This window comes from Erinaceus europaeus, chromosome 1 (genome assembly GCF_950295315.1).
Source record: "Erinaceus europaeus chromosome 1, mEriEur2.1, whole genome shotgun sequence".
Taxonomy (NCBI): domain Eukaryota; kingdom Metazoa; phylum Chordata; class Mammalia; order Eulipotyphla; family Erinaceidae; genus Erinaceus; species Erinaceus europaeus.
The window spans coordinates 32,616,335-32,677,282 of NC_080162.1; the positions used below are offsets into that span (position 1 = coordinate 32,616,335).

At 48.5% G+C, this 60,948-nt stretch overlaps 3 protein-coding genes across 12 annotated transcripts; 2 read left to right on the plus strand and 1 right to left on the minus strand.

The window, feature by feature from the left end:
* Nucleotides 1-25,597: 25,597 nt before the first annotated feature.
* On the plus strand, nt 25,598-38,483 carry RBBP8NL (RBBP8 N-terminal like). Of its 9 annotated transcripts, none has more exons than XM_060178483.1 (16): nt 25,606-25,698; nt 27,604-27,725; nt 28,749-29,190; nt 29,760-29,882; nt 30,577-30,619; nt 30,868-30,963; nt 31,591-31,703; nt 32,130-32,202; nt 33,173-33,309; nt 33,422-33,504; nt 33,711-33,877; nt 34,523-35,234; nt 35,431-35,557; nt 35,970-36,037; nt 36,115-36,253; nt 37,113-38,483. In XM_060178483.1, exons 4-16 carry the CDS (start codon nt 29,822-29,824, stop codon nt 37,241-37,243), a joined length of 1,950 nt encoding a protein of 649 aa, XP_060034466.1. In that variant the 5' UTR covers nt 25,606-25,698; nt 27,604-27,725; nt 28,749-29,190; nt 29,760-29,821; the 3' UTR covers nt 37,244-38,483. The 9 variants fall into 9 exon arrangements, with proteins under 9 accessions (XP_060034518.1, XP_060034466.1, XP_060034731.1 ...); XM_060178748.1 differs by having other exon boundaries at nt 36,115-36,244; XM_060178535.1 differs by lacking the exon at nt 27,604-27,725 and having other exon boundaries at nt 25,598-25,698.
* A 2,764-nt stretch (nt 38,484-41,247) lies between these two features.
* Nucleotides 41,248-54,539, plus strand: CABLES2 (Cdk5 and Abl enzyme substrate 2). Of its 2 annotated transcripts, none has more exons than XM_007520368.3 (10): nt 41,248-41,754; nt 48,068-48,139; nt 48,220-48,312; nt 49,272-49,349; nt 49,881-49,989; nt 50,467-50,632; nt 51,181-51,284; nt 51,584-51,690; nt 52,190-52,394; nt 52,530-54,539. In XM_007520368.3, exons 1-10 carry the CDS (start codon nt 41,312-41,314, stop codon nt 52,668-52,670), a joined length of 1,518 nt encoding a protein of 505 aa, XP_007520430.1. In that variant the 5' UTR covers nt 41,248-41,311; the 3' UTR covers nt 52,671-54,539. The 2 variants fall into 2 exon arrangements, with proteins under 2 accessions (XP_007520430.1, XP_060035128.1); XM_060179145.1 differs by having other exon boundaries at nt 48,071-48,139.
* Nucleotides 54,540-54,607: 68 nt separating this feature from the next.
* On the minus strand, nt 54,608-55,516 carry RPS21 (ribosomal protein S21). The gene is made up of 5 exons (XM_007520310.3): nt 55,378-55,516; nt 55,090-55,216; nt 54,904-54,975; nt 54,757-54,812; nt 54,608-54,671 (listed from the first exon to the last, which is right to left on the minus strand). Exons 2-5 carry the CDS (start codon nt 55,201-55,203, stop codon nt 54,662-54,664), a joined length of 252 nt encoding a protein of 83 aa, XP_007520372.2. The 5' UTR covers nt 55,204-55,216; nt 55,378-55,516; the 3' UTR covers nt 54,608-54,661.
* Between the last annotated feature and the right edge of the window lie 5,432 nt (nt 55,517-60,948).

Here is a 60,948-nt window from a genome sequence, read left to right on the forward strand (position 1 = left end):
TCTGTATCCTGCAAAATTATCCTTCAAGTATGAGAGAGAAATAAAGGTATCCCCAAATACTCAAAAACTAAAGGAATTTGCCACAATCAACCCCACCTTACAAGAAATACTGAATGGAGTCTTACAGGAAAGAAGGAAACAAAGGACACATGTTCTCAGTGAACAGCAGTAGACTAGCATCAAAAACACAATAAAACAGGAAAGAACAACAAGCAAATAGGGGAGGGAATTCAAAGACAAAGAAGCCTTATCAAATGTTTGGTAATCAAGATCAACTTAAAAAAGACTTTTTTAGATACACAATGCTAGTTATTACACACAGAATAATCACAAAACAAAACAGGCAACAGAGATTTGCAGAGAACACAAGAAAAAATTAGTGAGGAATTCACTACAGAAACTCATCCACACAACAGGTTAGATAGAAACAAATGGGCAAAGACTCAACAATTTAAAATAAACTTAAAACAAAAATTAGAATTAACATAAAAATTAGAATTAACATAAATATAACAATTTAAAATAAACTTAAAATAACAATTTAAAATAAATTTAAATTTAAATTTAATTAAATTTAAATTTATTTTAAATTTAAACAATTTAAAATAAACTTAAAACATGGGTTGATACATGAAGAAGAATGGAACTGAACCACTGTATTTCACCAAATACAAAAGTAAATTCCAAGTGGATCAAGGACTTGGATGTTAGACCACAAACTATCAGATATTTAGAAGAAAATATTGGCAGAACTCTTTTCCACATAAATTTTAAAGACATCTTCAGTGAAACGAATCCAATTACAAAGAAGACTAAGGCAAGTATAAACCTATGGGACTACATCAAATTAAAAAGCTTCTTCACAGAAAAAGAAACCACTACCCAAAACAAGAGACCCCCTCACAGAATGGGAGAAGATCTTTACATGCCATACATCAGATAAGAGTTTAATAACCAACATATATAAAGAGCTTGCCAGACTCAACAACAAGACAACAAATAACCCCATCCAAAAATGGGGGGAGGACATGGACAGAATATTCACCACAGAAGAGATCCAAAAGGCTGAGAAACACATGCAAAAATGCTCCAAGACTTTGATTGTCAGAGAAATGCAAATAAAGACAACAATGAGTTACCACTTTACTCCTGTGAGAATGTCATACATCAGAAAAGGTAACAGCAGCAAATGTTGGAGAGGGTGTGGGGTCAAAGGAACCCTCCTGCACTGCTGGTGGGAATGTCAATGAGTCCAACCTCTGTGGAGGAGAACAGTCTGGAGAACTCTCAGAAGGCTAGAAATGGACCTGCCCTATGACCCTGCAATTCCTCTCCTGGGGATATATCCTAAGGAACCCAACACATCCATCCAAAAAGACCTGTGTACACATATGTTCTTGGCAGCACAATTTGTAATAGCCAAAACCAGGAAGCAACCCAGGTGTCCAACAACAGATGAGTGGCTGAGCAAGTTGTGGTATATATACACAAAGGAATACTACTCAGCTATTAAAAACGGTGACTTCACCGTTTTCAGCCGATCTTGCATGGACCTTGAAAAATTCATGTTGAGTGAAATAAGTCAGAAACAGCAGGATGAATATGGGATGATCTCACTCTCAGGCCGAAGTTGAAAAACAAGACCAGAAAAGAAAACACAAGTAGAACCTGAAATGGAATTGGCATATCACACCAGAGTATAAGACTATGGGGTGGGTAGATGGGGAGAATACAGGTCCAAGAAGGATTCAGAGGACCTAGTGGGGGTTGTATTGTTATATGGGAAACTGGGGAATGTTATGCATGTACAAACTATTGTACTTACTGTTGAATGTAAAACATTAGTTCCCCAATTAAAAAATAATAATAGACTTCCGGAGGCGGAGCTACGAGCAGCAGATTGCTTTCTCTCCTCTCCTCTCCTCTCCCGGATCAACTAGGAATACCAAAAGAGACCACCCGGACCGAAACAAGACAGGACTAGAATGATCAAAGGAACCCAGTAAATCACCCATGAGTACAAACACACGTGGCTGGTGACAGAGAGGAGAGAGGGGCCTAAGGAGAGATTAAGTGACTGCTAACAGTTCAACAGTTTATCAGTGGAGACACCACTTCCAGTCTGCTCCACAACAAGAGGACAGCTGAAGGGAGGAAAGGACTCCCCAAAGACTCACCAAGTGCAACTCTGAGTCTCCATTGCTACTACCCTCAGAATCTGGAGCAGCAACAGGGAGGGACACCAGGGGACAGAGATCTAACCGGGAAACTCAGAAGACCTATACCTCGGTGGCATAGCTGAGGGGCTGTGAAAGTCTCTTTGCATAACCACTGGATTATCTCTGCCACACCCTGCTTTATCTCGTGGTCAGGAGTCAGTGATTAAGCTAAGAAGCCTATTGATAGTTTAAAAGCCCTCAGGCTCCCATAGCCTACAGGGAAGAAAAAAGAAAAAAAAAAAGAGGCTTTTACACCACTGAGCTCCAACTCAGGGATTGAAAAAACTGTTAACTTCCACCAAGGTAAAACCTTTAATTAAATTACTTAGACACAAGTCAATCCAGGCAATAGTGATCAATAATTTTAAAAGTACTGATAAAGGGAACTCATAACATAATATATAAAATGGTTAAAACAACAAGAAAAAATATTGGCGACTCGAACCAGGACAAGAGTCCAGCTAAAAGTCCTCCAGAGGGTGAAGTACAAAACAACGAGTTCAACATCCAAACATTAGCTAAGGAAATAATAACAGGAGTGAGTAAAGAATTTGAAAAAATTGTAATCAGAAATGCAGGAACAACAAATGAGAATATGGAAGAAAATTCTAATTATCTCATGGTTATTAGAGAGCTGAAAGCTGAAATTGCGGAGCTAAGAAGGCAACTTGCTGAACAAGCTAAAACAGTATCAGAGCAGGGCAACAAAATAGATGAATTCCAGAAAGCAGTAGAGTGCAGAGAGAATAGAATCTATGAGGCTGAAAACAGAATTAGCAAGATTGAGGATGAATTAGAGACAACTAAAAAAGAAGTAAGAGACCTCAAAAAGAGATTAAGAGATGCTGAAAACAACAACAGAGTCCTATGGGATGACTTCAAAAGAAACAATATATGCATTATTGGCTTACCAGAGGAAGAAAGAGAAGGAGAGGAAGAAAGCATTCTCCAGACCATAATAGCCGAAAATTTCTCTAGTCTAGATAACACCAAAGACATAAAGATTCAAGAAGCCCAGAGGGTCCCAAACAGAAATAACCCAGACCTAAAGACACCAAGACACATCATACTTAGAATGGAAAGGAATAAGGATAAAGAAAGGATCCTCAAGGCTGCAAGAGAAAAACAAAGAGTCACCTACAAAGGAAAACCCATAAGATTAGCAGCAGACTTCTCCATACAAACACTACAGGCCAGAAGAGAATGGCAAGATATTTATCGAGTGCTCAATGAGAAAGGCTTTCAGCCAAGAATACTATATCCTGCTAGACTGTCATTCAGACTAGATGGAAGCATCAAAATCTTCTCAGACAAGCAACAGTTGAAGGAAGCAACTATCACCAAGCCTGCCCTGAAAGAAGTTCTGAAAGGTCTCCTATAAACAACCAGACCACCACAAATAAGACATATATCAAAACACTCTGAAACTCTACAAGAATGGCGTTAAAATATCTTCAGTCTTTGATATCAATAAATGTCAATGGCCTGAATTCACCTATTAAAAGACACAGAGTAGGAAGATGGATCAGAAAACACAACCCAACAATATGTTGTCTACAGGAAACTTACCTAACTCAACAAGACAAACACAGACTTAAAGTGAAAGGATGGAAAACTATCATACAAGCAAATGGCCCACAAAAAAAGGGCAGGAACAGCTATTCTCATATCTGACATGATAGACTTTAAAATAGATAAGATTAAAAAAGATAGGAATGGACACTACTTAATGCTCAGAGGATCAGTCAATCAAGAGGACTTAACAATTATTAATATCTATGCACCCAATGAGAAGCCATCTAAATGCATCAAACTTCTACTGAAAGAGCTACAGCAATATATTAACAGTAACACAATCATAGTAGGGGACTTCAACACCCCACTATCTCAACTTGACAGATCATCCAGGAAGAAAAGTAAAGTAAAAAAAATCAGTAAAGACATAAGGGAGCTAAATGAAGAGATAGATAAACTAGAACTATTGGACATTTTCAGAGTCATTCATCCCAAGAAACTGGAATACACATTTTACTCAAATCCACATGGATCATTCTCAAGGATAGACCATATGTTAGGCCACAAAGACAGCATCAGCCAATTCAAGAGCACTGAAATCATCCCAAGCATCTTCTCAGACCACAGTGGAATTAAACTAACACTTAATAATCAACAAAAGATTAGTAACAGTCCCAAAATGTGGAAGCTCAACAGTACACTTCTTAACAACTTCTGGGTCAAAGAGGAAATCAAGGAAGAAATCAAAATGTTTCAAGAGTTTAATGAAAATGAAGACACAAGCTATCAAAATATTTGGGACACAGCTAAAGCAGTCCTAAGAGGGAAGTTCATAGCTATACAAGCACACATTAGGAAACAAGAAAAGGCACAAATAAACAGCCTGATTGCACATCTTAAAGACCTAGAAGAAAAACAACAAAGGAATCCTAAAGCAACCAGAAGGACAGAAATCACTAAAGTTAGGGAAGAAATAAATAACATTGAGAATAGGAAAACCATACAAAAGATCAATGAAAGTAAATGTTGGTTCTTCCAAAGAGTAAACAAAATCGACAAACCTTTAGCCAGACTCACAAAACAAAAAAGGGAGAAAACCCAAATAAATCGGATAGTAAATGAAAGAGGAGATATCACAACAGACACCGCAGAAATTCAACATATCATGCGAGGCTTCTATGAACAACTATATGCCACCAAGCTAGAGAACCTGGAAGAAATGAATGATTTCCTAGATACCTACCAACTTCCAAAACTAAGTAAAGAGGAAGTAGATAACATGAACAGGCCCATCACAGCTAATGAAATTGAAACAGTTATCAAAAACCTTCCCAAGAATAAAAGTCCTGGACCAGATGGTTTTACAAATGAATTCTACAAAACCTTCAAAGAAGAACTAATACCTCTACTTTTAAAAGTCTTCCAGAAGATTGAAGACACTGGAATACTCCCTGCCAGCTTCTATGAAGCCAACATCACCCTGATACCAAAAGCAGACAGGGACACAACCAAAAAAGAAAACTACAGACCAATATCTCTGATGAACATAGATGCAAAAATATTGAACAAATTTCTAGCCAAAAAAGATTGTTCATCATGACCAAGTGGGGTTTATCCCAGGCATGCAAGGTTGGTTTAATATACGTAAATCAATCAATGTGATCCACCACATCAACAAAAGCAAGACCAAAAACCACATGGTCATATCAATAGATGCAGAGAAAGCCTTTGACAAAATACAACATCCTTTTATGATCAAAACACTACAAAAAATGGGAATAGATGGAAAATTCCTGAAGATTGTGGAGTCTATATATAGCAAACCTACAGCCAACATCATACTCAATGGTGAAAAACTGGAAGCATTTCCCCTCAGATCAGGTACTAGACAGGGCTGCCCACTATCACCATTACTATTCAACATAGTGTTGGAAGTTCTTGCCATAGCAATCAGGCAGGAGCAAGGAATTAAAGGCATACAGATTGGAAGAGAAGAAGTCAAACTCTCCTTATTTGCAGATGACATGATAGTATACATGGAAAAACCTAAGGAATCCATCAAGAAGCTTTTGGAAATCATCAGGCAATACAGTAATGTGTCAGGCTACAAAATTAACATTCAAAAGTCAGTGGCATTCCTCTATGCAAACACTAAGTTAGAAGAAATTGAAATCCAGAAATCAGTTCCTTTTTCTATAGCAACAAAAACAATAAAATATCTAGGAGTAAACCTAACCAAAGAAGTGAAAGACTTGTATATTGAAAATTATGAGTCACTACTCAAAGAAATTGAAAAAGACACAAAGAAGTGGAAAGATATTCCATGTTCATGGGTTGGAAGAATTAACATCATCAAAATGAATATATTACCCAGAGCCATCTACAAATTTAATGCTATCCCCATCAATATCCCAAGCACATTTTTTAGGAGAATAGAAAAAATGCTACAAATGTTTATCTGGAACCAGAAAAGACCTAGAATTGCCAAAACAATCTTGAGAAAAAAGAACAGAACCGGAGGCATCACACTCCCAGATCTCAAACTGTATTATAGGGCCATTGTCATCAAAACTGCTTGGTACTGGAACATGAACAGACACACTGACCAGTGGAATAGAATTGAGAGCCCAGAAATGAGGCCCCATATGTATGGACATCCAATCTTTGACAAAGGGGCCCAGGCTATTACATGGGGAAAACAGAGTCTCTTCAACAAATGGTGTTGGAAACAATGGGTTGAAACATGCAGAAGAATGAAACTGAATCACTGTATTTCACCAAATACAAAAGTAAATTCCAAGTGGATCAAGGACTTGGATGTTAGACCAGAAACTATCAGATACTTAGAGGAAAATATTGGCAGAACTTTTTTCCGCATAAATTTTAAAGACATTTTCAGTGAAACGAATCCAATTACAAGGAAGACTAAGGCAAGTATAAACCTATGGGACTACATCAGATTAAAAAGCTTCTTCACAGCAAAAGAAACCACTACCCAAACCAAGAGACCCCTCACAGAATGGGAGAAGATCTTTACATGCCATACATCAGATAAGAGTTTAATAACCAATATATATAAAGAGCTTGCCAGACTCAACAACAAGACAACAAATAACCCCATCCAAAAATGGGGGGAGGACTTGGACAGAATATTCACCACAGAAGAGATCCAAAAGGCCGAGAAACACATGAAAAAATGCTCCAAGTCTCTGATTGTCAGAGAAATGCAAATCAAGACAACAATGAGATATCACTTCACTCCTGTGAGAATGTCACACATCAGAAAAGGTAACAGCAGCAAATGCTGGAGAGGGTGTGGGGTCAAAGGAACCCTCCTGCACTGCAAGGACCGGCATAAGGATCCCGGTTAGAACCCCAGCTCCCCACCTGCAGGGGAGTCGCCTTCACAGGTGGTGAAGCAGGTCTGCAGGTGTCTATCTTTCTCTCCCCCTCTCTGTCTTCCCCTCCTCTCTCCATTTCTCTCTGTCCTATCCAACAACGATGACATCAGTAACTACAACAATAAAACAACAAGGGCAACAAAAGGGAATAAATAAATAAATATTTAAAAAAAAAAAAAAAGCACAGACTTGGAGCAGCTCAGTCATTTTGGCTGCTGCTTCTTCTCCTGGTCAGAAGCATCTCGACAAAGATGCTACAGGTATCCACCATGGCTACTTCTCCTGGGAACTGAACATGTGACTCTGCTAGCTGATAAACTTTTAAGACCCCTCTATAGCCAAGAGCAACATATACCTCAGCTGATAATTGTTTATCTTATGGGACTGAACTTTTAATAGCTATACTCAGACTTTATGGACCTTATGGAGTACTCTTAACCCCTGATGATAATTGATTATTTTGTGTATCTAAAATATGTCCCAACTTTTGTGATGCCCTAATAAAACCTTCTATTGTTTAAACCTGTTCTTAGCTCCCTGCTGTGAATCCTTTTATGCAGCGCTGCTCCCAAACCGTTTTTAAGTTTAATTACACTTTCTTTTATTTTTTTTATTTTTTTATTTTTATTTTATTTATTTATTCCCTTTTGTTGCCCTTGTTGTTTTATTGTTGTAGTTATTATTGTTGTTGTCATCGTTGTTGGATAGGACAGAGAGAAATGGAGAGAGGAGGGGAAGACAGAGGGGGAGAGAAAGATAGACACCTGCAGACCTGCTTCACCGCCTGTGCTCTTTTCTTTTTTTTAAAGATTTTATTTATTTATTAATACGAAAGATAGGAGGAGAGAGAAAGTACCAGACATCACTCTGGCACATGGGCTGCTGGGGATCCAACTCAGAAATCTCATACTTGAGAGTCCAAAGTTTTATCACTGTGCCACCTCCCGGACCAACACTTTCTTATAGTCATGTGAGTCCATAATTTCTTTTTCTTTTCTTTTCTTTCTTTATTTTTTAAATTGCTACCAAGATTATCACTGGGGCTCAGTGCATGTATGACAAACCCACCACTCCTGACAGCAATTTTTCTGGAAAGAGACAAAGACAAATTGAGAGGAAATGGGAGGGATGGAAAAGGAGAAAGAAAAAGACACTTGCAGCACTGCTTCACTGCTCCTGAAGCCTTGCCCATATAAGTGAAGAAGAGGGACTTGAACTTGGGTACTTGCACATGATAACATGTGCATTATGCTAGTTGCACCACCACCCATCCCTTTCTCCTGTAAATTGTTTTTAGTTAAAGCAGAATTAATCACACTGAGTTTTGGTAGCATCTCAAATTTTGCACCCATGCTCTTCACCCTGACCTGTCAGAGCCCATCTAACAGCACCACCTTTCTGGACTCAGGTCCTTACTCTCCACTGTCCCCTAAACCCTTTGCCTCAGTCTCCTGCTTAGCCCAGATCAGGGCTGGCACACTGCCCAGCACACCCTGCCATGCCTGAGGACTATGCCTACATGGAGTTTCCAGTAATCCTTGCCTTCCTACAAGAAGAAGCTGAAACTTGGCCCTGTGACATCACTTTGTCACAAATGAAAGCAAAGTGAACCCCAGAAATTGAAGCAACTTGGACATTTATAGGACAGTGGTCAACAACAAGCTTATTCAGACTGAGGTGACTCGTGGGACTATTGAAAGGAAATGGGGGGAATCAGACTTTATAAGACAACCTGATTGTAAAAATTAATTGAGCTTACTAATAATAGATTCTCACACTTTATCTCAGACACAGTCTCTGAAGCAGAAGATGGAAGAACTCATTTATCTATCCATCCATCCATTCATACAACCTACCACTCATTCACTTACCTATTCATCCATTCATCCATCTGTCCACCTGTCTTCTACCATCTCTTGATCTGTCTCCATGCATACCAGAGGTTTGGGTGGTGACATCAGTGGTAACTAGACTGCCTATCAGGATGTACGGACATTTTATACGAAGTGGCTCATGATTCTCACTAGCTACACAATCAAATTACCAAAAGGGTTTTCAAAATCCTGCAGCCTTGGCAACTCCTCAAAAAGTTAAACAGGTAGCTTAGAAGGTAGCACAGAAGATAAAACACTGGACACTCAGGCATGAAGTCCTGAGTTTGATCCCTGGCATCACACATTCCAGACAAATGTTCTGGTTCTCTCTCCCTCTCTCTCTCTCTTTTTTAATTTCTTTATTGGGGAATTAATGTTTTACATTCAACAGTAAATATAATAGTTTGTACATGCATAACATTTCTCAGTTTTCCATATAACAATACAACCCACACTAGGTCCTCTATCATCCTTTATGGACCTGTATTCTCTCCCCCACCCACCCCAGAGTCTTTTACTTTGGTGCAATATGCCAATTCCAGTTTAGGTTCTACTTGTGTTTTCTCTTCTGATCTTGTTTTCCAATGTCTACCTGAAAGTGAGATCATCCCATATTCATCCTTCTATTTCTGACTTATTTCACTTAAAATGAATTTTTCCAGGTCCATCCAAGATCGGCTGAAAATGGTAAAGTCACCATTTTTTATAGCTGAGTAGTATTCCATTGTGTAGATATACCATAATTTGATCAGCCACTCATCTGTTTTTGAACACCTGGGTTGCTTCCAGGTTTTGGCTATTACAAATTGTGCTGCTAAGAACATATGTGTACACAAATCTTTTTAGATGGGTGTGTTGGGTTACTTAGGCTATATCCCCAGGAGAGGAATTGCAGGATCATAGGGTAGGTCCATTTCTAGCCTTCTGAGAGTTCTCCAGACTGTTCTCCACAGAGGCTGGACCAATTTACATTCCCACCAGCAGTGTAGGAGGGTTCCTTTGACCCCACACCCTCTCCAGCATGTGCTGCTGCTACCTTTTCTGATGTATGACATTCTCACAGGAGTGAAGTGGTATCTCATTGTTGTCTTTATTGGCATTTCTCTGACAATCAGAGACTTGAAGCATTTTTTCATGTGTTTCTTGGCCTTTTGGGTCTCTTTTGGTGAATATTCTGTCCATGTCCTCCCCCCATTTTTGGATGGGGTTATTTGTTGTCTTGTTGTTGAGTTTGGCAAGCTCTTTATATAATCTGGTTATTAGCCTCTCGTCTGATGTATGGCATGTAAAGATCTCCCATTCTGTGAGGGGTCTCTTGGTTTGAGTAGTGGTTTCTTTTGCTGTGAAGAAGCTTTTTAATTTGATGTAGTCCCATAGGTTTATACTTGCCTTAGTCTTCTTTGTAATTGGATTCGTTTCATTGAAGATGTCTCTAAAATGTATTCAGATAAGTGTTCTGCCACTATTTTCCTCTAAGTATCTCATAGTTTGTGGTCTAACATCCAAGTCCTTGATCCACTTGGAATTTACTTTTGTATTTGGTGAAATATAATGGTTCAGCTTCATTCTTCTGCATGTTTCAACCCATTGTTTCCAACACCATTTGTTGAAGAGACTCTGCTTTCCCCATTTAATAGTCTGGGCACCTTTGTCAAAGAGAAGATGTCCATAGGTGTGGGGGTTTTCTAGGCTCTCAATTCTATTCCACTGGTCAGTATGTCTATTCATGTTCCAGTACCAAGCAGTTTTGATGACAACTGCCCTATAATATAATTTGAGATCTATGAGTGTGATGCCCCCAGTTCTGTTCAATCTTCTCAAGATTATTTTGTCAATTCTAGGTCTTTTCTGGTTCCAGATAAACATTTGTAGCATTTGTTTTATTCTCTTAAAAAATGTGGTTGGGATCTTGATGGGGATAGCATTAAATTTGTAGATGGCTCTGGTTAGTATATTCATTTTGATGATGTTAATTCTTCCAACCCATGAACATGGAATATCTTTCCACTTCTTTGTATCTTTTTCAATCCTTGAGTAGTGACTCATAATTTTCAGTATACAAGTCTTTCACTTCTTTTGTTAGGTTTATTCCTAGATATTTTGTTTTTGTTGCTATAGTAAAAGGAATTGATTTCTGAATTTCAATTTCTTCTAACTTAGTGTTTGCATAGAGGAATGCCACTGACTTTTGAATGTTAGTTTTGTAGCCTGACACCTTACTGTATTGCCTGATGATTTCCAAAAGCTTCTTGCTGGATTCCTTAGGTTTTTCTATGTATACTATCATGTCATCTGCAAATAGGGAGAGTTTGACTTCTCTTCCAATCTGTATGCCTTTAATTCCTTGCTCCTGCCTGATTGCTATGGCAAGAACTTCCAATACTATGTTGAATAATAATGGTGATAGTGGGCAGCCCTGTCTAGTACCTGATCTGAGTGGAAATGCTTCTAGTTTTTCACCATTGAGTATGATGTTGGCTGTAGGTTTGCTATATATAGACTCCACTATCTTGAGGAATTTTCCATCTATTCCCATTTTTTGTAGTGTCTTGATCATAAAGGGATGTTGTATTTTGTCAAAGGCTTTTCTCTGCATCTACTGATATGACCATGTGGTTTTTGGTCTTGCTTTTGTTGATGTGGTGGATCACATTGATTGATTTACGTATACTAAACCAACCTTGCATCCCTGGGATAAACCCCACTTGGTCATGATGAACCATCTTTTTAATATACTGCTGTATCCAGCTGGCTAGAATTTTGTTCAATATTTTAGCATCTATCTTCATCAGAGATATTGGTCTGCAGTTTTCTTTTTTGGTTGTGTCCCTGTCTGCCTTTGGTATCAAAGTGTGTTGGCGTCATAGAAACTGGAAGGGAGTATTCCAGTGTCTTCAAACTTCTGGAAGACTTTTAAAAGTAGAGGTATTAGTTCTTCTTTGGAAGTTTTGTAGAATTCTTTATTTATTTATTTATTTATTGGGGAATTAATGTTTTACATTCAACAGTAAATACAATAGTTTGTGCATGCATAAAATTCCCCAGGAATTCATTTTTTAAACCATCTGGTCCAGGACTTTTATTTTGGGGAGGTTTTTGATAACTGTTTCAGTTTCATTAGCTGTTATGGGCCTGTTCAAGTTATCGAGTTCTTCTTTACTTAGTTTTGGAAGTTTGTAGGTATTTAGGAAATGGTCCATTTCTTCCAGCTTCTCTAGCTTGGTGGCATATAGTTGTTCATAGAAGTCTCGCATGATATGCTGAATTTCTGTGGTGTCTATTGTGATATCTTCTCTTTCATTTACTATCCGATTTATTTGGGTCTTCTCCCTTTTTTGTTTTGTGAGTCTGGCTAAAGGTTTGTTGATTTTGTTCACTCTTTCGAAGAACCAACATTTACTTTCATTGATCTTTTGTAGGGTTTTCTTATTTTCAGTGTTATTGATTTCTGCCCTAACATTAGTTATTTCTGTCCTTCTGGTTGCTTTAGGGTTCCATTGTTCTTCTTCTTCTTCTAGGTCTTTAAGATGTACAGTCAGTCTGTTTATTTGTGCTTTTTCTTGTTTCCTAATGTGTGCTTGTATGGCTATGAACTTGCTTCTCAATACTGCGTTAGCTGTGTCCCAAATATTTTGATAGCTTGTGTCTTCATTTTCATTAAACTCTCCAAACATATGGATTTCTTCCTTTATTTCCTCTCTGACCCAGTAGTTGTTAAGTAGTGTACTGTTGAGCTTCCACATTCTGGGACTCTTACTAATGTTCTGTTGATTGTTAAGTGTTAGTTTAATTCCACTGTTGTCTGAGAAGATTGCTTGGGATGATTTCAATGCTCTTGAATTTACTTATGCTGTCTTTGTGGCCTAAAATATGGTCTATCCTTGAGAATGACCCATGTGGACTTGAGTAGAATGTGTATTCCTGTTTCTTGGGATGAATGACTCTGAAAATGTCCAATAGTCCTTGTTTATCTATCTCCTCATTTAGCTCCCTTATGTCTTTATTGATTTTCTGCCTGAATGATCTGTCAAGTTGAGAGAGTGGGGTGTTGAAGTCCCCTACTATCACTGTGTTGCTGTTAATATATTGCTGTAGCTCTTTCAGTACATATTTGATGTATTTAGTTGGCTTCTCATTGGGTGCACAGATGTTAATAAATGTTAAGTCCTCTTGATTGACTGATCCACTGAGCATTAAGAAGGTTACTGTTTTAGCTTGTTCAGTTAGTTGTGTTCTTAGCTCAGATATTTCAGCTTTCAACTCTCTAATAACCTTGAGATAATTAGTGTTTTCTTCCAGGATCTCATTTGTTGTTTCTGCCTTTCTGATGACAATTCTTTCAAACTCTTTAATCACGCCTGTGATTATTTCCTTAACTAGTGTTTGGATGTTGACTTCATTACTTTGTGCTTCAACCTTTGGGGGACTTTTAGCTGAACTCTTGTCCTGGTTCATTTCTCCAATATGTCTTTTTGTTGGTTTAACCATTTTATATATAGTGTGTTATGAGGTCCCTCTCTCAGTACTTTTCAAATTACTCATCACTCTTGCCTGGATTGACTTGTGTCTAAGTAAGGTAATTACAAGGTTCACAGTTGTGGAAATTGACAGTTGTTTCAATAGTATTTTAATCCCCGAGTTGGAGCTCAGTTGCTTAAAAACCTCTTTTGTTCTTTTTCTTCCCTGTAGGCCATGGAAGCCTGAGGGCTTTTAAACTATATGTAGGCTTCTTAGCTTACACTGACTCCTGACCAAGAGATTAAGCAGGGTGGGGCAGAGATAATCCAGTGGTTATGCAAAGAGACTTTCACAGCCCTACCGCTAGGCCATCAAGGTATAGATCTTCTCCTAAGTTTCCTCATTAGTTCTCTGTCCCACAGGACCTCCCTGCTGCTGCTCCAGATTCTGAGGGCAGTAGCAATGGAGACTCACAGTTGCCTTTGGTGCATCTCAGGGGAGTCCTCTCCTCCCTTCAGTCGTCCACTTGTTGGTGAAACAGAGTAGAGGTAGTGTCTCAACTGGTAAACTGCCGGACTGTTAGCAGCCACTTAGTCTCTCCCTAGGCTCCTCTCTGTCCACAAGCCACACATGTTTGCACTCACTGGTGATTTGGTGGGTTCCTGAAGTCGTTCTAGTCCTGTCTTGTGGTCCCAGGTGGTCTCCTTCTTCTCTCCCTCTCTTGATCATATATAAATGAATAAATAAATCTTTTTCTAATGAAAGTGAAACAAAGTAAGTTGTACAGGATCTATAACTTCCATTCTTGGATCTGAAAAAGAGATAATGAAATAGGTTTTCAGTCAAAACATGTCCACAAATGTACATGGCAGCACTATTCACTTGAGAGAAGCAGAAATCCAAAGTTTCTGACACAAAGGCTACCTGTTGTAATGTCCAGAACTTGCAAACCTGTGCAGAAAGTAGTTTAGTCATTGCCAGAGGTTGTAGGGACTGATAGCTAAGAAGTGTAGGGTTTCCTTTTATTTAAATTTATTTATTTTCCCTTTTGTTGTCCTTATTGTTTTATCATTGTTGTGGTTACTATTATTGTTGTTATTGGTTTTGTTGTTGGAAAGAGAGAAAGAAATCAATAGAGAAAGAAATCAAGAGAGGAGGGAAGACAAAGAGGGGGAGAGAAGGATAGACACCTGCATACCTGCTTCACCACTTGTGAGGCAACCCCCTCTTCAGGTGGGAAGCCGGGGGCTTGAACCAGGATCCTTATGCTGGTCCTTGTGCTTTGCACAATATGCTTTTAACCCTCTGCGCTGCAGCCTGACCCCCAGGGTTTCCTTTTAGGGTGATAAAAATGCCATGAAATTAAACAATGGCAGTGCTTGCACAAAGCTGCAAATACAGCAAATGCCACTGGATTGTAGTTCTAACATGGTTGCAATGCACAGGCTGGTGACTACACAGAGAGGGACCTGCAGGAAACAACCCAAAGAAATGTTACCCTGGGGAGGGGTTGAGAGATCACAATAAAAGGAGACTTTGGCCTTATTTATCATGTGCCTTATTTTAGTGCCTTCAAGATTGCTCATCCTTGCAGTTCTTGTGTTATCAAAAGCAGTTTTAGAAAGAGGGTATCTGGTGCTGAGGTCAGGTGAAGGGAGGGTTCAGGAGCCTAAACCCCCCACACACACCTGAAGTCTCTAGGCCCCCTTCACCTCCCACCTGCCCAGGCAGGGCTCACACCTGTTCCCACCCCCAACCGACAGCTAGAGTCTGGCCCAGGCTGGGTGCATAGCCCACTGCCATCTGAACCCTCTCCCCTGTTGGTGACCAGCAGCCTGTGTGTAGGGAAGATGGGGACTAGGGCCCCTTACATCACAGGAGACTGCCCCACCTCTGCAAGGCCATATTAATAGGTGACCCATTTATCTGGGGACCTGGGCAGGAGGGCTGGCCTGGCTGATACCTGCCCACCCCAACCCTCACCCCCATTCCAATCTATCAATCCAGTAACACAAACAGAAGGCAGGTAGGCCCCAGCTTTGAAAGGGGGCATTTACAGATGCCTTTGAAGCCTTATCTCCCACCTCTCTCAGCAACAGGGATAAAAGCTGGAGAGGGAGAGTGCCTCAACAGCAGGCAGGGAGGGGATGGGGAACCCTCTCTAGCTCTGCAGCAGCTAATCCCAGGTGTGGGGAAAAGCTGTCCGGCCCAAAGGAGCCCTGGGCTGAGTTCAAAAGCATCTCCTGACTCCCACGTCAAATCCAGTTCAACAAGACTGTGGAGCCCCCTGTGCTGAAACCTACCCAAGTCTGTTGGTTGGTTACAGGTTTGTGGTATTATCTGGTGCATTCACTGTGGGTTTGTATCATATCTGGAGGGGCCTACTGACCCAAACTTGGATGATTCTTCACATTCCCCCAGCATCTCCTTTAATCTTCATATCCAACTTGCAAGGAAGGATGTCTGATTTTGTTTACAGATGGGACTCAGAGCACTGCTATATGTCTGATGCCCACAAATCTCCTAAGCCAGAGGGGCCCCTGAGACAGAGCCCAGCTCAGAGCTACGCACACATCAGCTAGACCAGCACATGAACTAGTCAACAGATGACTAAGTAGAACAAGCAGGTGTCACCACAATGCCCAAACCCACTCAGCAACCCCCCACCCTGAGCTTGGCTCCTGCCTTCTTCGCCTCTGCCCTGACTCCCAGGATGGACAATGCCTGTGTTCCCCCCAAGTCACTGGCTGCTCCCATATGCAGGGCTTTTCCATAGACACAGCCTACAGCAGCATGCCTCCTGACCCTGCAACTGGAGCTCCCTGCTCCTACCCCATTGTAGCATACTGGAAGGGATACCCCCAGACATCTGGGGGGGGGGGGTCACCAAGCTCAGCCGTGTCATTCCTCATGTCTGTGTTCTGACTGCTGTTTAATGTCACTGAGTTAATCCATTCTTCCTATATCAGTCCTTGGCAACAGCCAAAAACTAGAAACTGAAGCAGAGCCGGGTTTCCCTGCAGTGGATCAAAGGCCATTGAGCTTAACATTCAGGGAGGGCTACCAACACCCAACACAGCAAAGCAGAGGAGACGTGGCTCCCCCAGGCTGCCAGGGCTCAGAAACAGCCTGACCTCCCGTTCACGTTCTGATGTGGGGGCCCTTCCAGACAACTGTCATGCATGCAGTTGCATCATTTTTGTCCCTTCTATGTCAGCTTCTGGCCCCGGTGAGTCCCTCGTTGTTCCCTGTCAGGTCTCAGTGGAACTCACCTTCCTGAGGGTGCCCTCATCCTGCACAGACCATCCTTACTTCCTTTCCTCCACAACCCGGGCTCCAGCTTCCTCAACCAAATGATGGCATGTCACCAGTGCCTGTGTGCCGTGGATCCTCCACCCAGACACTGGGCCTTCATAGTGTCCTGCCTTCATGCCGGACGGCATGAAGGTGACAAGCATCCAGGGCAGGGCCAGGCTACTGGGCCGGTGCATGGGCATACCTACCTGCTAGTCCTGAAAGCACTTAGCTTATAAGAAATCAACTTTAGGGAGTCTGGTGGTAGCACAGCAGGTTAAGTGCACAAGGTACAAAGTGCAAGGACCAGCGTTAAGGATACCAGTTTGAGCCTCCAGCTCCCCACCTGAAGGGGAGTTGCTTCATAAGCAGTGAAGCAGGTCTGTAGGTGTCTATCTTCCTCTCCCCCTCTCTGTCTTCCCCCCTTTCCTCCATTTCTCTCTGTCCTATCCAACAACAATGACATCAATAACAACAACAATAATAATTACAACAATAAAAAACAAGGGCAATAAAAAGGAATAAATAAATAGTGAAAAAAATCAACTTTATTCCTACAAAAGCAAGCATACTCTTACTACCCAACAATCATGCTCCTTGTTATTTATCCATAAGGAGCTGTGGACCTGTCCTCACACAAACTGCATGTGGATATTTATGGCAGGTTTGTTCATAATTCACAACACCAGGAAGCAACCAAGATGCCTTTAAGTGGGGGATAGGTAAATAAGCTGTGGTCTGCCAGACAATGGATTATCAGCACTGATGAGAGGTGAACTACCAAGCCATGAAAAGACACAAAGGAAGGGGCTGGGCAGTGGTGCATGCAGTTGAGCGCACACATTACCATGTGTAACTAAGCTCAAGTCCTTAGTCCCCACCTACATGGAGGAGGCTTCACAAGCAGTAATACAGTGCTGTAGGTGTCTGTCTCTCTCCATCTTCCTTCCCTCTCAATTTCTTTCTCTCCTATAAAATAAAACATGAGGCAGGAGACCCACTGGAAGAGGAAGAGTCATCATCCAGGCTCCAAGGCCCAGCAATAGCCCGGTGGCAATAAAAAAAAATTAAAAGGGAGTAGATAGCATAATGGTTATGCAAACAGACTTTCATGCCTGAGGCTCCATCAAGTCCCAGGTTCAATCCCCTGCACTACCATAAGCCAGAGTGCAAGTGCTCTGGTTAAAAAGTAAAATAGGGAGTTGGGCGGTAGCACAGTGGGTTAAGCGCACGTGGCACAAAGCACAAGGACTAGCTTAAGGATCCTGGTTCAAGCCCCCAGCTCCCCACCTACAGGGGAGTCGCTTCACAGGCAGTGAAGCAGGTCTGCAGGTGTCTGTATTTCTCTCCCCCTCTCTGTCTTCCCCTCCTCTCTCCATTTCTCTCTGTCCTATCCAACAATGACATCAATAACAACAACAATAATAACTACAACAACAATAAAAAAACAAGGGCAACAAAAGAGAAAATAAGTAAATATAATTTAAAATTTTTTAAGTAAAAAAATAAATTAAATAAAAACTTTTAAAGACACAGAGGAGACTGAAATGTGTATTTTTTTATTTTTTATTTATAAAAAGGAAACTGACTAAACCATAGGATAAGAACAACACAATTCCCACCACCACTCTGTATCCCATCCCCTCCCCTGTGAAATGTGTATAACAGAGTGAATGCAGCCAATCTGAAAAGACTGCACTCTGTGTGGTTCCAGCTCAGGTGTGTAGTTGGAGTACTGGGCAGGAGTTCCCCTAATATTCCAGAGAAGACAAAGTGATGGAGATAGACAGTAGAATCTCTTTGACTGTCAATAGTTGACAAGGGAGGGATGAACAAGGGGTGCATGGAGAGTTTTAGGGTATGAATGTACTCATATGATGTCATGATGAACAGGCCTGACATGACACCAAGGACATCCATAAAAACTGTGGACTGGAATATTGGATGATCTCACTCACAGGCAGAAGTTGAAAAAATAAGATCAGAAGAGAAAACACAAGTAGAACCTGAACCAGAGTTGGTGTGTTGCACCAAAGACGCTGGAGGGGGGTGGGGGGAAGAATACAGGTCCTGGGAAAGGATGACAGAGGACCTAGAGGGGGTTCTATTGTTATGTGGAAAATTGAGAAATGTTATGCATGTACAAACTATTGTATTTACTGTTGAATGTAAAAATATTAATCCCCCAATAAAGGAAAAAACAAATAAAAATAAATTAGAGTAGAAGTAGTAAGTCTTAGACACAGCATAGTGAAAAAAAAAAACTATGGACTGGAGGTATGATGATACATTATTGGACGGTCATCACTTGTTAACAAATGCTCTACCCAGGGAGTTGGCAGTATCACAGTGGGTTAAGGGCCCATGGCACAAAGCGCAAGGACCGGCATAAGGATGCTGGTTCGAGCTCCTGGCTTCCCACCTGCAGGGGAGTCGTTTCACAAGCGGTGAAGCAGGTCTGCAGGTGTCTATCTTTCTCTCCCCCTCTCTGTCTTCCCCTCCTCTCTCCATTTCTCTCTGTCCTCTGTCCAGCAATGATGACATCAATAACAATAATAACTACAACAATAAAAAAAACAAGGGCAACAAAAGGGAATAAATAAATAAAATATTTAAATATATCTATTTTTATTTATTATTGGGTAGAGACAGAAACTTTGGGAGGGGAGGAGGAGATAAAGAGGGAGATAAAAAATGGGACTAGATGGGAAATTCCTCAAGATAGTGGAGTCTATATATAGCAAACCTACAGCCAACATCATATTCAATGGACAGAAGCTGAAAGCATTCCCCCTCAGATCGGGGACTAGACAGGGCTATCCACTGTCACCGTTACTCTTAAACATAGTATTGGAAGTTCTTGCCATAGCAATCAGGCAAGAGAAAGGAATCAAAGGAATACAGATTGGAAGGGAAGAAGTCAAGCTCTCACTATTTGCAGATGATATGATAGTATACATAGAAAAACCTACAGAAGCCAGCAGAAAACTACTGGAAGTTATTAGGCAATATAGCAAGGTATCAGGCTACAAAATCAATGTACAAAAATCAGTGGTATTTCTTATGAAAACACTAAATCTGAAGAAGAAGACATCCAGAAATCACTCCCATTTACTGTTTCAGCAAAATCAATCAAATACCTAGGAATAAAGTTGACCAAAGAAGTGAAAGACTTGTATGCTGAAAACTATGAGTTGCTACTCAAGGAAATAGAAACCGATACCAAGAAATGGAAAGATGGGGGGTCGGGCGGTGGCGCAGTGGGTTAAGCGCATGTGGCGCAAAGCGCAGGGACAGGCGTAAGGATCCCGGTTCGAGCCCCCGGCTCCCCACCTGCAGGGGAGTCGCTTCACAGGTGGTGAAGCAGGTCTGCAGGTGTCTATCTTTCTCTCCCCTTCTCTGTCTTCCCCTCCTCTCTCCATTTCTCTCTGTCCTATCCAACAACGAATTGCGTCAACAAGGGCAATAATAATAACCACAATGAAGCTACAACAAGGGCAACAAAAGGGGAAAAAAAAATGGCCTCCAGGAGCGGTGGATTCATGGTACAGGCACCGAGCCCACCAATAACCCTGGAGGAGGAAAAAAATAAATTAAAAAAAAAAAAGAAATGGAAAGATATCCCATGCTCATGGATTGGAAGAATAAAAATCATCAAAATGAATATTCTCCCCAGAGCCATATACAAATTTAATGCAATACCCATCAAAGTTCCACCACGCTTCTTTAAGAGAATAGAACAAACACTACAATCATTTATCTGGAACATGAAAACACCTAGAATTGCCAAAACCATCCTAAGGAAAAGAAACAGAAATGGAGGCACCACACTCCCAGACCTTAAACTATATTATAAAGCCATCATCATCAAAACAGCATGGTACTGGAACAAAAATAGGCACACAGACCAGTGGAACAGAATTGAAAGCCCAGAAATAAATCCCCACACCTATGGACATCTAATCTTTGATAAGGGGGCCCAAAGCATTAAATGGAAAAAGGAGGCTCTCTTCAATAAATGGTGCTGGGAAAACTGGGTTGTAACATGCAGAAGAATGAAATTGAACCACTTTATCTCACCAGAAACAAAAATCAACTCCAAATGGATCAAAGACCTAGATGTCAGACCAGAAACAATCAAATACTTAGAGGAAAACATTGGTAAAACAGTTTCCCACCTACACCTCAAGGACATCTTTGATGAATCAAACCCAATTGCAAGGAAGACTAAAGCAGAAACAAACCAATGGGACTACATCAAATTGAAAAGCTTCTGCACATCCAAAGAAACTATTAAACAAACAAAGAGACCCCTCACAGAATGGGAGAAGATCTTCACATACCAAACATCAGACAAGAAACTAATTACCAAAATATATAAAGAGCTCAGCAACTTAGCACCAAAAAAGCAAATGACCCCATCCAAAAATGGGCAGAAGATATGAACAAAACATTCACCTCAGAGGAGATCCAAAAGGCTAACAAACATATGAAAAACTGCTCTAGGTCACTGATTGTCAGAGAAATGCAAATTAAGACAATACTAAGATACCACCTCACTCCTATAAGAATGGCATACATAAAAAAGGACAGCAGCAACAAATGCTGGAGAGGTTGTGGGGACAGAGAAACCTTTTTACATTGCTGGTGGGAATGTAAATTGGTACAGCCTCTGTGGAGAGCAGTCTGGAAAACTCTCACAAGGCTAGACATGGACCTTCCATATGATCCAGTAATTCCTCTCCTGGGGTTATACCCCAAGGACTCCATAACTCCCAACCAAAAAGAGGTGTGTACTCCTATGTTCATAGCAGCACAATTCATAATAGCTAAAACCTGGAAGCAACCCAGGTGCCCAACAACAGATGAGTGGCTGAGAAAGCTGTGGTATATATACACAATGGAATATTATGCAGCTATCAAGAACAATGAACCCACCCTCTCTGACCCATCTTGGACAGAGCTAGAAGGAATTATGTTAAGTGAGCTAAGTCAGAAAGATAAAGATGACTATGGGATGATCCCACTCATCAACAGAAGTTGAGGAAGAAGATCTGAAAGGGAAACTAAAAGCAGGACCTGACCAAATTGTAAGTAGGGCACCAAAGTAAAAGCCCTGTGGTGAGAGGTAGACATGCAGCTTCCTGGGCCAGTGGGGGGTGGGAGTGGGTGGGAGGGATGGGTCTTTTGGTGGTGGGAATGGTGTTTATGTACACTCCTAGTAAAAGGTAGCCATATAAATCACTAGTTAATTAATATGAAAGGGGGAAAATTAATTGTATGTCTCGAAGTTTTTTAAAATACAAACTGAATCTTTTTAATATATAGGCTGTGTATTTGATAGGCGAACTCTCTCAAAAGCCTAGACCAAGTAGATCAGAAGCAACCAATAGCACAGCTATATACAAGATACTGGGTACTGTACAGCAAACCCTAACAAAAGGACTTTTCAAAGTTAACCCAATTACCAAATAACGTGATGATAACATTAACTATCCATTGTCTTTTTGAACCCTAAGACAGCAGGAACCTCACATCTCCAGTATAGAGCCTCTACTTCCCCCAGTCCTGGAACCATTGTATAGGGCCCACTTTCCCATATGCCTCTCCCAATCCATATCAAATAATATTGCATCTGCCAATCACAACCTAACCAACACAACGATTGCCACCTCAACATGCTTCACTTCAGACTGTGTCCAGAGACTTCACATGTGGAATGACTACCCTTCAGCTTTATTACTCGGGTGAGACCTTTCCTTTCATAGTATACTCTAATTCCTCTCAGGTGGTTCACTTTCTAACAAAGTCCCAAAACCTAGATATAAACCAGTTTCTGTGAGAGAGAGAGCATATGTTCACACGTATCCATAAACTACTGCAAAATATATACCTAAAAGCAGAAGTACACTAGAGTTTGCAGTGAGTACCCCCCTAACACTTCCTCTCCACTATTCCAACCTTTGGGTCCATGATTGCTCAACAATTTGTTTGGCTTCATATGTTAACTCTCTTTTCAGTCACCAGGTTCCCAATGCCATCAGGATGCCGGCCAGGCTTCCCTGGACTGAAGACCCCACCAATGTGTCCTGGAGCTCTGCTTCCCCAGAGACCCATCCTACTAGGGAAAGAGAGAGGCAGACTGGGAGTATGGACCGACCAGTCAACGCCCATGTTCAGCGGGGAAGCAATTACAGGAGCCAGACCTTCTACCTTCTGTAACCCACAATGACCCTGGGTCCATGCTCCCAGAGGGATAGAGAATGGGAAATCTGTCAGGAGAGGGGGTGGGATATGGAGATTGGGTGGTGGGAATTGTGTGGAATTGTACCCCTCCTACCCTATGGTTTTGTTAATTAATCCTTTCTTAAATAAAAAAGAAAAAAAAAAGAAAGAAAGAAAGAAAGTGAAGGGTAAAAAAAAAAAAAGAGGGAGATAAGAACAGAATGGAAAATACAAAGCAAAATTTGGACTGGAGTTGATGTATTGCACCAAAGTAAAAGACTCTAGGGGGAGGGGTGTGTCAGAACCAGAGTGTTCCATCCTGGAACATGATGGCAGAGGAGGATCTAGTGGGGGTTGAATTGTTATGTGAAAAACTGAGAAATGTTACACATGTATAAACTACTGTATTTTACTGTTGACTGTAAACCAATAATCCCCCCAATAATGAAAAAAGAAGAGGGACAGAGACAGAGAGACAACTACAACACTGCTTCACCATTCATGGAGCTTTCCCTCACAGGTGGGGGACAGGGGCTTGAACCTGGGTCCTGGCACACTGTAATGTGTGTGCTTAACCAGGTGTACCACCACTTGGCCCCTGTCTCTTCCTCTCTATCTCCCCTCTCAATTTCTCTGTGTCTCCAATAAATAAAATAAATAAGGTATTTAAAAAGAAAGAAAGAAAGAAAGAAAGAAAGAAAGAAAGAAAGAAAGAAAGAAAGAAAGAAAAAGGGAGCCAAGCGGTAGCGCAGCGGGTTAAGTGCACATGGCACAAAGCCCAGGACCGGTATAATGATCCCAGTTGGAGCCCCTGGCTCCCCACCTGCAGGAGAGTCGCTTCACAGGCGGTGAAGCAGGTCTGCAGGTGTCTCTTTCTCTCCCCCTCTGTCTTCCCCTCTCTCCATTTCTCTCTGTCCTATCCAACAATGACGACATCAATAACAACAACAATAACTACTACAACAATTAAATAAAACAAGGGCAACAAAAGGGAATGTATATATGGAAAGGGAGTCAGGCGGTAGCACAGCAGGTTAAGCGCAAATTGCGCAAAGTGCAAGGACCAGCAGAAGAGTCCTGGTTCGAGCCCCCGGCTCCCCACCTGCAGGGGAGTTGCTTCACAGGTGGTGAAGCAGGTCTGCAGGTGTCTATCTTTCTCTCCCCTTCTCTGTCTTCCCCTCCTCCATTTTCTCTCTGTCCTATCCAACAATGATGACAACAATAATAAATACAATAAAAAAACAAGGGCAACAAAAGGGAATAAATAAATATTTTTTTAAAAAGAAAACAAAGCAAATGTTCCACCCTGTAGGGTTGTTGATGATGGGGAAGGTTGTGTGGGTGCACACACATGACAAACACACGCTGGACCCAAGTTCCCTAAATGTGAACACACATAAGCACATAGCCCAACACAGCAGACCAAGCCCACATTTGTCACATGCCCTCTTTCATATGATACACCTGCAAACACAAACACACACACACACACACACACACACACACACACATATCCCTAGTGGTATGCATAGACACCTCACACAAAAAACTAGCCAGGAGCCAGAAAGGGTAGTGGATCTGGTTAGAACCTGGGGGGAGGGAGGCTGGCAGACTACAACACCCCCAATAACATCTTAGGTGGAATTATGGGATGGAGGAAGAGACTTTCAGCCAGCGGGGATTTCCTGAGCTCTCACCTGGGTGCTGGTCTGCAGCCCAGCACCTGTTCCTCTTAACCAGAGCTCCTGGAGTTCATTAGGTGCCCCTGTGGGGCTCCTCAACACTCCTGTGCTAACAGAAGATAGGTGAGGATGGGGACATGGTAAAGCATGTGTGCAAGAGTGTGCAAGAGAAATCATGGGGATTCGGGGCACATGGAGGGAGCAGGGGACAGAGATGGGCGGAGGGTATAGAGAGGGAGTGTCCGCAGTGTGGCCATCATGTCATTGTGCAGAGAACAAACAGAAAACCATGGCACCTGGCTGTTCCCACCCCCTTGGCAGCATCCCCTGTGCTCAGCACAGCTGGTCAGCTCCCAGCCTACTGAGTGCCCTGGAGATGCCCACCTCCCCAGGGCCCCCATGAGCCCACTTACTCTTCTCTGGGACTGTCAGATGTAGCAAGACCACTGCCAGTCCACTGGCAGGTCCCAGCTCTTCACCTACTGATCCTCAATTTATAGACAAGAGAGCTGAGGCCAGAGAGGGGACACCACCTGCCCAGACCAGTCACAGACAGTAAGATGCAGGCCAAGAGGGGACAGGCTGGGGTCCCTGCTCACCTCTGCCCCCTGGATGATAAAGAAATGGACAGCACCTGCCCCCTCAGCCCTCAGTACCTTCCACTGTCCTTCCGCCCCCAGCCCCCTTCAGCCTTGCAAGGATTCTCCCTGCTCAACAGTCTGACCACAGCCACGCAGGAACACAGGCCACGCAGTAATTACAGGGAACAATTCCATCTCTATGTGGGTTCAGTCTGACCTGTTTGACCACTTTCTGTGGAATGGCAGAACCCGTTGGACAGCTTTGGGCAGTCTCTGCCTCCATTCTGCTCCCGGCTGGGAGAATCTGAAACCCGTCAAGCGGGTTTGGCCAAAATTCTGTCTTGTGGTTGGTGCCAGCGCACTCACTGCTGCTTCTATCTCTCTGGGGCAGGGAGCCTCCCGGCTCTGCGCTGCGCGGAGGTCCGTGGAGGTCGCATGTGGAGGGCCATGTGAGTGCGGGGAGCCTGGGCAGTGGGCGGAGGCAGGCAGGCTGGGGTTGCAGCGTGAGGGGAGTACCAAGAGGCAGGAGGCAGCTAGTACTGTCTTGGTGTTCCTGCTCACTGGGCGGGAGGAGGGCTCAGAGATCTGGCAGGGGGTCACAGCATTACGCTCCGAGGTGGGGGTGGGGAGGGGAGGCTGGGGGAGGGGCTCATGAACTTCCAGGCAGAAAGTCTAGGTACAGAGAAGCTAGGCTGGCCTGGCAGGGTTGCATCAGGCAGTCTCCCTTCTCTGAGGATTCGGAGGCTCCAGGAATGGGCTGGCCACCAGAACCTTCACCCTGGACCTACCCCACTGCCCAGATCCCCCAGGGCCAGAGTCAAGTCATGGGAATGAGGGGCAGCATGGAGTGTAACCACTCACAACTCCTCGGGGACACTATTGCCCTGGGCTCAGAACCTCTGAGGAGGCAGTGACAAATGTCCCCTCTCTTAGAGGGCTGTGTCTCACTTTGCCTCCCCTCCCCTGCCTCTGGCTTCCTGGAGGCAGCTGGCCAAGGTGCAGTGAGCAGCCCATCCTCAGGGAATCGGGTTGCAGGGCCCCATGTTACCTGAGATGCAATGCAACACCTCAGCCTGCCCGCCAGGTTTCTCTGTGTGTGGGCACTTAAGCACGGGACATGTACCACAGTGCATGTGTATGTGCATTTGTGTATGTGCAGCCCTCCCTAGGCCCGTTCAGGGCTTTATGTCTGGACAGAGCTGCCAAGGATGGCACACATGTGCATGGCAGCTGTATAGTGGAGTGTGACTCCACATGTCAGGATAACGATGGGGGACGTGAGGGCGATCTGGCTGCGACATCTGTCACCCCATTGATCGCCAGGGTTGATTCGGCTGATCTGGCTGGCTAGGCGGGTGTCCCCTTCCTCCCTCACCGCTCCATGTGCGTCCCTCCCGAAGCTGCGCGCTCGGTCGAAGAGGACGGCCTTCCCCGAATAGAGACGGACCGGTCTTCGGTCGAGGGTATACGAGTAGCTGCGCTCCCCTGCTAGAACCTCCAAACAAGCTCTCAAGGATAACGATGGGATACTGTGGTGTCTGCAAATTGAGGGTGTGGGCATGACATGTGCACATGTGTGTGCCACGAATCTGTGTGGTAGATGTTGTAAATGGCCTTTTCTGCACACAGCCTGCTTCCCTGACAACCCAAGAGGCTTTTCTTATCCTGGGTGTGCCTCCCCAGGGTCTGTGGAGTATGCAGGATTCCCTGGACAGTCCCAGACCACCTGTTTGGTGACACTAGCTCCCTCCTGCTTCCAAAAGCCCAGGGCAGGACAAGCCACTACCATCGGCTTTCTGGGACAGGGACCCTGAGGCACGGCCACATTGCTGTGAAGAAGCTTTGCTCATCAAGCAAATATGGACATATGTGGACAGAGAGCAATTGCAGAGCCTCTCACCTGCCTAAAGCCTCAACATCTGAATCTGTACATGGCGACAGTCAGCACCTCCTAGGAAGGCCACAAGGGTTTCAGTCATGCATGTGGCAGATATAACATACAGTTGGAGCTTCATAAATTTCTATGCCCCCAACACCCAATGGGCTCAGATAGGTGACTGGCCCAGGACAGAAAAGGCAGGAGGTGGGGACACTAGGGACAGGTGGAGGTAAAGATGGCATGTTAGGCAACCTCTCTGTACTGGAAGCTTCAACCCAGCTCCTTGCACATGGTAATGTGTGCACTCAATCAGATGCCCAGCCACATTAAGTGAGCTTTAAAGAGCACCATCCCCAAGGCCATACATTCAGACCCCAGAGCATCCCAGAGCCCCAGCCAAGACTAGCAAGTCTGGCCACCAGCCCAAGGGCAGGGTAAGAACCATCACCACCAGGGTCTTTGCTGGTCAACATAGGTACCAGCTGCAGGCAGCGGGCCACAGCTGGGACCTCAGAACCTTCCTCTGTGCATTGGACCCAGATGGCACCTGCACTGGGCATGGCCACCAATACCCAATGAACTGAAAGTATCCACTCTGTGAGTAATTGTCCGCATGAGAATGTTGGACACCACTGTTGGAATCAAGATTGCCACCCTGAACCGGGGGCCCCTGTCCTCCTGCAAAAGCTATGTGACAAAGGGACTTAAAATTGTCCCACCTGTGGGGAGACACTACAAGAAGTATCAGGAGGTGGACACAGGGGATTCCAGTCACAACTAACTGCACTGTGCCTGTCTGACCCTGGGCTAGATATGTATAGCCTGGATGTAGGTCACCTGGACTGGCACCTAGACTATGTCACCTAGACTAGGTCTTTGTAACATGGTAGGCACCTCATAGCAACCCTAGGAGAGATTGGTATATCTGGAGGCAGATAATGAAACAAACACAAAGGTGACGTGACCAGTCCATGGTCATACAGAAGATGAAGGCAGGACCAGGACCCACACCCAGGGTGTGCTGCCATTAGCTCTGGCAAGCCAACTCTCTGCCCACTGCAGGTGGGCAGTCATTGATTGCATGGCCTCAACCTTTGCAGAAACCTTCCACTTGAGTGTCCAAAATGGGAGATATGGATACACTGAGTCCAGTGGGAGTCTAAGCAGAAGTTCCCACTGCTGCATCTGTGCCTGAAGAGCCCAGACCTGGGGAACAGCCACCCCGCTGAACCCCCAGGCCCACAGCTGTCTAGCCTTGTCTGGGACACACAGAGCTGACCCCCCAGGGAAGATCAGCCTACTGACACCTGGCAAAAGCCCAATGTCCTTTACAACTGAGTTTATGCTACCCACAGCCTCTCTCCTCCTTTGTACCCCACTACCCATGCACACAACCCCCATCCCATGAAATAGGGTGTTGGAGACTGGAACTTGGCTGTCCCAGGAGGCTGATTCTGTCATGTCCATTTCTGCCACCTGCCCAGCAGGAGAAGCCACATCATCCCCATAGCATTGTGCCCCGGCTGGTTGGCTTCAGATGGCTAGAAAGGAGGGGCCCCCAACAGGATGCATGCACCCTCTTCCTCTCTGCCTTCAGCTCCTGGCATTTTTGTCCCCCAGGGTCCCTGTCCCTTGCAAGACGGTGTCATCTGTTGTCCTTCAGTGACCTTGAAGAAAGCAGCCAGGCAAGACCAAAAGCAGCTTGGTTCCCAGAGAAGATCCTGGGGCACAGCCTGGTGGAGGGCAGCCCAGACTCTGCAGCACACTGGCTTCATCAGGGACAGTGCATACCTCTTGCAAGAACTCTGAGCCAGAAGGCCCCTCCCAGGCCCATATCCCTGGGTTCCCTGGGGCAGCTCCTTCCAGGTGGTGTTGGACCTCCTCAGGCACAGGCACAAGGAAGAGCTGCCAGTCAGGCGGGTCAGGGTGGAATGTCAGGCTTTGCCTGGCTTGCCCGCAGCCTGTGCCCACAGAAGCTACAGCCCACTAGCTTACCTACCAGGGGCCCCACAGTGAGGAAGAGGTCACAGCAGGGCCAGGGATACATCCTAGTCCATGTCGGGTGAGGACACAGAACCCACAACCCCCAGAGTGATCTCAGACTCTGCTCCCACAACCTATTAGGGGACAGGGAAGCCAAGTATAATTTCTTTGGGGTCTCAGCAGCGTGGTCGGGGTTGGACAAGCAGAGGACACAAGGTGTGCATTGTGCAGCCAGCGGTCCCTAAGGGTCTTGGGGTGGGGAGCCAAGGTCAGGGTCCCTCTGCAGGGTACTCTAGCCCCTCCTCAGGATTCTGCGCATGTGTCTGCCTGGCTATCTGTCTATGTGTTTCTGTGTAGCTGTTCCAGTGTTGATGTGAGAGGGGTGTGTGTGTGTGTGTGTGTGTGTGTGTGTGTGTGTGTGTGTGTACCAGAGTTTTGGGTAAGGATGACAGGGACACAGGAATGAACTGGCAGGGGCTTTCACCATGAGGAGTGGGTATGACTGGTAGGACACGATTCCCCGCCCCCCCCCCCCCCCAGCAGCTTTGGGATGATATGCTCTGACTAGGGCAGGGAGCCTGGGTCTTCCTGGGTGGGCTCCTTCCCAGCACAGCCAACAGCCAATTTCCTTGACTTCCTGCTCCACAGGCTAGAAATGGGGCAATAGCAGCTTCAGGGCCATCCAGGCCTAAGCACCGAGGAGCTGGACCATGGAGAGCTTCATGGAGTCACTGAATAGACTGAAGGACATCCATGAGACTGAGGTCCTGGGTGAGAGCTAGGGTTGGGACAGTGGACCAGGCTGGGGGACACCTATTTCTCTTCCATACTCACCCCCAACCTCACAAAGGCTCAGACACAGAAAGAGGCCCCCTGACCCAGAGCACAGGGCTGCAGTGTGGCCAGTTTGGTACATCTGAAGACACTGAGCTGTTGTTCTGATGCCCTCCGGGACTCACCCAGTCCCACCCCCCACCCCCCGCCACACACACACACACACACACACACACACACACACACACGTTCAAGCATTTCCACCTTTGCACTCCAGTTTCCTGTCAGGCCCTCCCTAGATCTTTCCAGAACACTCAAATGTTGAAAAAAGGCCTGGGTCACTTCCTTTGCCACCTGGAGGGCAAAGACTGTGATTAGAACTGAACTAGACCACAAAGAAGGGGCAAGGTGGAGGTCTTCTGGGGTCTCCCCAAGAAGTTCAACAGTGACACCTTCAAAGATGTCCTTCCTGGAAAGTGTCCAGGTGATGGTCACTGCCTGCCTCAAGGTCTCCACCAATCTCCAAACACCAAAGCCAGAGACCCCAACAGAGGAGGGATGATGGGACCAGAGAAGTGGTCCCTAGCAGCTGCAAGACTGAGAGCTGGCCATGTGGGTCAGGTTATCTCAGAGGTCAAAAAGGATAGGAGATTCCTACCTGACCCTCGCTCCCCACCCCCAACTCCTGCAGGTCTGCAGAACAAGCTTCTGGAACTGAATGCAGAGCGGTGCCGGTAAGCTGGGGGCCCAAGCCCAGCAGGATCAGACGAGTGACTCCCCACCACGCATGGCATCTTAGTCCCAAAGCACTGGCACCACCAGCCTCCAATGATGAGCAAGGGGAAACAGGGGCTCAGCATGGGGGTGGGGGAGCCCCTGGCCCTATTTGTGCCTACTGTGGCTGACACCATGGGAGAGGCAGGTTGAGTAGTGGGGACTCCCTAGGCAGAGGGGCATCCCACCTTGGCTCTCCCCCTTCCAGTGATGCCCAGAGAGTAGAGGAGCTCTGTGGCAAGAACCAGCAGCTCAGGGAGCAGCAGAAGGTGCTGAAGGATAACATCCGGGTGCTGGAGAACAGGTGAGAGAAAATGAGTCTCCCAGAAATCAGGTTCACAGTTGAGGGGTGGGGGGAGGCCAGAAGGATTTTGTAGAGAATGGATGAGGGGGAGGGAGACAGGCAGTGGTGCACCTGGTTAAGTGCACATAGTACTAAGCACAAGGACCTGCGCAAGATTCTGAGTTCTACCCCTTGGCTCCCTAACTGCAGGGGGTCCCTTCAAAAGTGGTGAAGCAGGTCTGCAGGTGTCTCTTTCTCTCTCCCTCTCTATCTCCTTCTCCCCTCTCAATTTCTCTCTGTTCTATCCAATAAAATGGCTGCCAGGAGCAGTGGATTCGTAGTGCCAGCACTGAGCCCCAATAATAACCCTGGGAGAGAGAAAGAAAGAGAGAGAAAGATAGAGAGATAGAATATGGATTTGGGAGGCTAGGGTTGCTGAAACCAGGCCAGTTTCTCCACTTTAGAACTTCTCTGAGTTCCAAATTTTCAAGGTTCCCCAGGCCATAGGACAGAGCACTCAGCTCACAGGATGGTGGGTGGAGTTCCAGTTTAGGGAAAACAGGGCACATCCTAGAAGTAAGGCAAGGAGGGTCTTTGTCTCTCTGGGACCCCCAGTGTCCCCCTCAGCCTGCTCCCCCACCCCCACAGGTTGAGGGCCGGGCTGTGTGACCGCTGCATGGTGACTCAGGAGCTGGCCCGGAAGAAGCAGCAGGAGTTTGAGAGCTCCCTGCTTCAGAGTCTGCAGCATGTCTTCATCCTCAGTGAGCCCACCTCAGGGGACCAATCTGCCATAGGGTTGCATGGAAAAGGAGAAGCAAGTCCACCCTGATTCATGGGGGGCACCCAACACCCAAATTTACAAAGGGAACAAAGGCCCCAGTTGGCCCAAGCCAACATATCTTCAGTCACCAGGGCTGGGCCATCTTTACCTCTCCAGCCTCTACCCCTCCTCTTGTGTTGGGAGGGTGGGGGCAGGGTGTACACAGAACCCTGCCCCCCCCCATCCTGCCCATGAGGGAAGTCCCAAGTTTGGAACAGGGGGCTACATTTAGAGCCCCAGATTGTTGTTGTTTATACAGTAGCATCCCACCCTCCCCTTGTGCAGGAGGCATTTAAGGGGCAAGGGACATGAAGAGGGGAATGCTGGGAAGTCCCCAGCTCCTACCCAAACCAGCATCTTTTTATAGCCAATGAGATGAACCGACTGCAGGAGGAAAATGAAGCCCTGAAGAAGGAGGTGAAGCAGCTTCAGACCTCAGGGTAAGGGGAAACACCTCGAGCCCCCATAGCATCCACAACAGACTCACAACCATGGGGGGGCCCAAGGCTCAAAAGGGAGGGACCCAACCCCACAGATAGCTCCAGGGCAGACTCACTTCTTTTTTTTTTTTTTTTTTTTTTGATTTCTGGTCACTTTCTTTTTATTTATTTATTTATTTTTTTTATTTATTTAAGAAAGGATTAATTAACAAAACCATAGGGTAGGAGGGGTACAACTCCACACAATTCCCACCGCCCAATCTCCATATCCCACCCCCTCCCCTGATAGCTTTCCCATTCTCTATCCCTCTGGGAGCATGGACCCAGGGTCATTGAGGGTTGCAGAAGGTAGAAGGTCTGGCTTCTGTAATTGCTTCCTCGCTGAACATGGGCGTTGACTGGTCGGTCCATACTCCCAGTGGGCAGACTCACTTCTGATAGCGGCCCCCACAGGCCAAGTGCCTGGATGGGGGCCCAGTGAGCACCTGGAGACCAAGACATCTCAGTGACCTAGAGGCTTGAGGGTCCCTACTGGGGACATGGGTATTTGAAATGAAGCAGCAAGCGGCCTACTGTCCTGCAGTATGAACTACTGTGGTGGCAGCAAGTCAGGTTTTGCAGAACTGACATAGCTTTTTTTTTTTTAATATTTATTTTACTTATTTCCCTTTTTTATTGCCCTTGTTTTATTGTTTTAGTCATTATTGTTGTTGTTATTGATGTCGTCGTTGTTAGATAGGACAGAGAGAAATGGAGAGAGGAGGGGAAGACAGAGAGGGGGAGAGAAAGATAGACACTTGGCAAGATAGACACTGCTTCACCGCTTGTGAAGCCGGGTGCTCAAACCAGGATCCTTACGCAGGTCTTTGTGCTTTGCGCCACATGTGCTTAACCCACTGCGCTACCGCCCAACCCCCCCCAACCTGGCTTCTGAGTGTGTCTGGGGGTTTGCCCCTCTCTCACCCTCCAGTGATGGGCCCAAGCCCCCGTGCAAGGAGGGTGCCTCGGACCCCCCTTCGCCCCTGCTACTCCCCTCTCCAGGCACCTGGAAGGCCATCACGGAGAAGCCACCAGAAACCCATGAGGAAGCTGAGGATGACAAACCAGGTGTGGGTCCCCAGAAAGAAAGTGTTGGGGGGCACAGGAGAGGCAAGGAAGCCAGACACCTGCTGGCCACAGGCTGGACATCTCCCAACCAGCCCTGCCCACTTCCCCACAGAAAAGTCGACTGGATACAGGACATCTCCTGGGACCAAAATCTCCCCAGGTGCCAACCTGCCTGAGCCTCGGGCCCCAGACATGGTGAGCACAGGGCGCTCAGCCACTCCTCCCATCCCCTTCCCCAGGCAGGAAGCAGTGCAGGCCTGTACCTTTGGGCCTGCAGGGGCACTAAGTCCCACCTGGCATGGATGAGGCTCAGCGATGGGCACTGTGCCCACAACCATAGAGAATGACAGAAGGTATAGTACCCCCCACCTTTGTCCCTACTGACCTGTGTCCCCTTGCAGAGCCCACAGAGAATCTCCAACCAGCTGCACGGGACCATTGCTGTGGTGCGACCGGGCTCGTGGGCCTGCCCTGCTGACCGAGTCTCTGCCAATGGGACACCCCCACTGCTGCCTGCCAGAAGCAGCCCCCCCAGCCCACAATACGAGCACTGCCTGTCCCTGGACAGGTGAGGGCCCCTACCACCTCCATTAGGACTGATCCTAGTACCCCTGGCCTCTGATCCTGTCCCCACTTTGCACAAATAGCCAGTTGCCCAGAGAGTCACCCTGGTGGTCTCTCTGAAAGCTCCATCCCCCTCTGGCCCTGATGTCTCAGGCCCCCACCTAAGTCTAGATACCCTTCTTTTTTTATTTTATTTATTTTTTAATTATTTGATAGAGACAAAGAGAAATTGAGACGGGAGGGGGCGAAAGAGACAGAGAGACACCTGCAGCCCTGCTTTACCACTCGTGAAGATTTCCCCCTGCAGGTGGGGACCAGCAGCTTGAGCCCAGGTCCTTGAGCACTGTAATATGTGTGCTTAACCAGGAGTGCCACTGCCTCACTCCAACACTCCTCTCAATCCCACATGAGGTCTAAGACCACTCTACCTGAGAGAAGGCAGGGCTATGTGTATACACAGATGGGAGTAGCTGCTGATGCCCCTTGGAGAGCCAGGCCTGAGCAACTCTGGTCACATCTAGGACTGCCCAAAGGAGTAGGAGGCCAGGAGATACCCTTCTCCACCAGTAGCTGCGACCTGGGTGATTAACTTTACCATTGCACGTTTCCTTACCTGTGCAATTGAGCTAATGGAAGCTTCTTCCAACAGCTTCCTTCGGGCCTCCCGCCCCGCCGTAGTGACCTACGAGGCCCTGAAGCGCTCTGTCCAGGCCGATCGCCTCAGTCTCCTGAACCACCACCTCTCTCTGCGCCTCCGGAGCTCACACAGCAGCCCCCGAGCTGCAGCCACCAACATGCCTGGTGGCCCCCAGTCCCAGAGCCTAAAGGTTGGGGAGACAGAGGCCTGGGAAGAACCAGCCAGCCTTCCTGGCACCCTGGTGGACATACGGAACACTCAGCTGGAAGGAGCACTTCACCTGCTCCTGGCCCAACAGCTCCAGATGCGGGGGCAGGGGGACAGTGCCAGGCCGAGAGGGCCCCCCTCACAGCCCTCCCCACCAGCTGGCTCTGACTCTGACAGTCCCGAGGGAGAGGCAGCCAGGACAGTCCTGCCTAGAGGGCAGCACCCACAGGCCAGGGTCCTGAGCAGCCCCACAGGAAAAGAAGTCACAGCCACCCTGGACTGTGTCCCAGATAAGCCCTTGGACCTCTCTGAGTGGGGTCGGGGCCGGGGTGCCCCCAAGCCAGCCAGCAGGCCTGCACCACTTAGTCCCCCAACTGCCTGCACTCCAAGCTCAGAGCCCCCTCTGCAAGCTGAGCAACCTGTCCACTCTGAGCCCCTAACACCCAACCCCCAAACACTTAGCAATGGCAGCAAGGGGAGCAAAGCACTTGATCTGGAGGAGCCCCCCACTCCCCAGGTAAGGCACCCAACCCCTGTCCTATCTCCACCCCCAACCACCAAACTGTGGCTGGGGAAAGCCAAACACCAGACTCACTCCATGGGCCTGGCTGGTCCTTGGCTACAGCCCCTCAGCACCCCGTGGGCTGGCCAGAGGGTAGATGGGGCAGGCACCTGTGTCATATGAGCTCATGCCTTGTCTTTGCTTCCCCTAGGGGTCCCCACACTCTCTCCCAGGACCTCAGCCCAGCCTAGCCTCTCCAGATGGGCTGGAAGATGAGGACAGAGAGAGGCTGAGGCTGGCCCACAACCTGAAGAGACCTGGTACCAATGGCCATACAGGTGAGGGCAGACAAGGCTGTGAGAAGCCAGAAAGTAGTATGGTACAGGAGAGTCAACACCAACCAGCTGGGGGGACCTGCCACCTGTTCCAGAGCCCACCACAGCCCCTTAAGCCTGAAGACCCCAAAATGAGTAGGGCCCAGGGTGGGTGGCCATAGGCAGTAGAGGGACAAGCACCCCAGCAATTACAACTACAGGGCAGGTGGTTAGCACCCTGATAAACAGCAGCCAAGTCAGGTGGTGGGTTCACGGTTCTAGGCTGTCAGACACAGGGGCTGGGTCCCACCCAAGAGCAGGTTAGTGGGCCCTCGATGCCTCAGGTCCCCTGTCTGCAGAGCTGTCACCAGGGATCCTAGTCTTCCTCTAGACCCTGGGCCAACAGCCTGATGTGACCCATACCTGTGCCCCACAGAACACGAGACCCAAGGACACCAGTCAGAGTCAGAGGAGTCAGAAGAGCCAGCCACCTTGGACAGTGAGGTGGGTCCCCAGTCACTCACTGCCAGCTTGGGGGGTTCAGTGGGGACCCTCACCCTGACCACATCCCCTGTGTCCAGGTGGGGCCAAGTTCCAAAGCTGGTGCCATGCAGAGCACATCGGGAGAGAGACCCAGGTGCTTCTGCACCACGGAGCATGGGCAGGGTCTCCAGCAGAAGAGGAAGCGGGCCGAGGACCCCTGGAGCAAAGGTAGGGCAGGTGGGTGTCCTGGGGACAGTAGGTACCACCCATATCCCTCCCCACTTTTCTGGCTGCTTTGAAACAACCACCTTGGAAAACAGTCCAGGAGGAGGGTCCGGGGCTTGGGCCTGGGTGAATTCTGACATCCCACCCACCCCCACCCTGTTCAAGGTGCACCCCCCCCCCGGAAATGGGGTGTGGTTCAAGATACAAACCCCCCCCCCCAGGAAATGTGGTGTGCTTCTTCCTGCTGTGCAACTGGGAGTAGCTCAAATGTTTGCTGAGGGTGGCACCTGGGACCTGCTTGCTCCACTCAGGCCCAGGGGATCAAGTGACCTCCCACTTCCTGCTCAGGCTGCAGTGGAGCCCTGACCCTGCTGACAACTGAGAGCCAGTAGAGAGTGCCACCCTGCTGTGTGTCTGTCCAGCCACTCAGCCGGCTGGGCTACAGTGGCCACAATACACCTTTGTTGCCAGGAAGGTGACTGTGGCCTGTGTTTGCCCAGAAGTGGTGGCAGGGGCCAACACACAGAACATGGCTTGTGCCACTTCCTCCTGGGCATATGTGGAAAACATCCTGGGGTCTCAGTCTACAATATCTCCTCCCATCTTCTATTCTCAGCTGAGTCCACCCCACCCTCATTCCTCCCACCCAAACCAGGCTCCCCAGCCGGCACCTGTACCCCAAAGTGATCACAAGGGAGGCTAGTAAGAACAGGGCCTTGTCCAGCTCGTGGTCAGCATCACTGTGTGCCTGGCAGAACATCACACAGCTCAGAACTCAGGCTGCTCAGTGCCTCTGTACAAGTCAGCCAGGTGTGGAGTTGGATGGGAGGGCACACAATCTCCTAAACTCACCACCCTTCATTCCCTGCAGCCTCCAAGAAGCCACCCCAAGAAAGAAGAAATCTAAGAGATTCCCTGACCACAACCATGGGGCCTGGGAGCCCGCAGGAGCCTGCGGACAGAAACCTTGCACCTGGAAACAGCAGTTGGGAAGAGACCTAGCAAGGCCTCAGGAATGCTGCCTGCCCAGGCCAAGCTCCCACTGACCACACAGAAGCCCCACAAAAACTCCCCAGAAGGCGGAGGAATTAGTCCCCACCCACATCCAGATGGCTGATGAAGGCTGAGAAGGAGGGTCTACAGCTGGTCTTCTGAGCCCCACAATTCTACCCACCCCAGCAATGGTGGGTTACCTTGCAACCCCACCTTCCAGTGCTGTCAGGGTCTGGAGTCCAGAGAGGCAGGAATGGCTCAGACTCCAGCGCAGCCCCTACCCCAGCCACAGGCACTGGAGACACTACAGCCCACCCCCACTTCCCTCACCTCCTCATCCCCTCCCACTGCCAACAACCATCCCATCTAAGACCCCTCTGGCATCCCAAACTCCCAGGCGCTGAGCTCCTCTGCTGCTACCCCATCACCTTTGCCCTGAGCCGTGGTCTCGGGTGCCCTCTTGTGGAACCCCACAAATAGGCACTTGTCAGGTGCTGGAAGGAGGGTTAGTCTGGAAGTAAGTCCCAGAGAAATTCCTAGAGCCTGGAGAATGGTGATAAAGAGGGATGGCATGTGACTGGCAGGCCAGGGAGCAGCCGACCTCCACCTGCCTGGGCAGCTGACTTAAGGCTCTAGAATGTACCCTGGGACGGGGAGGGGGCCACTCCCTTCAAGGCACCAGTCTAACTTGCAGGGTTTCACAGAGATCAGGACTGGAGGGGGATAAGGGGTAGAGGTGGCACACAGGGAACAGAACAGACTGCACAGCAGTTTCCACAGATCATCTCCTCACTGAACTGAGTCCAGTCATCTGCAGAACTACAGAGCAGCTTGTCCAGCTCCCATCCCCTGAGCTGCCACTTTCAAAGGAGGCCCTGTTTCCAAGTACCCCCGTGGAAGGGGCTCCAACAGACTTATGTGCCCCATCCTGAGCCCCAGAATCCTGGGGGTGAGTCTGGGAAGCTCCAGGGACAACTGCTCTGTGCGTAAAGGTTAAGGACTGCCACTGCCCAGGGAAATGCAGAACATGGCGACACTGAGCTGGGGCAGGGGGAGGTCTGAGGTGAGCTGGGGTTACAGGCCTAATGGGGATCAGAGTCCCCCACCTTGTTCATTCTGGCCTATCTGCCTGGTGTCCTAGGAGGCCAGAAGGTCTGCAGACACCTATCACATAGAGATGAGAAATTGTACTCATGTGTCAACAACCTTACCATAAACTATTCGTCCCCAATAAAATGATTTAAAAATAGTAGTAAAATGAAAAATAAACCAGAGGGGCCAGGTGTGGGTGCACCTGGTTGAGTGCACATGTTACAATGTTCAAGGATTCAGGTTCAAGTCCCCACTCCCCACCTGGAGGGGGAAAGTTCACAAGTAGTGGAAGAGTGCTACAGGTGTCTGTCTCCTTTTCTCTTGCTCTCTTTCTCTCTGTGTTTGCATTAGAATGAAATAAATGGGGCCAGATGGTGGCACGCCTGGTTGAGTGCATGTTACAATGCAAAAAAAAAAAAAAAAAAAAAAGCAATGCATAAGGACCCAGGTTCAAGCCCCCAGTCGCCACCCACAAGGTGAGTGGTGAAGCTGTGCTGCAGGTGTCTCTTTGTCTCTCTCCCTCTCTATCTCTTCCTGCACTCTTGAATTCTGGCTGTCTTTACCCAATAAATAAAAATAATAAAAAATTTAAAAAGAGGGAGTCGGGCAGTAGCACAGCAAGTTAAGTGCATGTGGTGCAAAGCACAAGGACCGGTTTAAGGATCCCGGTTCAAGCCCCCAGATCCCCACCTGCAGGGGAGTCACTTCACAGGCGGGAAGCAAGTCTGCTTTCTCTCTCCCTCTCTATCTTCCCCTTCTCTTTCCATTTCTCTCTGTCCAATTGAACAACGACGACAATAATAACTTCAACAACAATAAAAAAAACAAGGGCAACAAAAGGGAAAATAAAATAAATATTAAAAAGCACATTTAAAAATTTTAAAAAGAAAGAAATTTAAGGGGAAAAAAGAATGAAATAAACATGAAAAAATGTGTAAATAAATAAATAAATAAACCATTGGAACTGAATTCCCAAAAGGCAGTCAGGTGTGGATGTAAAATCTCCCCACGACTGAAACTCACTTTGACCTTTCTAGAACCAAATAAAATAAAACCTGTTTGTTCCATCCATTTACAACCAACCTGAGACCCAGGTCTAACTCCAGGGTACCAGTCCAACCTTGGGAAGCCATGGTGGGGGGTAGGGGAGAGTGGAACCTAACAAGAGAGCAACTCAGCAGCTGGCCATGTCCTCCCAGTGTCCAGCCAGCACCTCACAGCACCTGCAGAGGAGAGTGGATGACTCAGCCTCAGCACACAGGGGCCTTTTCTGCACTGCAGCCCCACTATGTACAGGGCTCAGGGCAGACAAGCACCTGGTAGGGCAGAGGAACATTTCAGGCACACCGGCTCCATGTCCCCTACCTGAGCCAGAGCACAGTGACCTCACAGAGAGGTAGAAATTATATTTAAGGGAGTCAAGTGGTAGTGCAGTGGGTTAAGCACAGGTTCAAGCCCCCAGCTCCCCACCTGCAGGTGGTGAAGCAGTCTGCTGGTGTCTTTCTCTCCCTCTCTATCTTCCCCTCCTCTCTCTATTTCTCTGTGTCCTATCCAAAAATGACGACATCAATAACAATGATAACTACAACAACAATAAAAAGGGGCAACAAAAAAGGGAAAATAAATAAAATTTTTAAAAAGAAATTATATTTAAGAGCTTTTTGCATTATTAATGATTATGCAAAAAGGCTTTCATGACTGAGGTATCAAAGGTCCCAAGTTCAATCCCCTGCACCACCACAAGACAGAGCTGAAGAGTACTGTGGTTTAAAATAATAATAATTAGGGGCCGGGTGGTGGCGCACCTGGTTGAGCACACAGGTTACAATGCTCAAGGACCCGGGTTCAAGCCCCCGGTCCCCACCTTCAGGGGTAAAGCTTCGCAAGTGGTGAAGCAGGGCTGCAGGCGTCTCTCTCTCTCTCTATCTCTATCTCTATCTCCCCCTTCCTCTCAGTTTCTGGCTGTCTCTATACAATAAATAAAGATAATTTTTAAAAAGATTTAAAAAAATAATAATAGTAATTAGGATCTGGGTAGTGGTGTACCCAGTTGAACGCACATGTTGCAATGCACAAGGACCTGAGTTCAAGCCCCTGATTCTCACCTGAAGAAACAAAATTTAGCAAGCAGTGAAGCAGAAGCCATGCTTCAAGTGTCTCTCTCCCCCTCACTATCTCATTTTTGCCTATTTCTCTCTGCATCTATTCAATAAATACAATATTTTAAAAATAATTAAAATAAATAAATATATCATACTTAATCTCACTGGAGAAAGCTGCATAGAAGCCTTGCCTCCAAGACGCAGATGGGCAAAGGTCTGAAGGATCCAGCAGCACATGAAGCCAGGGGATCTGCCTTCGGAAGAGAAAATTGAAGCCCAGGCTCCAACAGGTTCCAAGGGACTGCCCCAAACTGTCTTTGACCCCAGCAGATGCCCTCACCACTCACAGCCTGGAACTCTTCAGTCACTGAGAGAGATCAGGTGCACCGACGGCCAAATTGAGAGCTATGGACTTCCTCCAGGTAAACTGAAAGTTCCACCAAACAACTGAATGGGACAACCCCCAGGGCCTCAAGGCACAGACACACTCAGTAAAGGGCAAGTGTGCTGGATTCTTAACAGAAGGAACCAAGGCAGATCACGAATACAGAAGCCCATCAAAAGGTACAGCGTGTACACGTCCCTAGGTTTCCGGGACAGGGCTTGAACTCCCTGCGCCGCAGACGCGGAACACAGGGCCTAACCCCGCGGGACTGTCTGGCAAGAGGCGTGGAGTTCCCCGCAGGCCCTTCCAAACTTCTGCTACTACCGACCTCTGGGAGCCGCCCCAACCTTCGCGGTACCGCGCTATCCAATAGGAGTGCTTGAAAGCAATAAATTTGCATGTGGGTGCGCCGCTACCAATGGGCGGCGAGCGCGGACGCGTGCGCGGCTCCTGCGGGCGGGCGGGCGGACTGCTGCGGGCCTTCGCTTCAATCAGAGGATGGCCGCGGCGGCGGCGGGTGGCACCGCGGGTCAGGCCTCTGGCCCGGCTCCCGCCAGGGCCCCGCCACCAGGAAGTGCTGCGTCCTCCAGGGCCCCGCCGCAGGCGCTGCGGAGGCGTGGGGATTCGCGGCGCCGCCAGGCCGCGCTGTTCTTCCTCAACAACATCTCCCTGGACGGGCGGCCCCTGAGCCTGGGCCCCGGAGGTGAGAAACCCCTGCCGCCGCTGACACCCGCCGAGACCCAGGAGCCGCCGGCTCCCCCGCCGCCGCCCCCGGAGCCCGCGCCGGCCCGCGGGGCCCCGCCGCCACTCGCGCCCCCAGCAATCCCGCCCGCGCCCTTCGCACCTGCACCCACCAAGGCCTCGGCGCCCCAGGGCCTGCTCAGTCCTGCGCCGCCCGCGGGCCTCGGCCTCGGGCTCGGCTTAGATGGGCAACGCCAGAGGTGAGTGGGGCCGGTCAGCTGGGGACGCAGGCAGGGGGGCGGGGATCCTGCGACCTGGGCTTGCAAAGGTTAGGGTCATCTGGGGACGTCAGCCCAGGACACAGGCTCAGCGTGATCTAGGCATCGACAGCTAGCTTCAAGGGATCAGGATCACCTAGGACCTAGTCAGCCTGGGACACAGGTTTGGAGTGGCCTGTCAGCACAGAACTGGGAGATCAGGAGGTGACCCTGAACCCCTGTGCTCCCCCAGGCACAGCACTGGGGTGTCCTGGGCCTTAATAGCCCAGGAAAGTAAGTGCTCGCCGGGCCTCATCAGTCGAAGAGACCAGGTCAGGGGTCACCGGGGACTGTGTCAACCCCCTGGATGTGGAAGTTAGGGTTTCTTCAGGCCCTGTCATCCCCCAGCCATAGGAGTCCTCTTATTCTGCCAGCCCCTGAATAAGAGGTCAGGGTCCTCTTGGTCTCCCCATCCCCTTGAACACCCCCAGCATTGGAGACGCCCCCTAGACAAAGGCCCCTCAGACATAGGTTATAGTGTCCTCTTGTATTTCCCATGCCAGAGACCCTTCCATGTGGGCAGGGAACTTCCCTGCATCAGGACATGCAGTTTAGGTTTCACCAGGCCAGGCCTTCCCCACCCATCACAAGTGCTGATCACCCCCATTACCTCTGTACATCTGAATCCCTCTGTGGTTGTAGAGCAGGGTGGCCGGGCCCCTCCTGTGTGAGGACTCAGAGCAGAAAGGCCCAGCTTTGAGTGGTTTGGCACCCCACTCCCATCCCACCATCCAGTGCAGAGTGCCTCCTTATTTTCTCCCATGCTGTGAACTGAATCTGTGTCCCCAGGCCAAAGCAGTGAAGTACCTGCAGCCCCTCATGGCCATAATGCAACCCACCCCAGCACAGCCTCATCTGGAGAGGGAGTGAGGGTGCCAGGCTGACGGGGACACTGGGATGGGACACAGAGGGAATTGAGTGCTCCGGGTCTGCTGCAGCCACCAGAGCCATGGCCCTTCCTGGACCTGCCCACTCTTTGGGTCTTCTCCCTGCTCCCTCCTTCTTGGCCTTGAATTCTCTGTTCAGAGGTCCTTCCTACCCCTCAGGGGTGCACTTGCCTGTTGGCTTTTGTCCTTCCTCTGGCTCTGCTATTGAGTTCAGTGCTGCATCCTGTGTCTGGGTGTCAGTGCCTCTCCCCTAACAACTGTCAGGCTTCCAGGATGGGGACTGTCCACTTCACTGTACTCTGCAGTACAAAGAGGGAGCCTCAGAGAGCCACAGCTGGGTGCTTTTTTTTTTTTTACTATTTATTTATTCCCTTTTGGTGCCCTTGTTGTAGTTATTATTTGTTGTTGTTGTTGTTGTTGATGATGATGTCATCGCTGTTGGATAGGACAGAGAAATGGAGAGAGGAGAGGAAGACAGAGGGGGGGAGAGAAAGATAGACACCTGCAGACCTGCTTCACCGCCTGTGAAGCGACTCCCCTGCAGGTGGGGAGCCGGGGGGCTTGAACCGGGATCATTACGCTGGTCCTTGCACTTTGCGCCACTTGTGCTTAACCCAGTGCGCTACCACTTGACTCCCAAGATGTGTGTGTTTTTTTAGGAGTGGAAGGAGTTGGGAGGTCTCTTCCCAAGGTCTGTATCCTGGGTGCAGTGGTTAGACCCAATTGTGACAAGACCTGGCTGAAGCCTAGCCGGGCCAGTCAGTGACTGTGTGACCTTGAGCAAGTGGACCTGCCTCTCTTATCCTTGGTTTGCTCCTCTGCAAAGCAGATTTGTGTTGATCACTGCCTGCCTGGGTTGCTGTAAGGCCAGATCAATTCCAAGGGATCACTGAAGGGTGGGGACTGAGGGAGTGTCCATTGCAGCAAGAAATTCATTTCACCTTTAGGCTCAGTCTGATGTGACTTTTCTGCTAAGCCATTGAGCAAACCTTGAAAGCCCTCATTACCTCCTAGAACTTCTATCATGGTGTTTTCATTTTGACACTCTGGTCACTTGAAATTCAGAATAGCTTGGGAGGTGGCCTGAGTTTGACCCCCAACACCACACAAGCCAGAGTGATGCTCTGGTGTTCTTCCTCTCTCTAATAAATAAATAAGTTAATTAATTTTTAAAAACTCAGAAGAAACTGGGGTTCTGGTGACTCCAGCTGAATCAGAAACCAGCTCTGGAGTGATGTGCCACCTTCATACAGTGTCAGCAGGGCCCGCTCTGCTGGAGTGAGTCTGGGCTGCCCAAACCACTGCAGTGGGGTGTATCACAGCCTCAGCGAGCATGAGAAGTCAGGGAGTCCAAAGCCTGGACCCATTCCTGCCTCTCCCAGCTCCCAGTAACCCCAGGCTCTATCTGTCTATCTGTCTGTCTGTCTATCTGCTCTTCTCCTAGCATTTTCCTTTTTCTTTTTTTTTTTTTTTTAGTTTTATTTATTTATTCATGAGAAATGATAGGAGAGAGAGAAAGAACCAGACATCACTCTGGTATATGTGCTGACATGTACCATGTTGGGACTCATGCTTGAGAGTCCAAAGCCTTATCCACTGTGCCACCTCCCAGACCACATATTTTCCCTTTTGTTGCCCTTGTTATTTTTTATTGTTGTAGTTGTTGTTGTTATTGATGTCGTCGTTATTAGATAGGACAGAGAGAAATGGAGAGGAGGGGAAGACAGAGAGGGGGAGAGAAAGTTAAGACACCTGCAGACCTGCTTCACTGTCTGTGAAGCGACTCCCCTGCAAGTGGGGAGCTGGGGGCTCGAACCGGGATCCTTACACCAGTCCTTGCGCTTGGCGCCACATGCGCTTAACCCGCTGCGCTACTGCCTGACTCCCGCATTTTCCTTTTCTAAGGGCACTGTCACTAATTAGAGCCCACTCCAACACTTACAAGACCCTATTTCAAATTCAGCTGTAGTCACAGCTACAGGGGTTAGGACTTCAGTGTAGTGACCCAAACAGTTGTTTTTCTTGTCCACTCAGCAAGTGGAGGTGATGCCAGGGTGCAGCCACAGAACAAGGGGTGTTGCTGAGTTAGTGGGAGCAGAAACCCTCAAGACTAGATGCTTGTAACAGAGTGGTTCTGAGAATGAGGAGGATTTCAGTCGACAGCTCAGCAGCCAGGAGTGACCTAGCATTCTAGAAGCTGCCCAGTATATGTTCATAGGAAACCAGTTTCAGGGTGGCAACTGGCAGTTTGTTGACAGTGCTCATTTTGGGAGGTTTCTCGTTCTCCAGCTGAAACATAGCAGGAGGTGGCAGCCAAGGCTGGAACCTGGAATCACGATTCCCTGTGGCAGCCCAGATCAAGACCCAGTTCTCAAGGCCCCTCCCTGCCCAGTGTCCCAGAGTGACACCATCACCATGAGAATAGTTGGAATTGGGTGGCTTTGTCTGCCTGACAGGGATCTGGCCATGTGCTGGACACCATGCCTCAGCAGGGATAAGGCCGCAGGCCAGCAGGCAAGACCTTCCACATCTGGCAAAAGAGGATCCATATGTTGGTAATGTTGACACTTGGTGGTTGGGTGGTTACCCTTGCAGGATGGCCCCAGCACCTCCTTCACTTGGCCCCAGGGTTGCTTTTGGCTTCTCAGGGGATGTGGTCTCCAAACTCATAGAGCAACCTTCTGGCAGTCTCAGTTACAGAGGAAAACAAGCTTCCCCGGCACTAGAAACAGTGTCTAGGAATTAGCAGTTTCTCTTTCTCTGCAGAGTTGCCTGAGTGTAGAGGCAGCACTATAAGTGCTCTTCCTCTTACCAGCTCTGTGCCTCAGTTTCCCCCACTGGGGAGTGATAAAATCACCACATTATACAGTTGCTGTGAGGGCTAAATTTGTCTAAAAGTGCTTACAAGTGGGGAGCCCAGATAGCAGAGCACTTATCCAAATGACTTTCATACCTGAGGCTCTGAAGTCCCAAGTTCAATCCCCGGCACCACCATAATCCAGTGCTGAGCAGTGATCTGAGGAGAGAGAGAAATGGGGGGGTGGGGGAAAGAGAAAGAAAAGGAAATGCTTACAAGGAAGGAAAGATAAAAGAAAACCACAAAAAAAAAAAACAATGAAAATTTAGTAAGCCATCTAGATGTAAATGCTAGAGCTTGGTGAGATGAAGGCTCCACTCCATTGGGAAACAGAAAATATAAAGAGAGTGGGCCGGGCATTAGAGGTCAGCATCCCTCCTGAGCAGCCTGGGCCTCAGACCCTGTCGGCCTCAAAGGAGCCCTAGTGCTTGTCTGTTGTAGGACCAAGCCAGTAAATGAGGTCCCAGCCTGCTAAGCGTCACATCACCTGGGAAATTACTTGAGGAAATGAGCCTGAGAAAGCCACACTGGCTTCTCCCTGGAGTAGCAGACTCCTCTCCACAGAACATCCCAGCCAGGCTCCGCTGAGGCTGATTTCTCTCGCCTGTCAGCTCCTGCACCTCTCCCTCTGGCTGGGCATTCTCCCAGGCCCAGAGTGCTCTGGGAGCACTCCCAGGCCCAGAGTGCTCCCAGGAGTGCTCTGGGAAGGCCCAGAGCACTCCTGCTCCCTCTAGGCCTCCCACCCAGTACACAGGGCGGTAGCCTACCAGCCCTCGAGGCCTCCATAGCCTCCTCTCCTCATGCCTGGCTGTGGGCAAGTAGCCCTGCTCTGAGCAAGGGCCACTTGGGGGACCCTGCAGTTTACTGGATCTGTTCATATGTTCAATTCTACTTTGTTGCAACAAGCTCCTGTTGACCTTTGTCATTTGCAAGACATAGTGTGGACTTCGATACCCGGAATACAGACCTGGGCCCTCACTCCCAGGACAGCCCTGCTGCGTGACATGGAGCAGGGGCTGAGCCTTCCCCCTGCCCCACCTCCACCTGCTGCCACCCCCCACGCCCCACCCATCTAGTTGTCACTCTGAGCAATGGAGTGAGAGGTGATGTGGGGCTCTCCCCTTCGCTGGCCCAGTCAGCACTGACACGCCATAGCCACTGTGTTCCTCAGCCCAGCACTGAGACTCAGCAGCCAGGATCCTAGTCCTCATCTGTGGGCCCAGGGTAGAGAACTGCTGAGGACAGTGCTGCACTGGCACCCTACAGCTCCCAAAAGTGAGCCCTCCTATGTCCTCTCCCCAAGAGCCAGAGCTCTCTTTTTTTATTATTAGATTTTTTTTTCTTTATTTAATAGGACAGAAATTGAAAGGGGAGAAGATAGAGAGGGAGACAGAAAGATAGACATCTGCAGATCTGCTTCACCACTCGTGCAGTTTCCCCACCCCCCCACCCCCGTGGATGGGGGGTGGCTGGGGCCCAAACCCAAGTCCTTGTGCATAGTAATGTGTGTGCTCAACCAGAAGCACCACTACCAGGCCCCCAAGCCACTATTTTGAGAAGACCCTCTCCACTCAGGGTGTGTGTGACTGCCACCACATAAGCCCCAGGTGGCCCTGTGAGGACTGCACCACCTGGCCCATAGTGGAGGCTTCTGAGCTGCATTTGTGACCATTAGCCCCTCCAGGATGGCAGCCAGGAGCCGCTACTCTGCTTTTGATTCTCTGTACTCGGGCTACATACTTAGTAGTTGCACAGAACAGATGTGAAACTTTCCCAGGAAGGACCTAGTGTTAAACCCTCTGCTGCCTGGCCAGTGCTGGAGTACCCTGGGAGGAGGGCTGCCCTCCTGTCTTTGTGTGCCTGGGCTGTGGGACTCGCCTTGTTTTAGCATCTTTAACAGTCCCTGTTCTTCTCAGGCAGATCCCTCAGTCTGGCTGGCTAGGGAGCAGAGGATACGGTAGCGGCCCTTGACCTTGAAGTCAACAGAGCCTCCTGCCTCTGCATGGTGTGATCTTGGACACAGGGCTTTGTTGTAGGCAGCCTCATTGTCGGAAATGGCTGTGGGCCTCGCATGGACTGGCAGAAGGACGAGGGATGAAAGTGGGGCCCCCAGTGCCAATAACCTGGTTTATAATCTTGACCTGAGGGCAAAGCCTATGTAGGGCTTCTAAGCCCTTAGACATCAGTGGAGGTGACATTACCCAGCTCCCCAGTGCATGCTATGCTGATGTGAGAGAGAGAGAGACAGCTTTTAACCAGCCCCAGACAGGCTGTGAACTATGAATACTTCTGTCTATACTCCAGGATAGCCCCAGCATGTCACCACCTCCTCAGAAGGCTCTAAGAACTCCATTCTAAGCAGCCACCAGTGCCTGGTCACCTGCAGTTACTGAGAACCCACGTCCCTCCTGGGAGTGTCTGAGCCTCGCCATCAATTGGCGCTGGGTCTGCTATTGGCCCTTGGACCACAGCAGGGGTCTTGTGCCTGTGTTGAGGCCTGGTGTCTTTACAGAAGGCGTGTAGCCTCCCAGCGCTGCTCCCTTGAGTTCCTGGAAGATGCTGTGGGATGTGCCTCGGTTCCCAGGTACAGGTCCCATCCTGAGCACCACCTCCTTCTGGGGAAAGAGAGTCCAGGAGAGAAGGGTGACTTGTTTCACTTTACAGAACCAAACACATCTCTGGATCTCCAAGACATAAAGGCCTGAAGAAGACTCATTTCATCAAGAACATGAGGCAGTATGACACCAAGAATAGCAGGTACAGCGGACTGAGCAGAGACTAGTGCAGGGGCAGCCTCCCTGGAAGCCAGCATGGTACTGTCCTGCCAGCCTCTCTTTCTTCCCAAGTTCCCCACCAGCTCTGGAGCCACAAGCAGGGACACTCTGGGCCACACAGCCTATCCAATATCCCATTAGAAGTGGTCTCTCCCCCCTCACACTCACCTTTCTCCTGGACCATGCTTGGCCAACGAGGCCCAGTGTCAGAGACACCCAGTGGGGCCTTACAGTGATTCCACTCCCCACAGTAGGCTGTCCTGCCCTGAACTCACCCCATAACCCTGGTTGGGAAGCTCAGTCTTCCTAGCAGTGGCCTTGGATTGACAGTCCTAACCTCTGCTCCAAATTACAAGTTCAGTCTGGTGCCAAGGGGCAAGTGGGGTGGGATAGGGCAGGTTGAGTGGCCCTGGGTATCCATTTGTCCCATCCAGAAAAGGGGAGACATTTCCATTCTCTTGCTAAGGTCAGGGGCAGGGACACCTATTCTTGCACAGGCTTCCTTCTGGGGTACCTGGATGGTGCTCTAGATGACATCAACCCCCAGCAGGAGGGCTGAGAATCGGCACCCTGTCCCCAGCACTTCACCAGGCAGATGTGGCCTCTGTCTTGTGTCCTCTGAATTCTGGCTTTTCCAGCCTGGACTACACTATGGCCTATAGTCTACATAGGGCCAGGCCAGCATGTCCCATGGAGGGGGCACCTTTAGCAAGCATCTGGATGGTGGATAGACCCTTCCTGTCACTTGAGTCTAGGCCCTGTCTGATCCCATGTCCCCCACCCATTCTGGCCCTCACAAGCCCCCACATCCTCACTCTGTGTCCCTCATGTTCTTACTCTGTGCCCCCTTCCAACCTTATGACCCACTTCTGAATCTACCCCCTTCCTCTCTGACCCCCATGCCCTCCCATCTTACCCCATGACCTCCCCCTGTCCCCACAGGATCGTGCTGATCTGTGCCAAGCGCTCCTTGTGTGCAGCCTTCTCAGTTCTACCCTATGGAGAAGGCCTGCGGATCAGGTGAGCACTAGCTTAGGGTTGGGGCTGCACAGTTGACACATCAGCTAGAACTGATTGGGTCCTCAACAGGACACTCGAGGTCCATATTGCGACTTCTGCTGAAGTACCCGACAGCAGCAGGGGCTAGATGTTCACCTTATGGTGACACTGCCCTGCTTCCCTGTGACCCATCCCAGCAGGCACTTCGTTTGTAACTCCAGGAGAAAGGAGATGGCCATCGGGGCAGGGATAGCACTGAAGTAGTCAGTAGTGGGAACAGTGTGGGCTGGTAAAACCAGAACAGAGGACATAATTCCTGGGAATAGTAGGGAACTGAGGGGGAACACAGGGGCATGTGGCTGCCACCTCTGCATAATAAGGGAAGTGTCATAGCCAGGGACAAGCAAGACACATTTAGGAAAGAACCTTTCTCAATAGCTGTGTCCCACTCCCACTGTTCCTCCACAAGAGCAGGTGCACCCCAGTCTTCAAAGTCTACCCAATACCGCCCCCCCCCCCGGGCCAAACCCAGCAGCTCTCTATCCCCTGCAGTGACCTGAGGGTGGACAGCCAGAAGCAGAGGCATCCATCTGGCAGTGTTCCTGTTTCCTCTGAGATGGTCTTCGAGCTGGAAGGTGTAGAGCTGGGAGCAGATGGAAAGGCAAGAGCTAATGTCACGGTGAGGGGGTGGGTGGGCACAGAGCCACAGTCCTAGAGGAAATGGAAAACTGTTTGCATTCACCTAAAATGTTAGAATGGCCAGAGACTAGCAACATGGCCTAAAAGATAGCCAAGTCATAAGGGGTGTTCTGGGTCCTGCTGGTCAGGTTGGGGGGCTGGGCAGCGGGAAGGTTCTGGGGCTTGGTTCCATGTGAGGAAGTCGGGGGTTGTATCCTGGAGTGTTCCCGTTCCTGGCTTCCAAGTGAGTGAGCGAGCAAGCATCTGCTCTGGGCTTCCTGGGGCTCCCTGCATGCTCAGTGATGAGCTCTCCTTTCTGTCTACACAGGAGAGTGGGGGAGGGGGACTTTCCACAACAGGTAAGAATAAAGTGGAATTTTGTATGACTTCCATCCTTGGGAGGGGACTGTGGAGCCACTGAAACTATCATGGCTGAGCCATAATGTACTTGCCTTTGCAGGTCGTGTCTTATGCGAAGTTTCTGTACCCAACGAATGCCTTGGTTACACACAAGACTGACAGCCATGGCCCACCTCCCCAGCCTCGTGCCAGTGTCCCCCGGGCTCTACCAGGGTCAAGATACAAACCTGTCCCCACCAAGTCGGTGCCAGCTGGCACAGAACTAGGTAGCACTGTGTGTCCTAACCTGTAATGGAACTAGGCAGTCCCTTAACCCTAACTGGGCCCAGAACTATCTAGATAACCTCTCATACTCTAAGCAATCACTGACTTAAATAGTCTCTGGGGCACAGGGCACGCAGTCATAGTGGCTCAGTCAAGGACATCATGTGAGGACAGACTGAGGAACCACGTTTGCATTCATGGTCTTCCATGCAGACAGCTGGGGCCTGGGAAGCAGTTTGGGATCTCTCAGGAATGGAAGGAATCACCCAAACCAAGCAATCAGTCCTTGAATGGCTCCAGGACAGGGTCCCTTCTGTCAGAACTTCTTGCCCACCTCCAGCCCTTGGGGGGTGGCAGGGGTGCTCACGGCTGTACCTGGTGCCCCTTGGGCCCCAAGAATGCCAATCCCTTCCGTGACAGTGCTCAACAAGAGAAGCTTGTGACCCACTCCCACACTAGGTGCCAGCCAGGTGCTGCCCAGACTGGGTGGCAAAGGCCAGCTGACCAGAGTTCAGGACATTGGTGGGTCAGGGCTGCCATCTGCTTGCAGGGAGTGATGCAGGGGATGCCCTGGAGTACAACCCCAACCTTCTGGATGACCCACAGTGGCCCTGTGGCAAGCACAAACGGGTCCTCATCTTTGCATCCTACATGGTATGGTGAGCACCGCACCCCGCACACACCTGCATACACAGACCCACAAGGCTGCGGCAGGGCAGGCGGGGGAGTGACCATATGCGTGAGAACAGTGCTTGCGCCCTACCTGACCCATGGGCTAGGCAGCCTGGTCTCCCCATTCACATGGGCATGTTCTCACTGACCCAGCTTCTATAGCCATGCCACCTTCTCCCTTACCTACCCAAGAAATGGGAAATGGCCTCATGCTGACTAGGCAGGTGGGCCCCAAGGCTGGTGAGGGGCCACTCCCCACCCTGCCACCCTCTCCATTGCAGACAACAGTCATAGAGTATGTGAAGCCTTCCGACCTCAAGAAGGACATGAACGAGACGTTCCGAGAGAAGTTCCCGCACATTAAGCTGACGCTGAGCAAAATCAGGAGGTAAGAAAGGGAAGACAGCGTCGCTGAGCCTTGCTGGGGACACTGCTGACACATACCATCTTGTGACACTTTGCCTCTCCTCTCCCACATTAGGTAGATAACTAACCCTGACAAATCCAGATATGCCATCCCCAGCCCACCCACCAATAGCACCAATTCCTGGGCTGCCCCACAGCCCCTTACACCTGGCCTCCTCTCTGCCAAGATCTTTGGTAGGCCCCAGAGCAGCTCAGTTCTCTCAAGGTGACTACCCAGGGGGCCATTCCAATCAGCGCTGTCAAAGCCGCCAACTCGCCCCACACACACATACCTCACTGTCTCTCACTGCCTACCTACCCCTCTTGCAGGATCCTAGGCACTGGCACCAGATGCTATAGTTTTCCACAGGTGGGGTGAGACCCAGCCAACTGCTCCCACTTGGAAGAAATAGCGCCTTTCCTAAGGAGGAAGGTATGGCTGCTTCCTCAGCCCACAAGCCTTTGCCTTTGTGCGTGTCCAGTTTGAAGCGAGAGATGCGAAACCTGTCTGAGGAGTGCAGTCTGGAGCCCGTGACAGTGTCCATGGCCTACGTGTACTTCGAGAAGCTTGTACTGCAGGGCAAACTCAACAAGCAGAACCGAAAGCTGTGCGCTGGGGCCTGCGTGTTACTCGCCGCCAAGATCAGCAGCGACCTCCGCAAGAGTGAAGTGAAGCAGCTCATTGATGTGAGTATGTGCCTGGCCTGCTGCAAGGGTCCCTGCCATGGAGGGCAAGTCACCTGCCCCACTGCACTCCCAAACCTACTGCCTGGATGGGAGACCAGAGGGGCTCACCCCCCTCTCCTTCCCTCCTTCCTGCAGAAATTGGAAGAGAGGTTTCGGTTCAACAGGCGGGACCTGATTGGCTTTGAGTTCACAGTGCTGGTGGCCTTGGAGCTGGCCCTCTACCTTCCTGAGAACCAGGTGTTACCTCACTACCGCCGCCTCACCCAGCAGTCCTAGCCCAGGCCACTGCCCCACCAGCTTTGCACTCCAAGTTCATAGCTGCTCAGTACCCACAGGAATGCTCCCAGGCACCTAAGGGTGCCCCACCCTTAGTGGGGACGTTGTAGTTTCTCTTACACCCTTAGTTCCTTAGAGGGACCATGCTTTCTTCCCAAAGCACACCGGACAGCCAGTGCTATTTCTGAACATCTTCCTGGATTTTTACATGAAAAGATTTTTTTTGTTTTGTTTTTTTTCCTGTGCCCTCTGGTACCAGAACCTCTCTGATCACTTGGCATGGTGCATTCTGACCTGATGCTATCTTTCTTTCATCTCATCTCTCACAAATGATGCAGTACTGTACCCACCTGGGGGCAGTGACCTGGCCTCCCAGGTCATACCAAATGCACTGAAATTGTTGAAGTCAGCACATTGATCTTGGCTCTTTCCACTTTTGGATGTAGAAACACAGCACTGTGGACCCTGTGTCTGGCTCCTTCCTACCCAGCAGAGTCCCTCATAAATTACAGCATCCCTGTCCCCAAGCAGAGCTCTGGAAGCAGGTCATCCCACAAGAAACTCCTGGTTGTATGGACCCCACTATTGTTCTTTGGCCTCTATTCTTCCAAGCATCATGTCACTGTGAAGCCCTGATGCCCCAGGTGTCATACACCCTAACAGCCACCCCCACCCCAGCCTTGGCCCATCCCAAATGGACAGCCACCCTCTGCCTCTTACTTGCCCACAACACCCTGAACTTCAGGACTGCTGAATGGGCTCTTCTTGGCTCTTGATCTCCTAAGCAATATTGTGACAGAGGGGTTAGGGGGAAAGCCTATTTATTGTAACTGGGGATTTGGTTTTGTGTTTTCTGAAGTGACTTGAAACCACTTAACCCTTAGGCAGAGACTGATCACCAACACCCCCACCCCAGCACTGCCTCCATCTGGGGTCAGTCTGTCTTGTTCTTCCAGGCAAGTTCAGTGGGTGCACTGGCCAGTGCCATCTGTGCCAGATCTATGCCCAGCATTATCTGCAGGATCCATGTCTATCTTTCCCAGGAATCTGTCCTCCTTTGCACATTGCATGAACTCTTGCAACCAGTTTCAGATTGTCCCACCCTTCAGCTCATTACCCATCAAAAATCTGAAGAACCAAGGACTGTTGAGTTTCCTCTCCTGCTATTGTCCGTCTTAGAGAGGCTCTGGTCACTGGTATTCTGCCGGCATGGACTGCTTTTATAGGACCAGCTCTGCTCACCACCAGTACCTCAGCCTCCACCCCAGTATGGGTGGCAGGCCTACTGTTAACCAGAACCAAGTCTGCATCCCCTCATTGCCATGAACTGTCTGCTCCAGGGAGTATCCCGTCCTCTCCCACTTGGTTCTCCAAACTCATCTCACCCAGAGATGGGAGGATGGAAGCTGCTAGGCCAGGAGCTGTGTTCTGCCACCAACGCATCTCGAGGGCACTGTGACTTCCAAAGTTCTGGTTTACAACTCAGTCTGGAGGGACATGGCTCCTTTGGCAACATCTGTATATATATGTTACAAGAGCTGATACAGTAATTTAACTTATATTTATATAGTAGAGTGGCTTGTAGCCTTTTTGGTTTTAAGTCCTACCCACTCAACCCCACCCCAGTATCCTTAATAAGCCAAGAGCAGTCACTGTGTGGTGCTCCAGAATCATTACAGAAGCCAGTATTGAAGCTAGACTTCAGTCTGAGCCCTGATCCTTGTTATAACCGGGGTGTCTGAGGTGTCAGAGCCTGGTGCTCCTCCTTAGTGCCCAATAGCAATTGTGGGTCTCAATGTCAATTGTCACAGATTGTTAGCAAATGATAATGTACTTGTGCTTTTAAGTAAATCTTGGTTTTGCAACATGCTTCACAGCCTATCTCCTTTCCAAAGTGGTGGTGGTGGTGGGGTTACAGTAAAGTACACAACACAGACTGGGCTTTCACTGTTTATTTATACAAATACTCCACATCGTGGTTTCCCCCGAAGTCAGAAATTCCTAGACAAAAGTAAGGCAAATGTTAAAGCCTGATCTCTGGACAAACCCTCCACCTCTACTACCCACCCCAAGTGAGCCCTCTTACTTTGAGACGATGCCATCCGCCTTGGCCAGTCGTAGAATGGAGTCGTCCGACTCGCCCTGCAAGAAAAAGGACATTGAGCCGCGGCCCTCCCAGCTGAACAGGACCCTGCGAGGCCGCAGAGTTGGGCGAGTGGTCCGGGACACTCACCATCTTGCGGATGGTCCCACAGATCGCGTAGGTCCTATACTGGCCGTTGAACCTGCCGGTTACCTTGTCGACCTACAAAAAGGCAACGGAGTTGGGGAGTGAGGCTCAGCTAAGATCCAAGCTAAGGATCAGGAAGCAGTACTCCCAAGCTGTCCTGCCCGCCCCGCGGGGCTGCGGCGCGCTCACCTCGGCCACGTTCATCTGGATGGACGCGTGGTCCTTGGCACCGATAATGCGGTTGCTGGCGGAGCACTTGCGCGGAACGTACAAGTCCACGAACTCGCCGGCGTCGTTCTGCATGGTGGAACCGCGCCTGGGGAGCACCGCGCGTGAGGCCGGGCCAACCCTGCCGGCCCCTCCCGTGCACGTGCACGTGGGCCTCTCAACCACCCCCAGCCCCAAACCGATCCCCAAGATCCCCAATCCACTCCTGAATTCAGCTTAAGAGTATGGCGGGGCAGACGCGAGGCCTACCTGATGGCTACACGATGAGCGCTAACGTAGAAAGGAAGCGCCGAGCCTCCAGACAGCTATTTTGGCGGACGGGGCGGAGCCTCAGTGAGTGCTTCCGGGTTGCGGTTGCGCCTAGAGGGCCAGCCTACCTAATGTACTTCCGCTTCCGGCGGGAGCGTCCTTGAGACCATAGAGTTGGCTTGGTCCAAGTAGATAAAGGTTTCCGGAAGGTCAGCGTTTCAGTCTCAGCTCCCTTCCCGCGTAGGCGTGGCGTGGCGTGGCGTGGAGATCTCCGGAGAGCTGGACTGCAAGGTGGTATCGGTGCACACCTGCCCCACAGCCCTGTCCGTACACCTGCTCCGAGGAGACGGCCGGGCATGCGCGCTGCTGACCACACAAAGCCGAAAAGACAGGCGCCCACGACTCCCACCTGGTACCTGGCCTCTGGGAGTTTGGGGGTCACAGGTCACCACGCGAGAATCCGGCACCTGGGCTTTGGGGATCTGGAGGCCACGGCTGCCTTCACTACTCCTCCGCAAGGACCTAGACAGCGGAGCTGATGGAGAAGTGTGTGCAGTCCTTTATTGGTGCCAATCAAAAATATGGGAAAAATCCCAGGCCGTAGGGCTAACTTGCCAGAGGCACCTGAGCACACACACGCGACCCAACTAAAATGTTCGCTGGGGCTTTCTCTCCCAACTGAGGCCGGGAGGATGGACTGGAGGCGTGGGTATTGACTTTGTCTTTGTCACTGCTCCTTCGCCATCTCCCGACTTCCACACCACTTCCCCAACTGTCAGATTGCAGGGTAAGAGTGCGCTCAGCCTTGGACTTTGCACACAGTAGAGACATAAGACTGAGTGGATGTGCGCCGACCCGCGAACCCAGCCACTCACGCTGTCACCGTGAGACTAAGAATTTACACCTGCGGGGGCGGGGAGCGGGGCGCTTCAGGAGTTTGGGCTGTGCTGCAGGTGTGTGGGAGGGGAGGGATGGCCTTTGGCAGCGTTGGAATTGCCAAGACCTGGTGATTACACTAGTGGCAAAAATTAAAGTATAAAGTAAAGGGCAGGGGTAGATAGCATAACAGTTATGCAAAGAGACTCAGGGCTGGGCGGTGGCGCGCCTGGTTGAGCGCATGTTTGTTTTTTTTTTTTTCATAGTTCCATGATTTTTTTTTTATCTTTTTTTTTTATTTAAGAAAGGATTAATTAGCATGTTTTTTTTGTTTGTTTTTTTGGGGTTTTTTTTGGCCTCCAAGGTTATTGCCGGGGCTCGCTGCCTGCACCACGAATCCACTGCTCCTGGAGACCATTTTTTCCCCTTTTGTTGCCCTTGTTGTTTTTATCATTGTTCTGGTTATTATTGTTGTTGTTGCTGCCGTTGGATAGGACAGAGAGAAATTGAGAGAGGAGGAGAAGACAGAGGGAGAGAGAAAGACACCTGCAGACCTGCTTCACCGCCTGTGACGCGACTGCCCTGCAGGTGGGGAACGGTGGCGGTGCCACGTGCGCTTAACCCGCTGTGCTACCCCCAGACTTCCCGAGCGCATGTATTACAGTGCACAAGGACCTGGGTTCGAGCCCCCAGTCCCCACCTGCAGGGGGAGAGCTTCATAAGTGATGGAGCAGGGCTGCAGGTGTCTCTTTTTTTTTTTTAGTTTATTTTTTTTTATTTTTGAGAGAGATGCAGAGAGAGAGAAACACCAGAGCACTGCTCAGCTCTGGCTTATGGTGGTGTCGGGGATTGAATCTGGGACTTAGGAGCCTCAGGCATGAGAGTCTGTTTGCATAACCATTATGCTATCACCCCCACCCGTGCAGGTGTCTCTTGTCTTTCTTCCTACCTCCCGCTTCCTCTCAACTCTGGCAGTCTATCCAATAAATAAAAGATAATGAAAATAGGGAGTCGGGCGGTAGCGCAGCGGGTTAAGCGCACATGGCGCAGAGCACCAGGACCAGAATAGGGATCCCGGTTTGATTCCCCGGCTCCCCACCTGCAGAGGAGTCCCTTCACAGGCGGTGAAGCAGGTCTGGAGGTGTCTATCTTTCCACCTCTCTGTCTTCCCCTCCTCTCTCCATTTCTCTCTGTCCTATCCAATGATGACATCAATAACTACAACAACAATAATAACTATAACAATAAAACAATAAGAGCAACAAAAGGGAATAAATAAATATATTAAAAAAAGATAAAAATATTAAGGGGGCCGGGAGGTAGCGCAGCAGGTTAAGTGCACGTGGTGCAAAGCACAAGAACCAGCGTTAAGGATCCCAGTTCCAGCCCCCAGTTCTCCGCCTGCAGGGGAGCAGCTTTACAAGCGGTGAAGCAGGTCTGCAGGTGTCTGTCTTTCTCTCCCCCTCTCTGCCTTCCCCTCCTCTCTCCATTTCTCTCTGTCCTATCCAACGACGACATCAATAACAACAGCAAGAATAACTACAACAATAAAACAAGGGCAACAAAAAGGAAAATAAATATTTTTTTAAAATAAAAATACTGAAAAAGAGAGAGAGACTGTCATGCCTGGAGTTCCAAAGGCCCAGGTTCAATCCCCTGCACCACCATAAACCAGAGCTGAGCAGTGCTCTGGTAAGAATAAATAAATTAAATTAAATGACAGGTGGTGGCATACCTGATTGAGTACCCATGTTACAGTGCTCTGGGACCCAATTTGAACACCTAGCCCCCACCTGCAGAGGGAAAGCTTTGTATGTGGTGAGGCAGTGTTGCAGGTGTCTCTCTCCCTCTCTATCACCCCCATCCCTCTCTATTTCTGGCTGTCTCTATCAAATAAATAAAAATAATTTCTAAAATGTGGTAATTAAAATATAGTGACCTGTAAGGCAGCACAATGTATAAAGCCTTATGTTCTTTTTTTAATATTTATTCTCTTGTGTCGCCCTTGTTGTTTTATTGTTGTCATTGTGGATAGGACAGAGAGAAATGGAGAGAGGAGGGGAAGACAGGAGGAGAGAAAGACAGACACCTGCAGACCTGCTTCACCGCTTGTGAAGTGACTCCCCCGCAGGTGGGGAGCGGGGGCCTCAAACCGGGATTGTTATACCTATCCTTGTACTTCCTGCCGTGTGCACTTAACCCACTGCGCTACCACCCGACTCCCGAAATCCATATGTTCTCAAGCATGAGGTCCCAGACTTAATCTCAGATATTGCATGTGCTGCCAGAGCCAAAGATGAACTGTGCTTTGGGAAAAAACCATAAAAATAAATCTTTGAATGTAAAAACAAGGGGGGTTGACAGATAAGGGCCTAAAGGTTGGAACAGAGACTGAGTACTCTGGTAGCTGGGAGCCAGTGTTGAGTGGGCAGTTTTTAGCTCCATTGCACTGTGACACTAAGGCATCAGCAGTGAAGTCAGAAAGGCCAACACTTTCCAGGATAGTCTTTCTGTTGCTCCAGGCCCTGAGGTGTGTGTTTCTCCTAGCACATGCACAGACTTGGTGTGTTTATGTCTGTGGCTGGGTATCTGCGCTGCAGACTGCCTGTCTGTCTCTGCATCGCCCACCTAGGCTTTGAGAGCAAAAGATTCTCTTTGTAGCTGGGAGGCAGGCTACTGAGCTAGGATACCGGGAAGGAAGCCTGGCAGAGGGAGGATCCCAGAGGTCTTTGGAGGGTCTTGTTAATCAGCAGAACATTGTCAGTACATCTCCACAGGGGATGATATTCAGGGCTCACCTAGGACTGGAGATAAAATGTTCCCACGAACCAGACTGAAGAAACTCTTAATTGATGAAGCATTGGATAGAATACTCCGAGAGTCTTGCCATTAAAAGGGAATAATTTCCCCTGGACTAATTAGGGCCCCAATCCCACCTAACTAGGTCTTGAAAAAATCGAAGTGTTTCCAAGTAATTTAACTGCATTCCAAGACAATAAAGACAATGCTTAATTTGTATGTTTGTGTGTTTGTTTTACCAGAGCACTGCTCAACTCTGGTTTATGGCGGTACCAGGAATTGAACCTGGGAACTTAGAGTCTCAGGCATGAAAATCTTCTTCAGTTTAAGAATTTTAGAGTAAGGTGCTGGGCAGTAGCACACCAAGTTAAGCACACATAGTTCAAAGCGCAAGGACCCATACAAAGATCCCGGTTCATGCCCCCAGCTCCCCACCTGCAGGGGGATTACTTCACAAGCATGGAAGTGGATGGACCTTGAAAAAATCATGTTGAGTGAAATAAGTCAGAAACAGAAGGATGAATATGGGATGATCTCACTCTCAGGCAGAAGTTGAAAAACAAGATTAGAAAAGAAAACACAAGTCGAACCTGAAATGGAATTGGAGTATTACACCAAAGTAAAAGACTCTGGGGTGGGTGGGTGGGTGGGGAGAATACAGGTCCATGAAAGATGATGAATGACATAGTGGGGGTTGTATTGTTAAATGGGAATCTGGGGAATGTTATGCATGTACAAACTATTGTATTTACTGTTGAATGTAAAGCATTAATTCCCCAATAAAGAAATAAATTATTTAAATAAAAAAAATAGGGATAGATAGGGCAAAGGAATGAATGGAGTTATAGTGCTCTGAAGGTACTAGACTCCATTTTAATTTTTAAAAAAAGAAAGGCTTTTGCTTAATCATTATGCTATCTCCCTAGCCCTTTTCTTTCTCTGTTCTTCTTTTTTTTTTTCTATTTCTTTTCTTATTTTATTTTCCAGAGCTCTACTTTTCTCTTGCATATGGTGGAGCTGAGGATTGAACCTGGGGCTTTGGAGCCTCAGGCATGGAAGTCTTTTGCCTAACCGTTGTGCTATCTTCCTCCCGCACTTTTTTTTTTTCAAGATTTATTTATTTTTGTCATCAGATAGAAAGAAAGACAGAGGGGCTGGGTACCAGGTGATGCACCTGGTTGAGCACATGTATTACAATGCACAAGGACCCAGGTTCAAGCCCCTGGCCCCCACCTGCAGGGGGAAAGCTTTGCAGGTGGTGAAGTAGGGCTGCAGGTGTCTCTGTCTCTCTCCCTCTGTATCACTCCCTTCCCTCTTGATTTCTGGCTGTCTCTATCCAATAAATATTTTTTAAAAATTTAAAAAAGAAAAAAAAAGTTAAAGCATTGGGGCTGAGTGGTGGTACACCCTATTAAGGGCACATAGTACTAAGCAAAAGGATCCAGGTTTGAGCCCCAGCTTCCCACCTGCAGGCAGGTCATTTCACAAGTGGTGAAGTGGGTCTACAGGTGTCTATCTTTTCTATCTCCCCCTTCCCTCTCAATTTCTTTTTGTCATATCCAATAAAACGGGAAAAAGTGGCCACCAGGAGCAGTGGATTCATAGTGCCAGTACCGAGTCCCAGTGATAACCCTGGAGGCAAAAATACATACATACATACATACATTCGTACATACATACATACAAGTTAAAACATCTATGGAAATAGATCAGCTGGTAAAGCATAGAACTGTTTGAGGCCCCCAGCTTGTTCCCGGGCACCACATGTACTGGAATGGTGCTCTGTCTTTTGTAGCTCTCTTTTTTCCTCTCTTTCACGTGACATTCCCTGTCTTATATAAAATAAACATTTTTTTCAAAAAATATTGAAATGGAAGTCGAGAAGGTGGCTTAGTG

What these genes read in the sequence shown, in the direction of transcription:
- RBBP8NL (XM_060178535.1), top strand. Translation starts at nt 29,822, where the DNA reads ATGGAGAGCTTCATGGAGTCACTGAATAGACTGAAGGACATCCATGAG. An exon ending in CTGAATGCAGAGCGGTGCCG is followed by an intron (nt 30,620 to 30,867) that starts GTAAGCTGGGGG and finishes TCCCCCTTCCAG; the next exon opens with TGATGCCCAGAGAGTAGAGG. An exon ending in TGGTACCAATGGCCATACAG is followed by an intron (nt 35,558 to 35,969) that starts GTGAGGGCAGAC and finishes TGTGCCCCACAG; the next exon opens with AACACGAGACCCAAGGACAC.
- RPS21 (XM_007520310.3), bottom strand. Translation starts at nt 55,203, where the DNA reads ATGCAGAACGACGCCGGCGAGTTCGTGGACTTGTACGTTCCGCGCAAG. An exon ending in TCCAGATGAACGTGGCCGAG is followed by an intron (nt 54,976 to 55,089) that starts GTGAGCGCGCCG and finishes GCCTTTTTGTAG; the next exon opens with GTCGACAAGGTAACCGGCAG. An exon ending in GTGGGACCATCCGCAAGATG is followed by an intron (nt 54,813 to 54,903) that starts GTGAGTGTCCCG and finishes TTTTTCTTGCAG; the next exon opens with GGCGAGTCGGACGACTCCAT.
- CABLES2 (XM_007520368.3), top strand. Translation starts at nt 41,312, where the DNA reads ATGGCCGCGGCGGCGGCGGGTGGCACCGCGGGTCAGGCCTCTGGCCCG. An exon ending in TATGACACCAAGAATAGCAG is followed by an intron (nt 48,313 to 49,271) that starts GTACAGCGGACT and finishes CTGTCCCCACAG; the next exon opens with GATCGTGCTGATCTGTGCCA. An exon ending in AAGTGAAGCAGCTCATTGAT is followed by an intron (nt 52,395 to 52,529) that starts GTGAGTATGTGC and finishes TCCTTCCTGCAG; the next exon opens with AAATTGGAAGAGAGGTTTCG.